The 60948-nt window shown below is 38.6% G+C and overlaps 1 protein-coding gene across 4 annotated transcripts; it reads left to right on the plus strand.

Annotated features, from left to right (window-relative positions):
• Window positions 1–5618: 5618 nt before the first annotated feature.
• Window positions 5619–57083, plus strand: NEDD4 (NEDD4 E3 ubiquitin protein ligase). Of its 4 annotated transcripts, XM_030955081.1 has the most exons (29): window positions 5619–5726; window positions 15501–15574; window positions 17076–17154; window positions 18090–18128; window positions 18581–18634; window positions 36991–37041; window positions 37851–37912; window positions 38252–38354; window positions 39019–39188; window positions 39712–39829; window positions 39969–40136; window positions 41879–41944; window positions 42525–42644; window positions 43046–43252; window positions 44355–44432; window positions 44691–44745; window positions 44835–44893; window positions 45739–45804; window positions 47057–47286; window positions 47838–47959; window positions 48058–48128; window positions 49587–49682; window positions 50681–50754; window positions 50910–50970; window positions 51540–51599; window positions 51696–51803; window positions 52401–52497; window positions 54970–55042; window positions 55120–57007. In XM_030955081.1, exons 1-29 carry the CDS (start codon window positions 5682–5684, stop codon window positions 55220–55222), a joined length of 2709 nt encoding a protein of 902 aa, XP_030810941.1. In that variant the 5' UTR covers window positions 5619–5681; the 3' UTR covers window positions 55223–57007. The 4 variants fall into 4 exon arrangements, 3 of the variants coding, with proteins under 3 accessions (XP_030810941.1, XP_030810939.1, XP_030810940.1); XM_030955079.1 differs by lacking the exons at window positions 5619–5726; window positions 15501–15574; window positions 17076–17154; window positions 18090–18128; window positions 18581–18634 and adding an exon at window positions 21682–24926 and having other exon boundaries at window positions 55120–57083; XM_030955080.1 differs by lacking the exons at window positions 5619–5726; window positions 15501–15574; window positions 17076–17154; ... (8 more) ...; window positions 54970–55042; window positions 55120–57007 and adding an exon at window positions 21682–24926 and having other exon boundaries at window positions 47908–47959; window positions 48058–48078.
• Window positions 57084–60948: the final 3865 nt, after the last annotated feature.

Below are 60948 nucleotides of genomic sequence, written 5' to 3' on the forward strand. Positions count from 1 at the left end.
ATAACTAAAATCTGCTCTGACAAGGATTAGTTGTGGACAGCAAAACTAACACAGGGGCCTAAAATGGCTGTCTCCGAAAAAGCAAAATAGCAGATCTCAGTGCTTGCTAATAAGGAATTGCTGGAGACCTGTTATTAATTGTCTAACTTTTTATCAAAAACAGTAGCTGTATAATAATAGGAGGATATTTGCATTTCCCTTTGCTTTTGGCAGAGGAAATACTCTAATCATTAATAAATATAATTTTACAGCATGTACAAAGTTCTACATTCTTGTCAGTCAGCCTGGTTTTTAGGAGAACTTTCTTGTGGGATTACTTTCTATGCCAGCCAGACCTGAAGATATGTGCACATTTCTTAGATGGTGTGCCATTAAGTGTAGTTTGGTATTATCAGTAATTAATTCCCAGTGACAAAACTTTCAAGATCATTGGAAGCCAATCAGTGGACCAAGGATAACACATTGAAAATCTGTGTACTCAAAAGTATTTGAACATTAAAAACACCTCAGAAGTAATTCAAACCAACTAATAACAGCAATTATTTACTATTCCCACTTTCCTAATGAAATAAGAGAAAAACACTATAAGAAGGAGCATCTTGTGTGAAACTGGGATGTGGGAAGATGGAAGTGCATTAGTGATGCTCAGCCACACACCATATCAGAACACAGCTTCTCCTGGTCTTAGCAGTGTTTTAGGCACTGGCAAAGAGGATACAGCACATACTACCTCATACACATATGGAGAAGGATACTCTCAAGGTATTTAAAGAAGAAAAGCCCAAATATGTAATCCCTGGAAAATTCTTACTTGTCTAACATTGCGATGGGTTGAGCTGTTAGCAAAAATATCCATAAGTAGTGTGTTAAACATGGGATCATTGGTGGATAATTAATCTGGGAGCAGTTGACTGGAGCTCATCACTTCAGGGTTTCTGTTCTGGCAGCTCTCCTCCCCCTCAAGCTGAAAATAGAGAGAAAAATATGACATCTGAGTGGTGGTGATTCAGACAAGTGTTTACCATTTCATTCAAATGCATATGCACAAAATGAGTATGACATTCCACCTCCACTATAGTTGCTCTTCCTACTATGCAGGTTTGCTCATCAAGACAGAGATATTTCCAAATGAAATTGCTTGTAAATCGTTATACAAGTCACAAAAATTAGGAAAAACATTTTTTATATCTTTCTCTTCTACCCTGTGAGAGTTGGAGAGCTCAGCATCTTTCCTGGGAGGCATGGAAGAAGGGAGCTGGCCCAGAGCAGGTGCTGGTGCCTGGGGAACACAGGCCCATGCTTGGAGAGCAGCTTTGTCTGCAGGTTGCCCTGGAAAGGAGCTACTTGGGCAGAGAATTTCTGGTTCACATCTGGTCTGTCCCTGGGTGATGGTCACTCCTCACTGTCATCCTGCAGGAGTATGTAGAGCTGCAGGGCTTGAGACTGCTGGAGTCAGTGGCTTGGCTTCAGGCAAAGCACATGTATCCAAACAAGGATATGTTGCTTTTAAAGGAAAGAAGAAAAGCTAAGGAAAACAGAACCTTTGACTTTGGAGAACTGAGAGTGAAAAGGAGTAGGAAGGGGCTGATGAAAACCTGCAAATGAGCTAAAAGCAGCACAGTTGCAATGCAATGCAGAGACAGCTGCCAGCCTGAGTGACTACCAGACAGAAGAACTTGCTTACAAAATATAAATATAAGCCTTCATGTTTGGATCAGTTTTGCATCTCGTTGTCACGGTGCTTGAAATCAGTATTAATTGCTAGGATCTGGCCTGCATTTAACAGTAAAGCCAACAAGAGTGTTAAGTCTTGGGCTCTTAACTACATCTCTGCATTAGTCTCTTTACTGAGACATTGCCTTAATAGTAAAGAAACTGAGATTATTAGAATACCAATAGATATTTACTTCTCTTAGTCATAGCAATGACTCATGACCAATATAATGTTTTTCTATTAATTCCCTGTTGTACACAGTTTTCCATTTACCTATCATTGTGACATTGTGAGTGGTTCATAACATTTTCTATTGTATGACTCAGTAGAACAAAAGACAATAGGACAAAAAGCTGTTTCTGCCATTTGCATGGCTTTGGTTTTTTTGTTTTGATTTGGTTTTTTTTGCTGTTGGGTTGGTTTTTTTTTTGGTTTTTTGGCAGTGGTTTGTTGGGTTTTTTGTTTGTTTGGGATTTTTGTTTTGTTTTGTTTAGTTGCAGTTAAAATGACTTCTATTCCTTTGGTTTAAAGGAAGACCAGCAAAGATAATGTATCCAGTTTGATTTAAAATCCTCTGTAGCAAAAGTGTATGGTACATTTAATAAGTTAAAACATACTTTGCTGTTACTTGATGTCCTAGCTTTTATCACTTAACCATCACTATAGTTAACATATATTCTTAAATCAAAGGCTATTGTGATAATCCTTTGGAATTCTGAAACAAATGTCCTTTATCCATATAATTTCCTCCTTTAAAAGCAAACACTGCTTTGTTGTTTTTTTTTTCAAAGTAATTCAGTATTATGGTGTACAGATTCTCTTTGGCCTAGGAAAAGCATTTATGATAAAGGAAGACACAAACCATATTACCATAAATGTATATAAAATTCAAACCACAAATTGGATCTATCAGGATGAATGCCTTCAGCTTAGAGATGGATTTTTTTAAAACTTTGTAAATTTTTGATCTTTCATGGGACTGAAGGTTAATTTAGGTAGCAAGAGAAGTCAAATTTGTTACCAGATAAGAATTCACTATTGGGATGGACTAATGAGGTAAAATATTAGCAGATTTTTAATGGTATGGATATACAAAGTGTTCCATTGCACTTAGATGATCCAAATTCAGGTTATTCTCTGCAACTGAAAATCAATTATTTGCTTTCAGAATAGCTCTCTTTCACTAATAGTTTGTAATAGCATACCACCATAAAATATTAAATGATGGAGATATATATCTAACATAAGAACTGAATGTTTGTTAACAAACATATCATGGTTTATGTTCCTCCATTTTAAAGTAAAAGAATAATCTGGGTGAAGTGATAGATATCCTGCTGGAATACTGGAGATAACTATTGATCCACTGAAAATGCACGTAGACCTTACCTTAATATATGGATGCCTCTGGGTATCAAACCCAGAAACACAAGTTCTGTGTTTCAGACCTGATCATAGCAGGTCATCTGCTTATGGATTTGGGCATTGACTGACTAACGCCTATTCTCAGTCAGTGGTCTTTCCACACAAAAAATGAGGCAGGGCTGTGTTACTCTGCTACTTAAAAAACGTAATATAACAAAATGAGTATGTTAATGTCCTGTTGTAAGTTTCAAAAGGGCATTATTTTAAATTTTAAAGTTATTGAAATGACACATTACTTAAAATTTAATGTTTGAGTTTTGATGTCCTATAGAAAAAGCCCAATAAGTAATGCACTAATAAAATATTCACAATAAAGCCTTTATTAAACAGGACTTTGGGATGCTTTTCTTATAGCCCTTACAGTACAGAAAAGCTGAGCCTGAGACTGCAGAAAGGCAGGCAGAGTTCTGGCTAGTGACTGTAATGTGTAGTGAGATATTTATAGGGAGAAATAAAAGAGTATCTTTTAATAGACTACAATTATGAAAAAAAAAATTAAAAAACCTCAGCTGTGAGCTTTTGGGGCTCTGATGCTTTGACTTGGTTTGTACACTCTAGCAGAGTATGAGACAGCATTGCAAAACCCAGTGTTGGTGTTTGACAGCCACAAACCCACATGCTTTTTCTAGCAAGCTGTAACAACAATTTACTAATCATCGTTATACTCAATCCCAGAAAAACCTGGACCTGGAAGTCATGCCTGTTGTAACTTAGGCAGATTTTCCTTCCTTGGCTGTTACTCAGAAACTTCAATTGAGACACAATTTAACTTGTGCTGGAAGACTGATGTAGGCAAAGCCAAGCTAAAGGAATCTATCTAAAGGGTCTATTCAGAAACAGAAGAGGGCTGTTTATTTTGAAATACCCAAAAACTTTTCCAGGTCTTATTTTCCAAACTGTCTTGGTTGGTCTTACAACGACATTGTTTCCCTGAGTAAATCTACCAACTCATGAAGCCACTTGCCCAGATGCCACTTTGTCTGTTTGTAAAACAGACCTGAATTTTCATAGCTAACACCCTACACTGATTTTGGGACATGCACAAACTGATGTTGATATTGAGGCTGTGTTTCCTTGGAGCATCTGGTCAGCCTCTGGAAGGAGAACGAGTGTGTGTGTGTGCTAATGGGCATGGGTTTGCCTGAGTCTTTCTGAGGAGGTGTTACCTGTGTGTTCTGTGGTCTGCTTGGGGCACAGTCCAAAGAGCTGAGCCTGGGTCTGTGTTTGTTTTGGAAAGGAAAGAGTTTCTCATCAGATGATGATGGCAGAAATAGGTCACTCAGGGCATGAGGGGCCAGGTTGGATCAGTTGAAAGGTGGTGAAAGACCCTGGTTCTGTGCCAGTACAGGTGCTGCCAAATTTATTTGTTGTTAGCGACCAGTGATTTTCAGCATGTTCATCCTAAGAGGGAGGTATGTTCTCTGCACTCCCAGATTGTGCAGTGCCTGGAGGAGTTTGGCCTAAGCTTGTAGTAAGGCTTATGGTTACAAAGCTCAGACTAAAACATTCTATTTACTGCTTTTTCAGCACAGCTCTTGCTGTTGTCCTCTGCCTGCTGGAAAGATGGATGGACAGGGACAGATTCCTGAGGGATTGAGTCACAGGCTTGCATGGGGGGCAAGCAGATTTTTTTTCTCGAGAAAAGTCTTGACAACCTCGTTGTTTTGATTTCAGACATAGCTTTTACAGTTTATTTTTTTCTGTCCTCTGGCATTCTCCTCACTTGGATGTTATGTCAGGTCATCTCCTCACACAGCTGGGACTTCCTTCCTCCTCAGAGCACCCTGGAAGGCAGCAGTGCTTCATCCTGGTGGGGAAAGTCCTTTTTTCCTCTCAGTTTTCCCTACATTTTTGCTATTTCAGGTTCCCCGAATATGAGGGGTTAGGCAAGAGCTCCATTACTTGCGCCTGGCCCTCAGAGGTGCAAAAATAATCTCAAGCTGCAGCAGGAGAGGTTTAAGTGAGACATTCAGAAGAATTTATGTTAGACATTGGGAAGAATCATAAAAATGGTGATTAGATACTGCCCAGGGAGGTTGGTAGAGTCACCATCCCTGGAAGTGTTTAAGGAAAGACTGGTCACTTGGTGTCATGGTCGAGTTGGCGCGATGGTGTTCGGTCGTACCCGATGATCTTAGGGGTCTTACTCAACATAATCGATTCTGTGATTCTGTAAAGAAAGACCTCGACAGCGTAAACCACCAGGAAAATATTTAGAAAGGCGGCGTTATCCCACCGCGGCCCTGGGTAGGGCTGCCGAGGCGGGCAGGGCGGAGCACGGCGCGGCTCCTGAGGGGCGCTGGGGCTGAGGGCGGCGGCCGCGCGCCCCCTCAGGCTGCCCGCGCGGCGCGTGTCTCCAGGCGGGGCGCGGAGCGGAAGCCAATCGGAAGGCGTCGTCGGCACCCGGGTGGGCGGGGCCGAGGCTCCTCGCGCCAATCAGACGATGGGGAGAGGCGCGGGGCGGAGCCCGGGGTGGGCGCGGGGCGGGGCCCTGGGCGGGGCGTAGGTAAACACGGCGGCGGGGGGCGCGCGCCGTGCGGTCATGGCGGCGTCTCCTGCGGAGGTGCTTGGGTTGCCGGGCGAGGAGGTGAGCGAGGCCCCGGGCCGCCCCCCGCTGCCCTCTCCGCGGAGCCGGGCGGCGGCTTCTCCGCGGGGCTGAACACCCTGCGGGGCGGCTATTCCCTGCGGACCTGCCGCGGTGTGGCGCGGGGCGGGGGAGAAGAGTGAGGTGATGAGGGGGGTTCCGGCGGGATCGGCGCCCCGATACCGGCTGCCCTGAGCCCCGGCCTGCCGTAAGGTGGCGGCTGCCGCGCGGTCTAGCACCGGCATTCCTGTCTTCTCCCATTGGAAGCTTTGGAGCCTCCTCTATGGACGGAGGGGTCCGCGTGCGCTCGCAACTTCCTCGTGACGGAGTGAAGCGGGATTTCTTCTCCCCCCGCTCTCTTCCCGGTACCGGAGAATCGCGCCTTTGTTCCGGGCTTTGTCACAGGCGGTGTGACAGGAGCCGTGCGTGGATTAGAGCGATGCCTGAGCCATGGGGCTCATCCCAGCATTGCCATTAGCGGGAGTGTGAAAACCTGTCTGCGTGTCGGTGTTTTTTGCAATAAACCCGTGGGTGACTGAAAGTGACTCCTGCAGTGGCCTCTGTCCTCAGGTCGTAGTTCCTGAGCACGTGGATCTTTGGAAGGTGGCTGGGGCTGTACCTGTTACTGGCTGTAAGTGGCAGACAGGTGGGGGTGGCTGTTGCATTGTAAGCGAGGCTTGTGCGTGGGCCGGAATATTATGGAACTTTATCAAGAAGAAGGAAAATCAGGTTTTTTTTTTTCAATTGCAGATGCAGGAAGACTAAAAGCAGTACCTCTGAAAGCTGTTTGGTGACCTGTGTGAAATGTCAGTGGTGTTGTCTTTGAGCCAACAGGATATTTTACCAAGATTGTCTTTGATCAGTTCTTTTTTTGTGTTCAGGCAGTGATGAACTCTTTGTCGATGCGTACTTGTTGCATCCATAATAGGAATTCGGTTTGTTAAAGCTCTAAAATACTTCTCCTTTTCTTGTTAGCATAGCTCTCTTTCTCAAGTTTTGCTTTTTTTCTGGAGAAGTAACTTAAAAAGCTCTTGAATGACTTTTTTTTTCTTTATATTTGAATTACCTAGGATTTTTAATACAAAATTAGCACTCCATACTGCAAGGGTTGCATAACACTTCCTATTGCAAGATCCTGTTTTCATTTGCTAGTAACTTTCTGAGGCTATGTAGCTGTACTAAAAGATTCCATGCCTTAGGCTCTCTACTTTTACATTGCTAAGCTTTGTTCAGTTTAGCTGCTTTGTAACCTCTATAGCTATGGTGAACATGTTTTGAAATCTGCTTAAAATTTAACAATTCTGATCTTCCCTCAATCTTTTTGAGCATAAATATGTTCCTTTGGAACTGGGGGAAGGGGGGAAAAAGCATGTACAAAATCCATTAGATCTAACTTCTTCTGTAATTCAAAACTTAGCCAAACTTTTTCAAGTGACATATGTGAAGAGTGCTGTTTGTTTATGCTCAGAGACTTTAATATTCAGTGAGTACATACTGATTTGTGTGTAAAGAGCTTGCTCAGTTATCTCCATAGTTTATGAGATTCTGCATACACAAATGACAAAACGAATGATCTTAGGGTCACAAGAAAACTGCTCTGCTAGCTGCCCTTGCCTAGGATACAAGAATGGAAAATTCTTTTGTCTTCACAGAGAGTCTGGAAGATTGTGTACATAAAAGCACAAGAAAAACACGGTCAGAAACCCAAGTCATATTGAAAGTATCATCAAGGACTTTTCTGTTGTCCCCCCACATTGTTTTGCAGTCTTGTCATAGTTTGTCTGCACACTGCTGCTTTCCCAGGGCTGCTCTGGGGCCTGTTCTGCAAGATGGATTTGCTTTGGGTGTAAATCAGAATTGTCTAAGAAAAGAAAGCAATGTTAACTGCAAAACCTCTTGTTACAGCTTTTGGAGATGATCCTATGGTAAATATAATGATTATAAATAAATAGCCATTCAGGAAGGCAGGTGAGGAGAAGCTGGTGTAATTGCTGAGGCTGTTGAATGCAGTATTAGTGTGGATTCCATCACAACTCAGGTTAGGCATTTATGACAGGTATCTTTGTTAATGGCATATTAATCGCTTGGGCTCAATAAAGGACTGCTAATATGATGTTGCTGGCGCAGAAAGAAGCTGGGATAAAAAAGAAGGTGAAATTGAGGTTATTGTGTATACAGTGGGTTTGTGTATATGCTGTATGTAGGTATCTGAGTTGCAGTGCCTGAATCTAGCAGGTACAGTTTTCCTTAGTTTCTCTGGTTCCGTTTTTCTTCTGTAAAAGTATCCTGTCACCCACAGGACTTATGGCTTAGTTGAGTATTGAAATAATGAGCACCAGTAAGGTCAATGTGGAAAAAGCAATAGTTCTGTATTCAGAGCAAGGTCTTAGCAGTAGAAAAGTAGATCTCAAATGGGATAGAAATAAGAACAACATGTTGCTTTTTATCACCCTAGTAACTTTTTTTAAAGGGGAAAGGAATGCGATAAAATGTACTTCCTCCTTCCCAGCAGGTCCAATCCTCTCGCAGCGCTCTGTGCCGCAGGCTCCTTGGAGCCCTGGAGGAGCATTCCCTGCTGCAGCCTGAGGCGTGCCCGTGCTGGGCGAGCCCTGCCTGCCCTGCCCTGCCCTGCTCGGGGTACATCTTCCTCTGAGTGCAGGGCAGGTGATGTTCACACCCCCAGGTGCAGGCTGACACAGCTGCTGCTGCTGTTCTTTGTCACAGCAGGGTTTTGGAAGGGGGGCTTTCTCATACAAAACTTTCAAGTCGTTAAGACTTGGATTTCTGTAGGTTAATCACTTTGATCAAGCATTTTCTAACAAGATATTAACTTCCATAGAATATATTTTTGTGACAATTGACTGCAGTACTAAGTACAGTATTTTCTAACAGTCATTGTGGAATGCTCTTTCAAAGGTGGAAGGAAGAGTTGTTGCTATCTTAGCTAATGCGCTGTTATTTCTTTGGTTACAGAAGGAATTAAATTTTTTCCAGTGGTTTGCTGTGTTAAAAATGTAGTTTTTAGAGAATTGTCTGGTATCTATTTCTGTTTTCTATTATAATACCTGCTTGCACTGTAGGGCTTTGGAATGGCATTCAATAAAACAACGCTGATTGTCTATATACATGACTTTGATAGTTTATTGTACAGATGTCTGTATGTCAGAGTTCCTACACTTCCAGCCTGAATCAAAGACTTCTGATTTTGTTTGGCTCTTTTTATGTTGCTCAGATGACATTCTAAGTTAGATAGGTTTTTAGATCTGTAGTATCTATTATGTGGGGTTGCTTTCAGGGATGAAACTAGAAATGGGAACTTCTCACGGGCAAAAATGCACTTCCTACTTGCATGCATTTGCCATTTCAGCTTGCTCAATCACTTGAGACCTGTCCTGTGTAGAACAAGCATTCTTGTTTACTGCAGGTTGCCCAAGATTTCTCACAGGCATATGGTATTTCATTCTGGAAAGCTTTAGATATATTATTTTGTTCCTTTAGGACCTACTGCTGGAGTAGGTTGTTTATGGTTATTTAGCTTGTAGTTGGTGAGCTGAATGTCCAGGATACATGGTTTGTCTTCTTAGCTTCTGCACACCTTACCCCACAACTCTTCCCGTATTGCTGTCTTTTGAAGGTGATGCTGATGACTAGAAACATTTCAGACATGACTTCAGAGACTGGCACGGACTAATCTTCTTTTGGATTGCCTCTGACAAAGCTAATAATGTTGTTTGGCTCCTTTGTGCCTGAGCTGGAGCTGCCCAGTGCTTCTGTTCCTGTTCAAAGCCTGTGGTCTCCCCAGTGCCTCTGTACAAGGTGTATGCAATATCTGACTGTTCTTATACAGGCACTCAGACAGAAAAAAAACAGACATTCATGTCCCTGGGCTTTAGAAAGGCTCTCAATCTTTTCTAGGCTGTGAAGGACTTTACCGTGGCAAGGCATGGCCTAGAATCCCACATATCTGGGTTAGTTGAGACTTGTAGAAATAGTGAAGCTTGCTGGCCTGTAGTCTTGAGAATTTCCTGATTTTGTTTGGAGTTGGCTTGCATTTTTTTGAACAGCAGTGTAATTTGTGTAGATCGGGTGGTTTCCAGAAGCTATTTTATGTCCCTCTGTTTGTTTTGTGTTGTTTTTTTAAAGCCTTTCCTTTTACACGGAACTAATAAACACTGAGTGGGATTGTTATGGATACTGGGTTGCACATAGTGAAAAATTGTTTGGTGGTTGATTGGGGGGGGGTTGGATTTTTTTAAAATTCTGTTGACAAATTGGGAACTCCATTAGTGGACTTCTGTTGTCTTGAATATCTTCTTTAATTTGTAGTCAAATGCAGCTGTTAAATACAATCTGTAGTAACAGCCAGCATTTCTTAATGGATGAGACTTTTGTATTTATGAGCACAAAATGCTCACATGGTACAGTTAAATTCTTCTAGTGAATTACTAAGACTGATCTGTAACTGGCAAGAGGAAGTTAATGACTTTCATTATGTTTAAAAGACCAATTAATGTAGTTTTGTAATAGGAATCTTTGTGAATCTAAAACTTTGTTTTGAAATAATTTCTTTTTAAAAAATGGTTCAGCTCTGTTGATCACTGTAGAGGGGACAGTGTTCTCTGGCTTGAGAAGGCAATGGTCAGATGGGAAAGTCTCCTTCCCATTTTCCATCTCCTGGTGAAATGAAGTGACGACGCTAAGAAGGACTTGCTATCATTTGGATGTCACCTAACACGTGTGGCTGCCTCACTTGAGCAGTCTGATTATTGCAGGAAGTTCTTTTCTCCACCTAAGGCTCCCCATTCTGTGGGAAATACTTTCTTTCAAATGGGTACTATATGCAGACATGACACGAATCTTAAGAAAGCTTTAATACATAGTTCCTGATATTGCCAGAATCCTTCAAGCTGATGCTGCTGTACTGTTTTATTGTTGTAATCAGCTTTGGTCCTCTTATCTTGGCTTCAGTGGTAGTTGATTCTTGAGCTATCTAACAGGAACAAAAGAATAACAGGATGTTATTGCCTAGAGGAATTGTTTACTACCAAGTGTTCCCTGTTAGACCACTCAGTCATTTTTATATTGGCTTCCTCAAAAAAAGCTATCTAGTAGTCCAGCAGATACTACCATTTTGTGTTTTACATTAAATGAACCATCCTGGCTTTGGCTGTAGTCATCAACATGTCACCATTTCTTCATCTGCATCTTTTTTCTCACTCTTTCTTCCTGCTTATATTTTTCTTCTGTTTTCTGCTCTCTTGGACTTCTATCACTAAGGCAGGACTCATTCTCTCAGTTGTCTTTGGTGTTATTCTCCTACCATGTGAATTTGGAAAGGATGGAGGTGAGGATGAACAGTTTGTTAATAGCTGTCCTTTGTAATCATTGACTGGAAATGACTGTAAGCCAGGCAAGACCATTCCAGTCTGAAGGTTGTGAACAAGTTTTGAACTCCTTATAAGGTTGAAATTTCTTTCCAAGTGCTGTTTTCATGTCCAAAATGAACAGTTGAAGAATGCCTCATCTTTATGTATATTCATTGAACATAGGTAGTTTCATAGTGACTTTTGTGGAATGAAACTGTCTTCTTCTGCAAATGCCACATTATTAGTTTGACACTTGCTTTGCTACTCTGAGAACACATTGTACAACTATTTTAAGGCATACATAAAAAAGATTTCTGTTTTATTATCTGTTCAAAGAATCACAAGCTGGAAAGCATTGCCTTTAAAGCTTTAAGTTACTGATTGTCAACATACTGGCTCAGAAACCTATTTCATCCCTTGTTACACAGTATCTGTTCGTAAATAGATTCATTATTAGAGATGGTGAAAATGGTGTGGTTTAGTAGTCCCAGCTATTTTGTCTAGCATCTTGAACATGTACTTTAGAATATGCTAATATGATTAACAATAAAGTAATGATAAAACCTGGAAGTTGATAATAAGATAACTATCTTGCTGACTCAGCTCGGAAAAGGATGTTTTGTCTTACTTAATCAGACCAAGACGTTTTGAATAGTTTAGTTTCTGTAGTATGTCTTAATCTTATTCCCTACCCCAAAGCTTTAAAATACTATATAACCCCTAAAAACAATTTAAGCCTGAATTTGTTGGGAGCAGCCTAACTGATACAGACTGTGTACAGCTACTCCCTGGCAGATTCAGTAGTTTTAACAATATTTCTTCTATTTCCATTTGCTGTTTTTACCCGATTCATATTGGATTACTTACATTCTCAGAGGGAACAGCTTAACAGTTCAGTTTTGACATTATTGTATTCTTTTTTTTGTTTGTTTTTCTGCCTCCAGCCTCTGGCATGGCTGGCAGTCAGAAGTTGTCAAAAGAAGCTGAAGGTCCTTGTTCCATCTGTACAAACAATCCCTGTGCAAGGCTGTGCCAGAGCTGCTGCCTTTGAGGGCTGTTGTGTGCATGTCTGTGTTACAGAGCAGCTGGGTACAAGGGCACTAAACCTGGACAACTCCCTGTGTGTGCAAAGCAGCTGAGACTGCTCAGTTTCTTTAGCTGTACAGACAGAACAAATTCAGATTCACCCGTTCAGGTTAATGTTAGAAGCTTGGGTAGGCATTTATATCCAGGAAGAGACTCTTGAGGAGATAAATTGGGCTGAGGGAGCAGTCTCTTAGATAAACTGCAGTGCTGCAAGGCATTGCTGGTGTGCTGCTGTTTACTGGTTAGGAGCCTGTCCCCTCCTGTGCCACCAGAACCACTGGAAGCATGGCAGTGGTGTGAAAGAGTAGCAAGGCAAGCTTGAGTGTGTCTGTAGTCATATGGAAGAGTAAAGGTACAGGCTGCAGCCTGTGTATTTTTTGGACTACAAAACCGCTCATGTTGCAGCTGCCTGTGAATCTACAGGAGTTACTGATCCACAGTTTCTTGTATATAGCTATGAAGGAGCAAATAAGCATCTCCAGAGCGAAGGTGAATGAAGAGGATGAGGTTCAAAAATTGCCTTTCAAACCATGAAATTTTGATTTTGAATCTGTTCCCAGTGGGTGCCAGAATCAAGTATCCAACGCTTTGTCTCCGTGCAGAGCTTGCGTGGCCTAATTTTTATCTGCATGAAATGAGCTTCAAAAGGTCCTGGACCTCTTTGGCCGTTCACTGCTTTGTGGGATCAGTGTGTTTGTGGCAGCCTTTTTGAGCTATAGCGGCAGTTGCTCAGTAATTCTGCCATCACTGAGTGAGGAGGAGAGGTTGTAGGGTCACAGCGCTGTATCCTGTCAGCAGGCTTTGCCTCTTCAGGATGTGTGGGGTCACAGCATAATGGCTCCTTCCACTGTCAGGCCCTTCTGCCTGTGTTTGCATCAAGCTGGCTGAATTTCATGCTGGCCTGACCAGAAAATGGGGAAGCTCCTACGTTGCGATTGTGTATTGCCCTTGCATGTTGGAAAGGAAGAAGTGGACCTTTCAGTGTCACCTATCAGTTTAAAAAAACCAAAAAGGGGTGTGGTGGCTTTTGACAGTGAGAGTGGTTAGTTGAAAAAGTGCAAGTGAAAATGGAGATCTGTTGGGAAGAATGTTATGAACAATTCAGGAATTTTTAAAACTGTTTCCGTTAATCTAGAAAGGTATTTCTATGGGACATACCTTTTCATACCTTCATGGCGGTTTGGTTAGTTGTTCTGCTCAGCTAACTAAAATGCTGTAGCTGTCCTAGTTTGGCACTCACCCCAAATAAATAATAACCTTTCTTTCAGCAAGGCATGTTTCAATAAACCTTCAGCATGTCAGCATTGGGTTTGTGGCTTCTGGTTTCCTGAGGCTATGTGCAAAGCAATTTGTCTTTTTGTAAAATAGCTTTCATATCTCTATTATGATACAAGTAAACAAACCATGTGATTAAGGCAACTTTAAAATCTCAGGAGCGTGGATCCTATTTTGGGATCACCCCTGTGTGGACTATACAGATGCACTATTAAGGCTGACTCTGGGATGCCTGTGCCCAAAAGCATCTAATTGTCTTTGCTTTTCTCATGCTTGAATAATGGAGCAAATCTCATGGTCTAAGCAACTGAATTGAATTGCAGAGACAAGAAAACCTATTTGTCTTTTAGGGCTGTGTGTCCCACATCAGCATTGGCTCTCGGTCTTTTTCTGAGAAGGAAAAGGTGGGGTTGTTTGCCAAACTGATTTCTGTCATTTGGGTCCCATGGGCTGTGACTGAGGACCATCCTCCTGTTGGAAAGGGGGTCAGGGTGCTCTGGTGCAGTGCAGAGGTGCTCAGGGAGAGGGGAAATGCACACATGGGACTCCTGAATATCACAGAAACTCACTGATGTTGAATGCCACTTGAAGCCAAGTAATTGGTAGAAGACAAATTGGACATTGTTTTAGAATGTAAGATGGGTGGATATGTTAGGATATTTGTTATATATAAAAATGACAAATAGCTCTTCTTAATTTGATGCCAACATAGTTTTTTTACTTACGTTTTCTTAAATCTGGTCAGTTCTGTTGTTGTCATAAAACACATGATAATGTTATGTACCTTAAAAGCCTGGTCATGACTAAGGATTTTGGAAGCTTAGGCCACTTTCAAGTGGTCAGTGCTGGGAGGGGTTGTCTGTTGGTCTTCCTTTTCTTAGAGTTTCTAGTAGGAGACAATGCCCTTTGAGGTGAAGGCTGAAGATAGACTTGTGACTTGGCTGGAATTGACTTGGGCAGTTGATTGCTTTGTCAGTGGACGTTGTAGATGTTCATCTCAATTCCCAGGAAATCACCTTTAACTGTAGAGAGTGGGAGAAACTTGCTTACTTTTTTATAATTTTGTTTTTATTTAGTGCTCTGTTCTCAGTTTTACATTCTTAGCCAGTAGTTCCTGCCTCAGTATTAGGGTGCAGTTCTCTCCATTGGCTTTAGGAACCATTCCAGCTGGGGTTGGGAGACCAATGATAAAGCATTCTTAGTGCTTGCTAGGAGTCTCCTTTAGAAAGCACTTTCAATAGTGTGTGGAATTCAGGAAGGCCCCAGGGAGAACATCTCCTGCTTCACCCATTGCTCTTGTATCTGTTTAACTCCTTAACCTAGATTGGATCAGCTTTCCTCACAAGTGTCTCTGGCCCACCATCTCCTACAAATAGCCCTTCATCTGGAAAGCTTTTTGCTTTCCAGAGAAACAACAATCATTTGTATTCCTCCTCTGATACTGTCACAGCTGTTGGGAATTTTTTTTCCCCTCTTGAATTCAGTTCCTTATCAGATGAGCCATGTAGGACTGTGCAGCTGTATTAATTAACAGGAGAAGTGCAATTACTTATGTCACTCCTGTGAAGCTAATTTGTATAATGTGTAATTAAAGTATTTTTTTGTTTCTTATAAAACTCATACCCTGCTGGCAGGTCATATCAGTAATCCTGATATTTTAAGTATGACCTTCCTGTGCTGTTTACTGAAAATAGATGCAAGAATTTTTTCCCTACATTTCTTTCTAGAGTTTATTACTGCTTTATTAATCTATTTTGATAAATTTGATACCCTTTTTGTTCTTCCCAGGAAATAAGTATTGTCAGAGTCTATTTCCCTCCCTCTGATGCATGCCAAGATAACATTAGGTGAAAACTCTGTGGTCCATGCAGATTTGTCTGAGTGTAACTGATAGAGCTGTTTCTGTCAGACAAAGTAACTGCATCATTTAGTCTGTAGTTTTCTGTGTGAATTCAAAATTATGCCCATAATTTCTTTTAGCTTTATTAATTGAAAATAGACCTGAAAAAGAAATGTGAATGCATCTTGAATATGTTCCTTTGTTTTTAAGGAGAACACACGAATTGTCCGAGTGAAGGTCATAGCTGGAATTGGCCTGGCCAAGAAGGATATCTTAGGAGCCAGGTAAGAATATGTTGTTAATGTATTAAGGGACAGCTGCTTCTTTATTGTCCTTCTACAGCTCTTTAGTTCTCAGTAAATTCTTCTGTGCCTCTTGAAAAAAAGAATCTGAACTCCTTCAACTGGCAACTTTATAAAACTATTAGAGACTATATAAACATGAAGATATCTGCTTTCATAGCCAACAGTGACTTGGACAAATCTTAAGTGCTGGCAAAACAAAGTAGAGGAATGTTTTATTCTCTGCATGATAAAATAGCTCTGCCATGGAGGATAGATCCATGTCTGTGTTTCACTTCAGGTAGGCTGCAGCTAAAATAACTACAGTTAAAATAACTAGAATTTAATTGTGGTTAGAGTTCTCATCTGTGCTTGAAAGACTTGGAATGAGCACAGTACTAAACACTGGTGGGTATGAGACTGTTTCAGCTCAAATTATGTGCAGTAGCTTAAAATTTAGCAAAGGAAAATGATCAGACTTGTGAGTTGGTAATTGAAATGCTTTTAGGATCTTGTAGAGTTGGCAAGTGGCAGAATGCATTTTGTGCTACAGCCACTTTTGCTTCTGGCCTTTGTACAAAGGGTCTAGAAAAGTATTGATGGGTTTAGTACAAGTTCTGCTGTCAGCTGCCTTGGCATATGTGCAAGAATGTTGTTATTTTAGCACAAAATTGCTATGTGACATCAGTTTAGCAATAGAAAAAATCCTCTTGTGAAATTTGTATTTTCCCTAAAGCTAGACGGTCTCCCTTAAATTTTTGTTCATGTACAATTTTATTTTTTTTTACTTCAAGCAATAATAGATCAGCTTTTCTCATCATAACTTAAATATGTGAAAACCATATGCTCTTTAACTGTATGGCAGACAGTCTTGGTCACCTTTTGTTACTACTCTGAGCAATTGAGTGCTTTGATTGTTCATGAAAAGAAGATATTCATATAATATGTTGGGTTCTAGTACCACGGGAAAGGAAAAGGCAGTAGGACATTTTAAGCAGAAATATTGGGACATCTTCATTAACAGAAAAATTCAGGTTAAACTCAAACTTGGTCAATATGACAGAACATTTACTAAAATTGTTACATGTTTGAGGAAGTACCTCATGTTCCAGGTGTTCTAAAGTGTTAAAGATACTTAATACTTCAAGATTTTTCAGTCACAACTGATTTTTTTCATGCTTGTCTTGTTGAAATGTGAGAGGATTTATTGAATCTGTTCTCCTGAAATAACTGTGAAAGAGGACAGAGAGTCATATTGTACTGATACACAGAATGGCATAGCTAATATGATCATTATCACTACTAGTGTTTATATTAGTTTTATCTCTAAAACTGTGCAGGAAATGATTGTAATTACAAATCTCTGTGGTATTTGTAAAGTAATTGTAACCCCTTGATTACATAACTGCTATTAATTTAAACCTTTCAAAACCTGACTGCTGATAATGGTGACCAAAAAGGGCATAGAGCAGCATACTACTTGTTTGGTTTTTTTCCCTACCAGTGACCCATATGTGAAAGTGACACTGTATGATCCAGTGAATGGAGCCCTTACCAGTATTCAGACAAAAACTATTAGAAAGGTTAGTCATCTTATCTGTGTGGGTGTGGTGGGGTTTGGTTGGGGTTTCTGGTATTGTGTTGAGGTTTTTTTAAAACAGACTCCAGAGGAAAAGTTAAAGCTATAGGAAATGTGAGAATTCATGTATTTGAGTGAATGGATGTGTGGAAAGGAGTGTTCCATGGTCTGCTCAGTTTCTCTGTTTGTGGCATTATTGTGGTATTTTCTCTTCAGAAATTTTATTGAAAGGTAGAGGAAAAACTGAGGAATATAAGGTGAGTACTGATTGAGAACTACATCATTAGTGGAAGTGCTGGATTGTTCTGGTTTTCCTGTACTGCTAACTCAGTTTAGCTAAAATGAAGAACTGTATATATGAGAGGGAAAGTACCCTTCCAAATTGTTGTTCTCGGACAGTGACTCTGATTTATGAGATCACTCATACATTTTTCCTTCCATTTTGATAATTGTTACATTAAACTCTCTGTAGTATTTTTTAAAATAATCCCAGTTCAAAGATGAGCTGAGCTGAGTGAGTTATGCTGTGTGTGGCCCATCTGTGCCTGGTCTGTGTAGTTGATGTTGCTTAGAGATTTGGCATTCGCTAAGAGCTTGCATGTAAGTAATGTGGGTGTTGAACTGAGAGGAAGGCAGTGATTATTACTGAAGGGACATACTCTACATTAACTATTTTCAAGTGTCTCATGCACTTTCTCTGCATCCATGGCTTAGACAATAGCTCACAATACCTGCATAAATTGTCTCCATTCTGCACTGCATTAAACAGTACAAGATTCCTTTGATTTTTACCAGCAATATCAAGCTTAAAGGTACTTTTTTCTTAAGTGGATTGTTACGTGGAATAAAATGTGTAGTACATCAAAAATTATGTACAGAATTATCAGTATAACTAATGCTCTCTTCTTCTTTTTTTTTTTTTTGTTCCTCTGCACATAGTCCTTAAACCCAAAATGGAATGAAGAACTCTTATTTAGAGTAAGTGATTTTGTTTATAGCCTTATTACATGTTGGATATATTACACATTGGGAAAAACTACTCACTACTCTCCCCCCTTCAGAACTCTTCCTTAATTCAGAAATAACTCCACAATTAATGTTCTAAAAGGCTCACAAACTGCTTTCCTTAGAAATACTTTTGTTAACTCTGGGACAAATGTCAGATTTTCAGTCTTGGCATTGCCTTCTTTATTTGGTGAATGTTTGAAAGCATGTGCATGGATTTAGAAACAGTTTGGGATAGTACCAGTTATGGCTTATTGGTTCTAGTAGAAATGCATTGCTTAGTAGAATGGCAGCAGGGTATAAATTTGCTGTTTAATAAAGACCTCTGGTATTTCTTTCCTCCTGCATAAACACAGAGATTTTGATGAAGACTAGTGCTGGAATTCAGTACATATGTTAATTATCACTGTACTTCTTTTTCATAGGTTAATCCTCAGAAACACAGACTCCTTTTTGAAGTATTTGATGAAAACCGTTTGGTAGGTCTTTTTGTGTTAACTTTGCAGTGTATTAAAGACTTGAATGAAAGCAAGTCCATCAGGATTCAATGTGGATAAAAACTCACTCCAAACAACCTTAATTTCTATAATGAAACCTAAAGCTAAAGGCAGACCTGATTATTTATTATAACATTACCACACTCCTGAAGCTCTGAAGCAGTTACATCATTACTGTAATCTTCTAATGTGTTTTAACTCATGAAAGCATCATTCTTTCATAGTGCTGTTCACATGACAGGACCAAATTCTTTGGTGATATTGAAAGCTCTGCATTGGATGTTTAGTTTTCCCTACAAACAAAGCAGTATTGAGATGTAGTGTGAGAAGCTTCTTCAGTGTGTGAGGAGTAGCATCAAAGAAAGCATATATGGATTTTCTTTGGAAAGCTCAAGAAGTGAACAATGGACTGTGATCTTGTAGATAGGTGTCACTCTGAATGGCAGGTCACTGGTGAGATAGGGCTAGCTTGTGCTTTTATCTCAGTGAAATCAAAATTCCTCCTCTGACCCAAGCTCTCATTTTGTGTCCAGATGTCTGATTACCTGTGTTTGTTTGTGTGTTTCATTGTGAGTAAGCTTGTAGCAGTACAGTCATGACACTTGCATCTGTTTCACTGATGTTCCTTGTCGCTAAGATAGATACCTTTCCCTTCTGCAGGAGTTTAGAACTAATGGGAGGAATTGAGTGCTCTTGCAGGCCAAACACAGTTTCATTCCAAAGAAAGGATCTCTTTGTGCTTTGTGCTTGAGTAGTGTGTTGGCCATGAAAAACATTCTTTCTTAAAACGCATGTGTTAAGTAAACCATTGTATCTTCTGTGAAGGTGCTGCTCTTCTGAGGTTGGGAAGAGTGAAAATGTGTGTAAATATAAGTACAAACTGCCTAGAATAATGAGATTTAAGAAGGAGGAGGCTTGTTTCTTGGTTATAGGCATTGCTCAGTCCCCAGGCCACTTACTACTTAACTGGTGATATTACCTGTCCCAAGTATTCAAAATATGATGTCTCGGATTTATTTAAAAGCAGTGTTAAAGGGAATCACAAACACTTGTCCCTGCATGGGAGGTTAAATGTGGTTTTTCAGGATGCTCAGATTTTCATCTGGACGTAGTATTATGGGCTAGAGCATATCCCTCACCACGGCCAAGTACTCTGTCCATTGCATGTCTTGTTAGAGCATTGCTGCCACCACCTGGAAGCCACGAAGCATGATCAGAAAGCAGGACTCTTGATTTTTTGGGGGGAGAAGGCCAGTGTTTTCTTTCTGTTTTCCAATAGAACTCCTTCACATTCTTTCTCTAATCTAAATATACAAGTTGTTTGATCTGTTTGCTTATGGAGAGGAACCAGTTAAACATTTTGTTGGTATCAACTGGGAAATGGTGCTTTGTTTCTCGTGCATGATTATATTTAGAGATCAAAGTGTCATGACCTCATCAGTCACTCTATAGTTCTAGTTTATTAGTAATAAAATCCCTGTATTTTTCATTGTTTTCATCTCACTTGGTGACTGGAACAGCCCATCTCCCAGTTTCTCTTTAGCTTGCTCTCAGAAATTGTTTTTATCCCAAATCTCTTGGGTTGTTTTAAGTAAGACAAATTGTTGCCTCAGTTATGATTGTTATTTAGTGTTGACAAGCTCCCCCACTTCTATTAATTCATCCTCACATGTCAAAAATCATAGGTGCCTTGCTAAGTAGCTATGATCACAAGGTGTTTCATCTTCTGCTATTTTAGTATTTTATTCTGTTATTTTCAGTGTGCTTTCATCTGCCTGTTGGATGACTGTTTAAAGTCTAAATGTGAGCAATCTGATAAAACTGAAATATTCTCATATTTGTGTCCTCCCAATGGTTAATTTCCTCTTTACAAAATTTTCTCTCAAGTGCTTTTATTCCCTTTAACTTTTAGGGGTAAATGGAAGTTAGAAATACCTGCTTGTTTTTAAGAAATGTTGTGTTCTTGAATACCAACCTCAAAACCTTTCTTCAGAGTTTAGGTTAAATTTCAGGTCTTGCTGCATTGGTTATATCACCAGTAGTCAGAGTTTTGAAATCTTCTTGTAATAGCTTTAAAATTTTCAAAAATCACTTGTCTTGGATTTACTAAAGGAGTGCTAAATCTAGTTTGTTCTTCTGCCTTGCAAATTCGTGGTAGAATAAAGGGCTTGAGTGGTTTGCAGAGTCTTTAATTAAGGTTGTCTTTAAAAACACACTAGAAAAATGTCAAGAAGAGCATTGAGATCACTTAGGAGATGAATCAGTGAAGAGACCACACCTCTTGCTATCTGTCTTACAGTACCTTGCCACAGTTTAAGTATATTGCAAACTAAGTGCCTAAATCTGTTATTGATACTGAAGAAATCAATGATATTAAGCTTTGAATGGAACTATTGGTATATTTAAAAATACTAACTTTTAGTTTATTTTTATGCCAACTCTAATTCAGCAACATTGAATTTAACACTTTAAAAGCCATTTTAGATTGCCTGAGAAAGTTGTAGTTGGCTGGCAATACCTAAACAGGTATAGCTAAGGAAGAGAGACATGTTGAGAAATTTTGCTGGAATCTTAAGCCTTGAGTTACCAAATTATGTGAGTTTATTTTTTTTTTAGGATTTCTTTAGTAAAATTGAACAAAACATTTCAGATCATCCACTGGGGGAGAAGGTAATGCTTTTATTAGAAGAAACCAGCACCTCCAGTAGTTGCACTTCACATCGCACCAACATGTTACAAACTGTGCCACTAATATATTTTTTCTTGGGGAGAGAAGAAGCCTTAAGAAATGCATTTTTTACTTTTTGCTCACATATCTTAGAGTCACTTGCTGATGTTTTTGGGTTGTGTTTGGTTTGTTTGGTTTTATGGGTATTTTTTACTGTATTGCTTGAAGTACAAATGTAACTTTTTGAAACTGACCAAAAGAACCTTTCATGGTATTTTCCTTTCCTCTTCTCTCCCCATCCCAGTCCCCGTCCCCACCAACATATAACTTTAGAAGAAGTCCTGTTGGTTATAATGAAATAAATGAAGTGTTGTATTTGTTGGCTTTTTATGAATAAGCTAGTATTCATTTATTGCTGCGTTCTAATAATGGAATTCAGGTAATGGAGGTTAAGTAAGCCCTGGAGTATAATTAGAAAACAAATTTGTTTCTTGCAAACAAGGTGCTGTGAATTTGATTCTTGGCTCTTTTTTGGGAAGGAGGTATAAATGTTAATTTTACTGCCTTCTAGCTTAAAATACAGTAAAGGTTAAATAAATATGAAGCAGAAAAAACTCCTAGTAGTATGACCTATAAAAGTACAAATGGCCTAGTGTTCTCTTCTGTTTGTACTCTTTCAGCAGCACTAAGTAATTTCATGTTAGAGCAGTAGCATTCAGTACTGCATCATATATGGCTTATGTATTCAAAAGTACATTCATGGCCAAATGTTGGTGTTTTTCAAAACAAAACCCACAACAAAAATCCCACTTAACAGCAGGATTCAAGATTGTCTTTTATCAAAAGTCCCACTAGGTGCCAGCAAAGGACCTCTACAGATTATATGAGCCAGTGAAACATTTTGTAGGAATTCTCAATCGCTTTACTCTTGGAAGAATTGACAATATTTTAATTTCTTGACATGCTGATCATTTTCTTTAAAAAATGAAAAGAAAAATAGTTACGAATCCATGAGGCAGTTTGTGTGTACTTGTACAGAATAGCTTTCTTCTCTAATTCTGTTTGGTAATGCTTTTTATCTCTGTGTATACTTAGTTCAGTGTTCTAAAGTTTGTGTAGCTGGTCACATATCTGCAAATCACATTGAGCTGTAATGAATGTGTCCTTACTCTGGGCTTCCAGCAAATAAGATGAGGTAGTTAGATTTGTAAGAGTAATTTTGTTTCTTTCTACCTTTAACAGCTGTAGTTAGAAAAGGTCAAACTAGAAATAAAAACAAATGCCAAATTATTAACCAGCAAAACTTTTTTTGGCTCCTTTTCAGTTGCACCTCATTTAAAATTATGAATTTATAAGCACAGAGGGTTCTACTATGTGCAGATCTTTAGAAAATGTGATTGCTTAGCAGCATGTGGATTGCACGATAATGCCAGATTGCTTTCAAGTTTTATTTAAATAGTGCAGAAAAACATTTTCTTAAGGGAGAGGAGGCTTATTTCACTAGTTTGTGCATAATTCAGACCTCAGCAGTTTGCTAGCATGGTTACTATTTGGAAATTCAATCCTGGACTTGATACTCAATTATATGGGACTTCATTCCTACCAACTTCCTGTAATTCTAAACCTATGGGTAAAAATATTAGTAGTCATACGCTGCTGAGGAAAGTGCGGACACATTGACTCAGCTCGTGCAGCCGCAGCAGGCGTTGCTGTTTGCGGCTTGCAAGTTCTGGAAGCCTATTATAGCATTCATTTATGCAAATTCCAGGAGGTGTAATTGAAACAAGGTCAGTAGTGTTTGTCAGTGTGTCGCAGCTGAGATCCTTGGAACATAAGTGCTTTTTAAATGAAGGCGTTCTGACTGCAAGCAACCAACGACGGCCCAGAAACTACAGCTCAAGGAATGGCTGGCTTATTTCAAGAGGTACTTTCTTTTAAAATGCTAGTATCTTGTAGGAATTAGGACAAAGACTGCAACTTCTATGGGCTTTTACTGTTGCAATGTACCAGCTCTGGGTTCTGTGCAGCTGCCTGTAGCCTTTCTGCTGAAGGATCTTTGTGGTTTTCATTTGCTAACATGCGTGGAAATGAGAACAAATGGCACGACGGTTAAGATTGCATTTTGCTACCCAAAGAAGCAACACAGACCCGTTATCAGAAACCTCTGAAGATTTTTTGGATAGGAATAATTGTATGTACTTCAAAAAATCGCAGAGTTCTGCACCTAGCTTTACACAAGTGAAACTAATTCCTAGACAAGCTGCTTATGCACCTGTAGGGCAACAAGTAATTAATCCAGAGAAAAGCACAACTATTTCTTCACTGCAGATAAAAAAGAGCAGTTCACTGCACATTTCCTTGCAGTCTAGGAAGCAGAGTGGATGTTCTAGGTTTGGTGATGCCGTGGCTGCTGGTGAAGACACTTCATTCATTGGTATTGGTAGCGAAGGGAGCTGTGGTGCTGGAGCCGTGTCTGACCATCGATCTAATGACAGCTTTCTGAGCAGTGCTGCTCTGGGCAGAGGCAGCCTCAGCAGCATTGCAGCAAGTGACAGTGGCTCGTTCAGCAGTGCTGGCAGTGACTACGGATCATGTGCAAGTACCACAAGTGATGGAGGTTCATATACTAACAGTGTCATCAGTGACAGTGGCAGTGGCACTCTTTGGACAAGTGACAGTACTTTCTGTAGTAGTGTTGCACAAGGTGACTCTTCATATAGAAGCACTGGAAACAAATGTAATCCCTCCAGGAGCAACTCATCTCAGGAAACACTGTACAGAAGTAATACTACTTTTGACCAAGATGCTTTGTCAGTGAGGAAGAAAACGAAAATTCCATTGCGACGTTGTTCATCACTGGTTATTTTTCCTAGGAGTCCTTCCAGTACTCCTCCAGCTTCTCCAGTAAGCTCAGGTCAGCTACCACACAGAGGCACCTATCAAACATCTCATAAATTAATTATTTCTCCTAGTGAGCTGGCACAGAATGAAGATCCGACCATTTCCAAGGGATTCCTTTCAACAGCAGTCAATGGGCTTAGACTGTCTAAAACAGTTTGCCCTTCTGGTGAGGTCAGAGACATCCGTCCGCTTTATTTGAACGCATCATTACAGGACAAAAGTCAAATTTTGAGTGGTTCTCAGCAGGCAACTTGTGAAGTACCTGATGGCTTCCCATGTGTTTCAGTTCATCTTACACAAAGAGCATTTGCATCAAGCAGTGAAATGGTTAATGGCTCTTGCAGTCCAGAGTTAAATCTGAACTCTGGTACAAAATACCCTCATTTAAAACTGGAACGTAGCACATCTGCATGTCTACCCTCAAAAACAGATTCAGAATATCAGATTAATATAAATGAACTAGGAAGACCAAATGCACAGATGAGCAAAACTCCCCATATTTTTCAAAGAAGTGTTTCCTTGGAAGGATCACGTCAAAAAGTTTCTTGCTGCTTATCCAGCCTTAAATACAAGTGTCATAGTGCAAGGACGTCTCAGTTGCACATACAGTTCAAAGCTGGGAATGAAGGAAAAACAACTGGTGTTAGGAAAAGATGTGGAACCTCTAAAAGGGAAATGTCTAGCACTTTGTGGAGGCCCCAGAAGGTGAGTGTTGTGGTTTATAGAAAAATGTGATGCTATCTTAGAGTTGAAATTTAGCTGGAAAGTAGTAAAAGTTTGCAACCAAGACTTAAGCGCAGTGATTTCAGTGTTTCCTAATGCTGTCAAATTATCACCATTAGGAAGTTGATTTTTTAATTATCTGTAACATTTGGGTTTTAGATTAGTTTCTTAGAATATGGGGCATAGGTAAATAGGTGTTGCTGTGAAATAAACGTATTTAATAGATTTTTAAACAATAGTTTGCTGTTTACATGAGCTCAGGGGGATTTTCTTGTCTAGTTATGGAGACATGGGACTCATTTAAACTTCAGGTTAAATTTTGTAGTTATAAATACCTAACTTTTCAGTAAATTAATAGCAGTTACTGAAGTTTGCATATAAAATGGGTAAAAATGAGTGATCTTTTAGTTTTGTTTCAGATAAGCTTTATTTTACAGAACAGTTTGTTGTATGTAGAATTAAAGATAAGTTGTATTTGAGCAGAGAAGCTGTAAATACCATTTGTTTCTGTATACACCCTGAACCACAGGAATTTTCAGTTTCCTCTCACTTTTTTTTTCCTCCTTCCAGCTACTATTTCAGCCTGAGCAGTACTGAGTAACTTAATACCTCTTCCAACAACATTGCTGTTCAAATTACAGTATTTGGGTCTAGAAGGCTTATATTAAATATTTTTTTTTGTAATGAAATTCATGTCCAGCTAAACTGCTGGTAGAGGTGTCTAATTAACTCTTGAGGTAGTTAGTAAAGCATAGGCCACGTGGAAGGTAGATTTTTAAGTCTTGTTTAAGTAACATTGTGAGAACTTAAATTATCTGAATATTTTCAGTTATGAATGCTGATAAAAATGCAACAATTGATGGTCACTAAAATTGTTTTAAGAACTCATTCTCATTGATTTGACACTACTACCATGTAAGTAATATGTTTGTTTAAGCAAAGGGCTTTTTGCCAAAGACTTTAAATTATGACAATCCCTTTCTAAACTAGTAAGACACCTTGGAAGTGTTAGCCTGGAATTTTCACTCTTTTGTTACCCTTAGAGCAGTGCTTGATGATTCTACACATTGACTTCCTCAGTGTGTTTTGTTTAGAGCTTAAAAAAATTGCTCTTTCCTTCTTGGGAAACTGTGATTTATGCTTAAGATTCTTTATAAAACTCACAGTGGAATACAGATAATCATTATATATATTTGTATATATTATTTGGTGATTTTTCTTCCCCAAATCTCACTGTAAAGTGAGGGGTAAAATCCACAATAAGCACAAACAGATTAGATTCAGACTAATTAAAATGTGTCAGTTATTTTGAAAGTATATTGTGTAAAAAAAAATGAGTCATGCACTTCAATTACATTTCTCATCAACTTGCACTGCTGGTCTCTGTGCTGAATGGCAACTGATGTGAAAGATCTTGTATTTTAATCCAAGTTCAGGACTGGACTGTTAGCTAATGTTTCCAGCAAACCTCCTAGGACACTGGACTGGCAGTAGTTTGTTTCAGTTCCCAGGAGCAGTGTTTACAATGGATTGACATAAACATCAGGTACAGAAAATTTTCAGTCCTCAAATGGTTATTTTCAGTTTTTATGTGAAACCAGTAAATAGGTAAATATTCTATAAAACATGTTATCAAATAATGTTAAAGCTTCCTCCACCAAACCAAGCAAAAACCATAGTTGACTTCACAGCAGTTCAGTAATTCAATGGAATAAAATAGATAAATACCATTGTATTTGTTATTAGTCTTTGTGACCAATACAAGAGATTCTATGGCAATCATTTAATTACATAGTCCAGTTAATTATCATGGTGTATTGTGACTCATTTAAAAATAAACAACTCCCAAAATATTTCTCTCGACTCCAGTTAGTCTGGCCTAGTATATTGATATGCTGAGTCTGGGTTCAAATTTAACAAGTTGATACTGGAGTAGCATTTAGTAATGTCAGCTATCTGTACAGGGCAGCCATGAAATCAAATCAGTGCTGTGGTCAGAGACTCCAGAGGCTGAAGTAGCAAAAGGTCTATGCATTCTTTTCTTCCATGCCTTGCTACCAGCCTTCAGCCACCTCGGATCACATTTCCTGCTTTCCATAATCAACAGCTTGTTAAAGGCTGGCTTAAAAAAAATCAACACCATTTCTATGACAACTGGCTTTGGATTCTTTTTAATTAAGTTACAAAATGGAGAATGGTTGTGGCCAGTGTGTGACTGCTGGTCTTTACTGGAAACTTATTGAAGAGGTTCTCTAATAGATATTGGAATTTCATTTATGCGAAGCAGGAGAAAGAAAGAAGTCCATGGTTACAGCATTGAAGGTTGTCCTTGACTATGTATTTCTACTTTAATGTTTTGGGATTCTTCATTATTGTTTTGGGGATTTTTTTTTAGTGCATCTGTCTCTGCTTGGGATAGAAATAAATCTGCAACTAAAGCATTTTGACATCAGAGGTGTGGATTGGCAGGGTAGGAGTGAGTAAGGGAACAGGTTACTTGTCATCATACATACATAAAGTCCAAGAGGTACAGAGCAGGGCAGAAACAGTGAATACAGTTCCAGTTCTTGTAGCACATACACTTCGAAAAAATTAAAAGTTCTGTTAATCTCTTCTACTAGTGTAATATCATGTTGACATCCCTGTTGACATTAGCTGTTCCTCCCCATCAGTATCACTCTGTGTTGGATAATGTGAATATTGTAAATGTACGTGCAAGTCTATTTCAGCAGCTGTATACCTTTAAAATGATTTATTACACAATTGAGGGAATAAATTGTGTTATAGGCCTTACAAGTGATTTTGCTTGAGTTTTGTCTCTAGTTATTGAAATGACATATTTTGAAGCAAAAAACCCCTCAAACTTCAGAGATGGTGTAAAATAACCAAATTGGTTTTCTACTGTCAGATTCACGTAAGGGAAACCTTTTAGTTGGAACTCTTGAGCTTTTTTTCACTGAACTCTGGAACTTTGCCTTCATAAAAGATGCTATTTGAATCTTGCTTACTGAATTTAAATTTAGTAAAACAGTAATTTGAGGGGGCTGTGTGTGAGGATTTCTCTCTTGAGTAACTTCCCAGCCAATGTGAAGATGCTGAGGGGACCAGAACCTGTGTCTGGAAGATTGTGATTCCCTTGATAAATGCTGCACCACAAGTTAGTGCTGGGTAGCCTGAGGTTGTTTTGTCTCTTGCATTCTCATTAGGTGTAGAGCTTCTGTCATGGCATAACTCCCTCCCAGAAAACATTTATCCAGCCAGGGAGAAGTGCCAGGAGAAGGGAAGGACAGCTGTGGCTCAGCTCCAGTTTTGCACATGGAGCAAAGGGCTGCATGTGTATCAGTGTCCCAAATCTGTGCAAGGAGGTGAGGTGGAAAAGGAGCAGCAAAAGCAGAAGATTATGGAGCCAATGCAAGGCAAAGCACCAATTGGCATCACTTTATGCTACTGTGCTATGGTAACCTCATAATCTTAACAACTTTCATATTGTTCAGTATTGCATATCTGGGAGGATCACATTACAGGACCATGTGGTGCATTGCTCTGTCATGGTTGGTCAGTTCAGTCGGGGAGAGTTGGGCTTGAAGGGAAGGTTGTGTCTTTGTGAGGAATTGTGGGGGTGACTACATTAGACTTCAGTCACATAGGAGTGTATGTGTTGTCTCTTGGACAAATTTTGGAAGCTGAAGTATACATTAATACATTGAAGGGAAGACAGTGGAAACTGTGTTAATCACAATAGTGAACAATTTATAATTAGTTGTAGGTAATTTCCTGCTTCTATGCTTTAATGACCTGTGGTGCTTTAATAGCTGGTACTAATTTCTTCTGGATTTCATCTTGCTTAAATGGAGAGTTTAGTTACAACTTCTTCTCTACCTTTCTTCATGCTTTAGCTTTTGATTAGCAGTCTTTCTTCAGGGGAACAAAAAGATGGCACACAAAGGATGGGATAGATCTTACAGCCTGCTACGTGGATGCATTAGGAAAGTGATGCAAAGGAAGTGATCAAATAACATTATTTGGTAATAACTCAATCCCTGAAGTTTTTCAGGTTTCACAGGTTGTATTTGGCAACTATGAGCCATATGTAACTTTCAGAATATCATCATACTCTAAGGAAGCAGATACTTGAATATACCAGTATATTAAAGCTCTAGCACTTTGCAGTCCTCAGCAAACATTACATATACATATTAAGGAGAAGTTTTATTTGATTGTGCTCTGTGGGGATTATGATTAGCCTAATTGTGTTTATAGTCTGCAGCTGAACTGAATTTGGGCAGGTTTCTCTTGCCAGAAAAAAAATGGGGAAACTAAAACTGCAAAACCATACAGAGCAGGCCTCCTGAAACAGCTTATGTAAATATGTAATTATCCAGCCTTGAGGGTGATTCATGTCCTTTTAATCTTCCATGAGAGAGTGGGTAGCGTTGGTGCTGTGGCTTCTTTAATGTTGCCACAAGCTATAGTTACTCTGTTTTTTAGAATGTGGTATCCCTACAAGAATGTGTTAAAGTGAAACTTGTTCACAGGGCAAGCTAGAGACATTTTTCCTTTACTCCTCATTACCTGAAGAACTTGCAGGCTTTTAGATATGAGACAGGATCATTGCTTTAATTTTTTTTCCCAAATAGGCAATTTGGAAATTAGTGTTGAAAAATGCCAAGTGTTGCACACATGAAAAGCAGCTAATGATGTACCCTTTGGTGATGGCCTCCAATACTGGTCAGGAAATGGTTTGTGTCATGGGGAAAGACTTGCTGAAAATGCCAGCTCACATCTTATTGACAGGCAAATAAAAGCTTAGGATTTATTAGGGAAGAAATAAACTAACAAAATTAAAACCACCATTATGGAATTGTACAAATCCACATAGGTGCATGGCATGTATATTTCTGGTGGTTCTTTTTCAGGAAGCATGGATAACAGAACTAAAAAAAGAAGGGTTGCAAGATTGGGGTGAGTTTTATGTGAAAAGAAACACTAAACAGGCCAGGGGTTTCAGCTTTGGAAAAAAAATGGTGGTATAGAGGGAATTTATAAAACTATACTTTAGGGGAGGTGAATTTTTCCATTCCACTTTTTTAGAAACATGTTCTTCTATGTGTTGCTGAGCAAATTGTTTCAAGAACTGCATATCAAAAGTAGAAATGGATTTTAAGAAGTTAGGTAAGTTGAAGAAAGGTCTATCAAAGGGTATTTTCAATATGTATTTTAATATCAGGATCAAGAGGTCCATGACCACTTACTCATTGGAAACTGAGGGTTGTATCAAAGGAAGTACTGTTCTTAATTGCCACTATTATTATTATTCCTTAAGCATCTGCTCTTGGCCATTACATGGAAAGGATACAAGGGTAGGCAGAGTGTTAATCTGACCCCCAGGCTCTGTGGTGCCTGCTCAGCCCTTGCAGCCACAGAGGATCAAGTGGTAGAAATGCTCTCCCCTTGCCCTTGGCAGAGTGCTCTTCTGTGTTCCAACACGTGTTTTCTCATCTTCCAGAAGTTGGATGAATTTCACAGATTAAGCAAGTAAGCAAAACTGAGTGGCCTTTTCAGTCATTTGCTTATGACTGACTTTCACCCTTGTCTGAAGGGGACTGCCCTGCATTTCTGTGAAGTCTCTGTTTCAAGTGTACTTTTTTCCTTGTTCACTGTGACAAACAGAACATGCTGATTTGGGAATGCAGCCAGCAAAATGTTTGTAGCTCATTGCAGTGTTAGTTCATGGATCTATAATCATCTCTGTTTCAAGAGAGTGCATCATTCTTTTTTTCTGTCATGATAGTTTACAATAAACTGAAAACTCTACAGATAGCTGCAATTATTGTTGGAGACCCTGGGCTGCTTTCAGCTGTATCAACTGTAACATAAGCAAACAGAATTTAAGAAGGACATCAGCAAGTTCCTGGCTGAAATTACATACAAACTTAAATTGGAGTCATTGAAGTTAGGGCATATTAAAATGCAAATGAGATGCTCCAGCTACTCAGTAAGAGGAATGTGGTAAGAAACACAGAACTGGATTCTTTCAGACCTGGATGATTTCTCTGGCAATCAGGGATTTTCTTAGCATAAGGGAGATGACCTCTTCGGTAATGTCAAAGTACAAGGGCTTTTTAAGGAAAAGGAATTCCAGAATTTATCATGACCATTATTTTTCAATAGAGTTTTTACATTAGCCAGTTATTCTACTAATTGTTGTTTCCACTAAGTTTGTTTTGGGACAAATATTTAGCTTATTAATGAGAAATCTGAAGTGGTTAACATCTGGCAAATTGCAGGCTAATAAAACTGTGTCTGAGGTGGGAAGTGTAATATAACTTAGGTAATGTCATTGAGCTTGTCTGAAATAAACTGTGATACTGTTTTGTTGGAAAAGTGATTGTGGTTGGATTATTTGTGTTGTGGTCACCCTTTGTCATTAAAGGTTGAGGTATCCAAGGTCAGTTCATGCACACTGGTTTTGGACAGGTGGGATTTATAGCTTGAGCACAGCAGACCTTAAAACAAACCCATCCCCTGAGTTCTGCTCTGGCCAGGTCCTGTGTCTGCCTTTACACCTGGCAGCAAAAGGCAAGGGCAGGCCTCAGCTGGTGTTGATGCTGCATTTGCATCGACAGTAGACTTAGGAATGCTTTTAAAAACTGCTGGACTGACTTTGGAGCAGGGTGAGGCCATGCAGCCTGCATCCAGCCCTGCTCTAGGCTTGTTCTCTAAGAAGTGGCCAGGTACCTGTAGAGCCCTGGCCAACTGATTGAATTTAGGGCTGAAAAGCAGCTTCCAGGTTCAACCTGACTTTGTCTCTATGTGATCCTGAACTGGATCAAAAGAACTTCACAGAAGTGAGACCATGATGCAGACATGCTCCAATTGTCTCCCTTTTGGAGAAAAGTAGTTTATCTTATTTTAAATTCTATTTCTTCCCTCTTGCTCTGAAAAGCAAAAAGTTGATTGACTGTATGAAGTCCTTCAGCTGAATGTGTTAATTAGCCACTGCAGTAAACATCTCCAATATCTGGTTTATCTGTTGTTACTTCTGGGAGCAAATTACACATGCAGTTTTAACATTTGATAGAGTTTGACATTTCTGTGTTTTAAGCTTTATAGTGTTAAATGAAGAAGGTGAGAGTGCACCTGGAATTGTTACTACAAGACTTTGTTTTTCAAACTTTCTTTGAAGTCTTACGATATGGCAAAAAAGCTTTCACAAACAGATACAAGAGTTTTATGTTTTTATACTATTATGAAGATAACTGACTTGATGTCAGGAATGACATGTTGAAATACTACCTAATTAAATATTTGGTACTGTTTTCTAAAGTTTTTGTGGTGAATGTTGGCATGTTTAATACAGGAGGACAAGTCTGGATTGGCTTTTGACTTTTCATAAAATGTAATATACCTGGTTTTTATATGGTAGCTTGTTTGGCTTATGTATGCATCAAACCAAAGGAACTCAAAGTTCTGATGAGTAAAATCAATGCATTAATAACTTCTGACATGTTCTCTGTTTGTGTTGTTCTGAAGTATGCTTTGGTTATATTAGACAACTTGCCTTCCTGTGAACTGTATGGAAAAAAAAACTATCTTAAATTTCATTGTTAATAAACTTTTAAGGACAAGTTCTCAAAGCAGCACCAAATTGAGTGGACTAATATATGAATGTTGTTCTAAAAGTACTGTAAACTGAATATGACATTTAAAGAAGCGGTAAGATTTTGGTGCCATATAAAATGTGTAAGCTTTAAATGAAGAAACAGATGATGCTTTTATTCTGGTCTTTAGATAAGCAGTTGTCTGAAAATATCTTTGGAAGTGAGAGAGAGAATTAGTGAAAATAACCTCAGTGTCATTTCTAAATGCTGTCTGTTAAGCAGATGGTAAAACTGCTGAGGCATGTTGTGCTGACACCTTGCTGTTGAAACAGCCAGCCAGGGCTGAGGGTCCTGCAGAAACACATGTTGTGTAATAACCCTTGACCTAACAGTATGTATTCTCCCTATTTTGAAAATGCTGATAGGGTCTTATATCTCTCTGTCGTGGATGCCAACTCTAAAGAAATGCCTATGTATCATTAAAAAAAAATCTCACAATCCACCGGTCTCCCTTAAAAATACAGGAGACTGAGACTGTAATGAATTCCATGCAACCAAGTATTTATTGCATTGCAAGATAGAGAAAACATTACTTGTGGAATCTGTGAATTTGGTACAATCTTCATGTCATAATTGAATCTTGTTTTTTTGAAACTGTAACTTTTTCATGATGAATAGCATATGCTGGCAGTATTTTATGGAAGAAAAAAATGCTCACTTTTTTCAATTTAGGGTTTAAGAGAACCAAATAATACACTCAGTGCAGCATGAAAAGAAAAATACTTGAATTTGCTGGTGTAGCTCACGAAAGTTTTTTTCATTCTCATCAAGCTTGTAACTGATGTTGATGTTTGGGTGTTTAAGCAAGAAGAATGTTGGTTTTATAAGGCATCTATTGAGCTCATGTTTTCTTAAGCAGCGATAGTCCAGATCACTGTTTGTTTTTTCAATTTGAATTGATACTTATGTTCCCTCCAATAAAAGCTGTATGCTTTCTTGTTTTGCCATACAGCTGTGGATTTCTGTGCAAAGACCAACCTGTGCACAACCAGCTGCCTGTTTATTCAGAAAGAGACTGGGAATATGCTTGGATTCTAATTAATGCACTAATACCACCAAACATTTGTCACAAAATTGGTAGAGAAAATACTTGTTATTTCAACACCCTGGTCTTATACAAGAGCTGTTTCAAAAGGCTGTGTGGTGAATCCAGCAATTAAGAAAGGCATTAAATGCAGTGACCCATTTTCAAACCTGCTAAATTTTGGGATATGTTCTCAGTACTGCTATTGAATGTGTGACTCAGATAAGCATGTCTGTTTAAAATCTACTTCAATTTCTGATGGGAGTTGCAGAAAAAAGGTCCAAAATCTAAAAGTTAATAAGCATATATTAATAAAATAGATGAAAATTAGTTTTGAACAGAATTACTGTCTTTTGGTGCTTTTCTTTGAATGCTTTGGCATTGCACTGGAGTTCTTCAAATGAATTGTATACAGCAGCTGTCTGTCCTCACCTGTTTTTAATAACTTTCTATAGACTAAACCAGTGAATCAGTAAAATACAAGGCCTCTCTGTTAGTGCAGTATATCATTAATTGAGGTTTATGCCAAGCAGAAAGTTTGAGTTCTCTGGCTGTTAAGAAATTAGAAGTTGACAAGAACAACTGACCCACTTGTGTGTGTTGCCTGCTCTGATGAAACAGAGATCCAAACAGTTTCAGCTCGGCTGGCATTTAGTTGTTCCTGTGTGCAATGTCTGTTGCTGCTCTGGCACCTCTTGGCAGGCAGTTAGTCAGCTTGTCATGGGGGGACACATTGCTGGAGATCATTCCTGCTATCTGATTTATGTGTTAGTTGTTTGGAGGTCAACAAAAATCTCCACTCAGGGTTTTGCTTTCTGGCTGGAGGAGAAAGTACTGTTAAAGAGTTGGTTATCAAGGCTAACTCTGCTAAAAATAGGAGGAGAGACAGCAGAATAATAAAGTGAATAACAGGAGCCCATACTCAAATTATGCTGGTAACAAACACAATGTTCTGAGGGTTTCTAAAATAGAGCAAACTTTTGTCCCACATTCCAATAATTTATTTGTAAGGCATGTTCCACTTGAGGATTGCCAAGAACTTTACAAATACTAAGCCTTTTAACATGTCTAAGGTATGTGCTGTGCCATTTAAAAAAAAAACCTCATAGGCAAAAATGATAACTATTTTTTTCCAGAGTCTTGTGGTCTATAATAGCAGAGAAAGTGTTCCTTCAGTAGTTCAGGGAAGCCTCCACAGGTATGAAAACTGTTGTAGCTTTCTGTCTCAAATAAGTTTGTGGACTAAAATGGTGGATGTTTTGTGTATATTTTAATTTTTGTCCCCTTCAGATCTGAACATGGCATCCACACCGCAAACTGAGTTTGAAGTGGTGTATCTCCAAATTCCTACGTTTTATCACCTATGACAATCTAGTTGTGCTTTTTGCAGTTGTAAAAATTAGAGGCCCATGTGAGACACTGATTCTCCAAATACATGTATGAATTAAAGGTTAAATGGATGAACTTAGGACAACAGAGCTAAGGAAAAAAGGTACCAGAATTTCTAAGGCAAAAATAACTGCCTCAAGAAATACCTGTACTTTAATGTCAGAGGGACCAAAACCAGATAGGATTGGGCTGGAGTTTTAAGGCTGTAAAACATTTGAATTGAAAATTAAAATAAGTTTTCCAGAAGAAAATTGGAACACGTGGTTTTGCCCTGAGGTGAAGGAAATAGATGTCAGCAAGCTGCAGAGCCTTGTGGTGAAAAGTTTTATGGACAAACATTAAAATTCTGGGGTGATTGGTTTGAATAAATACAACAACAGATTTAGGAAAGAATGGGTACCGATTTTTTTTGTTAGCTAGAAAAATCAGGAAGCCTAGAATTTCAGAGGTTGCACGAGCCACAGAGTTGAAGACTTTTACAGCTCCTTACTCAGTCTGTACAAAAAAGCGTAGTCCTGTTGTAGTGTAGAGGTTTTTTATTAAAGCCATAAGCTTATACATACCTTCAAAAAATTCCATGCTGACCTGAGTTTATTCCACAGGCATTGATATGTCTTCATGTTAAATGACCCTTATATTTTTCCTGCTTTTGTGGAGGTTCACAAAGATTTTCAAATCACGAATTAATTTGAAGCAACTTAGCACATGCTCCAGTAATCCAGCAAGAAGTCAAGTAAAGTACTGCTGGTGGTGATTATTGGTGAATACTGAAATTACCTGTGTAGATTACTGAAATTGTAATTTCTTTGGCAAGCAAAAATCCATGATGAAAAGTCAAGTGTGAAGTGATCTCGTGTATTGTCAGTCCCTTCCTTGGCCTGACAGCTGCTGTGTTCATAGTCTGGTCCCAGCTGGACAGTTCAGACATCCAGGTCAGGTAAAATCTTGTGGATGGTCATTGTTAAAACTAAACTCTGCAAAGTGTGTAGACAGAAGGCATTTTTTCATAGTTCTAACAGATTTTCATGCCAAGCTTGGGACCACTGGAATTGCTGGAACTTCCAAAGCACTTACCACAGATTACACTTACTTTTGCTTCTTGTTAGCTTTGACAGTAGCTGTATGATTTGGAAAGGAAAAAAAAATGTTTATACATGCCTGTTTGAAACAGCTGCCTAGATTTATGGAAATTGTTGGGCCCTCCTAGCAGGGAGGGTCCTGTAGGACAATGCTTCTACTGGAGATACTGACAGTCTCAGTCCTGGTGCTGAAAACTCTCCTGTTTTGGTAACATTAGCCTGTATAATTCAGTAAGCAGTCTAAATCTCCACTTCCAGCTCCCTCCAATTTTGTTTTGAGGAAGGTAGAACTGTCCAAGGCTCAGAGTGGTGGGTCAATCAGAACTTGCTTGTAGTAAACAAGGTGACCCTTGAGCAGGGAATGATTGGTATCTGACTCCATTGATTCAGAAAGCTGAACAATTGCTTTATTAAACTATATTTTATATTACATTATGCTATACTATATTAAAGATGTACTATATGACAAAGAATACTAAAGAAAAACTCATTACTGTCTCCAGACAGTCAGGACACAGCTTTGAGTGATTGGCGAAGGGAGCAAAACAATTTTCAGCAGAATCTAATTGACAAATCACTTCAGGTAAACAATCTTCCTAACACATTCCACATGTGCAAAAACAACAGGGAGCAAGTAGTGATAAGAATTGTTTTCTCTTCTTCTCTCTGTGCTTCTCCAGGAAAAAACCTGTGACAGAGAATTCTCTCTCTCTCTCTGTTCAGAGAATGTGAATGCCACGCTTGCTCTGTACAGAACAAGTTATTGCCTATAATTCAAAATTACCTTCAGGTTCTAAGAAAGCATTGGTGTGCTATCAGGGTGTGGGGGACAATGGTTTTAAAACACTTTGCAGCTTTCAACTTTCTGTGGTGTTTGTTTTTGTTTTCTGTAGACTCGAGATGATTTTCTTGGACAAGTGGATATTCCTCTTTATCAGTTACCGGTTTGTATTTTTTGTTTGTTTTTAAGACTACAAAAGGGAAAAAATATTTCTATATGCACTCTATTAGTCATCTAAGGAAGTTAGCAATACTGGTAATAAAGTAAATAAATTCTCCTGCTCTGTGGGTTCCTTGTTTTATTTTGTAGATCTGTTTGGGGTTTTTCAGTGCTGATATTTATAAAACAATGTATGTTACCTTGTTTTTCAATACTGCAGTGCTTTTAGCTTTTCCATAGTTCTACAGTCTTAAATATAAGAAGAGATTGTAATTATTGTCACGTCTTAAAATATTTCTTTAAAGTCTGTAAATTTATTTTTACTGTTCCTTATTCACATAAACAGATACAAAAAAGAAGATAAGTGGGAAATAGAACTACTGTTGCTTTGGCCCATTTTTTTCTGTTTCTTGTAATCCTTTTGCAAGGCAGATAATGAGTTTTTAAGAAATATCACTAAGAACATTGAAAGAAATAAGCTTTTCCATTTTCTTCTGAAGTCTCAAAACATTAGCAGATACTAACAGATTTATCAGAAACTGTCTTAAAAACAGGGTAGCAACCATGGCAAACGCTTTCCAAGAGCAGGTGTTTCATTCTGTAATGTGCATAGACACTGAAAGGTAATTGTTTGCTAACCAGAGTCTTACTGCTAAGATTAAAGCTGGTATTGCTGTTATTGTACCTGAACCTGTAATTTAAGTTTTAAAATGTTATAAGGCCTTTAAAGAAATCAGCTGGAAATTTCTGATAGTTTTCTTTGATTTCAAGTGCTTGATAAAGACTTCTCTTGAAAAAAAATTCTTATTCCAGACAGAAAATCCAAGTATGGAGAGACCATATACATTTAAGGATTTTGTTCTTCATCCAAGAAGGTTGGTAAATACCGCATGGAAATTCTAATTTTTATACCTAAATAATGCTCTTAGATAATTAGTTGTAACTACATATGCATTTTCTAAGTTTTTGTGTTTCCATCAAAGAAATTTGAGTAGCCATTTCTAAGATATTGATGTTCTACTAAAAAGTCAGCATTATTTTAAATACTTACTGTATTCAGAAGTCTGAAGCCTCAATGCCATTGTAGAACTTAATGTAGATTATAGGAAGTCAAGCTTGTGTTGGAGCAGTTAAGGATAATCTTCTGGCTGTGCTTTTTCAGCTATTTTGTTCTACAAGTGCACAGTAAGATAATTTTATTTTCTCTTCTGCAGCCATAAATCAAGAGTTAAAGGCCACCTTAGATTAAAAATGACTTACTTACCTAAAAACAATGGGTCTGAAGAAGAAACCACAGAACAGGCTGAAGAATTAGAGGTGGGAAAAAATGTGTTTATTGCTGAAAAATGAATGTTAGGAATCACTAAGCTATAGTTTGTTTTAGAAACAAACCAGTTAAATGTGATTGCTTGTATTGTGCATACAATTTAAAGTGTTGAAGTTTCTGTTGTAGGTACTGTTTAATGTTTTTTGACCCCAGACATCTAACATCTCTGATTTTAGAATTTCAACTCTCTCCAATCCATAGGGAGATTTTGATCTTACCTACCATGTGTATGTGATCTTTTTAAGCACATCCAGTGTAGATTAATGGATTTATTTTCCAAACTTAACTCTATTCGGCATTACCAGCTTTGCTGTAATTAAACTTTGTTACAGAAGGGTGTGTTCACCTGCCTCATACATTTGCAGCATATTATGAAATGACAATATTTAAGCTTTTAATGTATTCTGTGATTGATGTTTATTTTCATGGAATTAACAACTTCTGGTACTAATATATTTAAGCATCTTGAGTTAAAAATAAGATTTCTGCATGCATAATATGCCCTGTCATTTTTTATAAATAAACACACTAAAACAAGAGTAAAATGTACTGACTTAAGACGAACTACACCTTAAAAGGGGGAGTGGCTTGAAAAAATTAAGGTATGTTTTTCAACTTCTGTAATATTAAAGGTAGTTATATTGTGCCTTTCAGCCTGGGTGGATTATATTGGACCAACCAGAGGCTGCTAGCCAGCCACAACAGCAGCAGCAGGAATCTCCTCCACTGCCTTCAGGCTGGGAAGAAAGACAAGACATCCTCGGCAGGACCTACTATGTCAATCATGAATTCAGAAGAACACAGTGGAAAAGACCAACTGCACAGTAAGTCTCTGAGTCTGCAAATTCTAGTCTTATATTCACCCTAGTTACATTGAAAGCAAGGAGAAATAAAATATGAACAGCTTGAAAATTAGTAGAGAGCTTTACCTCACTTCACTTGGAAGCCCTCATGCAGTGGTCACTGGCTAGTGAGCATTTTGACTGTACTGTGCTCTGGAAGTATGTGTTCAAATAGAAACTGGTTGTAGCTGGAGAAATAACAACTATAGGAATGGAAGATAAATGATTTTTCAGTTTTCAACCTGTTTTCTTCCTTCCATCAGGGCCTTTTTTTTTTTTGGTTTTCCCCCCACCCCGGAATGCTGCCTGTTTCTTTAGCTTGCAGTTCACATTGACATAAATGCTTATTCATCTTAAACAGTTTACATTAATTTATATAGTCCAGACTGTTTCTTTTTCTTCTGCCAGAATGACTGTGATGTATATTTTTGCTGTTAGCCTGGCTTACTGTTGAAAGATAAACTCAGGCTGCTGTGAGCTGACTTGTCCCACCCTGCCCCTGCAGGGACAGCGTGGCTGTTGCAGACCTCGGCAGTGTGCAGCTGGAGGCGCAGCACGTGTTCACTCACCGGCGACAGATATCCGAGGATACGGAGAGCGCCGACAACAGAGATTCCCCTGAGGTAAAACAATACAGCTCAACTGATGTCTTTCTGAAATGCAACTGGTGGTTTTAATCTAGCCTACTCAGAAAGCTTGTCTTAAATAATTGTAACTTGCAACTACTTTTAAAAATGTTTTCCCTTTGTTTTCCTTTTAAAGAGCTGGGAAATTATAACTGAAGATGAGGCAACAATGTACAGCAATCAGAATGTTCAAATACCTCTCTCGCAGAGCAGCTGTGATATACAGAGTCATCTTGCAGAAGAATTGAGTAACAGACTTACTACCTCTGGAAGTCCAGCTACTGGCCAGTCAACAGCCTGCACTGTAAATTATTTTTCTACTTGTTTTGATAGAATTAGATCCATAAATCCTTTATTTAGGAATTATATTTTTAATTTCATCTCAAATGCACACACTTTAAGAATAGTCTTCTTGCTGTAGAATCCCATCTAAGCAAGCATTTTCTTCCTCTCTGCTTTGCTTATATGGAATTCTGCCTGAGGTTAAAACAGATTTGTGTGAACTATTTTTCAGTCTGTAAATCTACCTCTTAGCCTAGTGTTATAGAGCGCTGAAAACTACGAATGAAAAAATCTGTTTCTTAAAAGCTTATTTCTAAGGGAGTTGTGCTATGTGAGTTACTTTTCCAATTAGAAAAAGTTCTAAGATTGACCATTTTTCATTCTGAATATTGGGATAAGGTTTTATGATTGGGTTGTGTAAACCTGCTGCTTCCTTAGCAGCAAAACAGGGAGCTTGGAGTTCCACAGCCCTTGTGCCAGCTGTGGAACTTGCCAGACCTCTGCATGAGGCTGTTCAGCTTGCTAGCCCAGCAGAAAACTACTCTCTCTTCCCCAGTGCTGCTCTTTTGCAGTTTGAACAACTGAAACAGCATGCTAGGGTGTCTGACAAATGCTACAGTAGCAGAGGGAAAACAGCAGGAGCATGTAGCCAGGGTGAAACTCGACTTTTTGGTGGTGTGGTAGCAAGCAATTAAATAAGCTCAGCTGTCCTGTGAAACCCGAGCTCCACAAACAGCCTTGTAACCTGATATGTGACGTGAGAAATCCACTGTCCATTGAGGAAAGCCTTTAGAGGTGACCCAGGCCATCTAGTCTGTTAGATTTTGGTATTAAAATAATCATTAGTTTGTGTGATGTTAAGAATGCCCTTCCAAATGCAAATTTGGAATTGACAATGTTTATCTGAGTTTGTACAAATGTATGGCTAGTGTTGCTGGAAACAGTCAAGTGAGAGTAACGAGACTTCACTTGAGCTCTGCTGTTCAGCATTCAGTGGGTAGCAAAGAAACTGTTATTTCAGCTTGCTTGGGTGGCCTGAGCAAAGAAAGAAGCAGATGTTCAAATTATTTGCAAGAGTCAGCTAGAATGGCAGTGTTGCCTTTTTTCACCTGCATTACACCCCACTCCCCCACCAAAAAAACTTTAAAAGTTAGTAATGTCTTTTCTTTGAAGTACTTCAGTAGTATGTGGGTAGGGAAAAATCCTTCAAATAGCTGTGGAAATTCTGGAGCAAAATGAAATACAGGTATCTAATGAAGTAGAAGTGAGATCTAAATGTGGCTGTGGGCAGGAGGGTGGACACTTAGGCAAAGTCTAGGGACTTAATTGCTCTTCTCAAACTGATTATATCAGACTCTCATACCTTTTCATTATTGACCTAATTTACTCTCTGGAAAGTTGTGTTAGCTCTGCTCTATCACAGACTTTACTAACACAAAAACTTCTATACTGTAAACTCAATTGTACTGTAACTATTTGTAGTTAATGTGTTACATGCCAGAACATCTATTGGTGGAGTACTCTGAACTTTCACAAGCCTCTATCATTCTAAGATTATAATAGACTCTGTGAACTTGATGTTTCTAGCTGTTAAAACAAGAGGTTGAAAAATACGATATTAAATAATGTTTCAAAACAAATACCACACTTTGCTCAGGATGGAAACTGTAATAGCTTGAAGTGTGATAACCATTGCTGACTGTTTGCTGCCATCCTTAAAGCTGCAGTAATAGCTAATGTGTCATTCCTCTCCACTCCTTCAAGAACCATTCCAGCAGAAGAGGTAGTCTGCAGACATACAGACTTGAAGAGCAGCCCGCACATCCAGTGGTAAGTCATTTTTCAAAAAACACAGGCTTTTAGCTGTGTTAGCTGCTGACATTTCAAATGAGATTTGGCCTTCTTTGCCCAGCAGCTGTCCTAACAAAATGGCAGTTATGGGTCTAGTTCAGCTGTAAAGCTTCCATGTTTCAGCTTTGTTTAGCATTATCTTGATGCATAGCCTGCAGAAGGAAGTAGTCTTGCCCTGATGATGTGAGTTTCATTTTTCAAATGGTTTGCCTTCTAATTGTTTACTTCTAATTAAAAGCAATATCACATCCCATTATGCTTTTATGGTGACACTGCAAACTGTGATCTCATAGCCAGAAGTACTAGGCTGGATCAGCATAAACCAGGTGTATAAATGAATCCTTTAACATGAGGAGTTTGAATTTTGTGTAAACAAAAAAATAAAAATCTGTTATTTCATACTATTCAGAAAGGACTTAAATACTTCTTATCTATTATATCCAGCTCATAAAAGTAATAGAATATAGTTTTGTTGTTTTAAATTGACAGAGGAAAACCTTTTCACAGTAAGTTTCATTGTTTCCTTAATTGTTTTTTGTCTGTTATCACTAACATTTAGTTACTGCCTACTTCATCTGGGTTACCCCCAGGCTGGGAAGAACGACAAGATGAAAAAGGAAGGTCGTATTATATAGATCACAATTCTAGAACCACTACCTGGATAAAACCAGTTGTACAGGTACTGCCTGTCTTCAATTTACTGATGTTTGTATTCATTGAACCTTTTAAACATCTCATGTAATAGAAGTGGGGATGGCTTTGAAATAGAACATGTGAAAGGCATAAAGTGTGAACTACCACATAAAATAGCTGAGAGACTGCATGGAGAGTTAGCAGCAGTAATGTTCATGGCAGTCACTCTCCCTTCTGGAGAGTGGTAGCTTACTGAGGAGGCTGGAAAGCTTCTGTAAGCCTTCACCACAATCAGTGATTGTTAGTCAGTGTGGTTGATATCATGGAATCTGTCAGGGACTTGCTTTATGAAACTGCTTTCATGAGTCAAAATATGGGTTAATAGAAAAAAAGATACTGCTTTCCAGGGCTTTGATTTGATAGGATGTTTTTGATCATTTACCATAGATTGCTGCGGAAACAAGTCAGGCATCAGCTGCACAAAGTATTTCTGTAGCAAGACAGCCACAAGCAACATCAAGTGATTCATCACAACAGTCTTCTCAGCAGCAGCCTGAAATGGAGCAAGGATTTCTCCCTAAAGGCTGGGAAGTCCGACATGCACCCAATGGGAGACCATTCTTTATTGACCACAATACCAAAACTACAACATGGGTAATGCAAAACTGTTCTCATGAACTGAAATTCTAGTTCCTCTTGAATCAAAACTTGGCTGCTTTCAGCAAGCTTCCGTATGTTTCTTTAGTGCCAAGATAGCTGGGTCTGTCTGTTCAGGAGCAGTCAGATCATGGTGCTAATAAACAGTCCTGTACAGGCCATGGAGATGGACTCCATGATCTTTGTGGGTCCCTTCCAACCCAGAATATTCTGTGTGAGTCTGAGTGATCTGTAATAAAAATGCCAAGTTATAATACTTGTCATGAGTAGAAGATTATCAATTTTACTAATTTATTGGTACTTGAAAATTGAGCTTGGAAGGAGGAAAACCAGAATCTGCTTCACAGATATAAGCCCCTCCCAAATTACATTGCAGAACTGTGGTAGCTTATAGGAGCTGTTCACAGAAATGAGTTCTGTAAATATACCTTCAACAGGAAATCCATTACCTTGAATTTATCACGGGACACAAGACAAATTTCTGTGAATGCTTAGGAGAGCAGAGCAGGTGCAAGTGCTATATGGATGAGGGAACTGTAGAGCTGCAGTTCCACAGAGGGGCACTGCACGCCACTTGGCGGTGCTGCTAGATGGGCTTAAGCATCTCCAGAGTAAGTCAGTGTTACTGTCAGGTAGAAGGGAAAGAGAGATGCATGAAATTGATTTAAATTGGGTATTCTTTTCTCCAGGTAGATGAAAAGAACTCATATAACACAACCACCTTCACCCTAGCTCCCACAAAAAACCTCAACCTGTCAACCAGACAACAAAAAACCCCACCAAACCCAAAAAGTATAAAGTTTGTCAGAAATCATGTGGAAAGAGTAATTCAACTCAATTACACAAAAACTGAATTGAATGAGGGATTTATGTTTCTATATATGTAAATAAAATGAAGCGAGAGGTTACTAGAAGATGATTGTAAATTACTGGAGGACTGAGAATTCACAAGGATTCCTCTGGCTGCAGAATATGCAGCCATTACCTAATTAGTACTAGGCATATTCTTGACAAAATCATTAATAAAAACAAAACAAAAATTAAAAGCAAAACAAAACAGCAAAAGGATTTTAACATGCTGCTTGTTTTCTTTTCAAAGGAAGATCCAAGACTGAAAATTTCTGCTCATCCAAGGAGAAAGACTTCCCTAGATCCAGTTGACCTGGGCCCATTACCAGTAAGTAAACCATTTTATACTTGTTTTGCAGATGAAACAATTTAACTATTTAAGTTAGCATTATTGAAATTTGCACATGAGAAAATGCTGCCTGCTTTCTTCCTTCAAAAATACTGGTTTGAATTTCAGTGCTGGCAGTAGATGGGAGAGGAATGCCCACAACTACAGATCATGTTGAGTTCTATGCACACTATATGATCAGAAATTCATAATAAAAATGTAATTAAAAAGTGTAATAAAAGTGTTGTCTTTTTACAGCCAGGGTGGGAAGAGAGAACTCACACAGATGGAAGAATATTCTTCATAAACCACAGTATGTACAATGTAGTATTCTTCCCTACTCATCATTTTATTTGTGACCATTATTTGAATTAATGGAACTAATTAAAAATTTTCTTGCAGATACAAAAAGAACACAATGGGAGGATCCTCGACTGCAGAATGTGGCAATAACTGGACCAGTAAGCTTTCCTAATGTAGATTTTCATTTTCTTCAGAAATACTGTTAATAGAATCGAAATAAACTCTTGTTATTTATCAGTTAGTCTAGAAAGTGAAACTTCCAGGGTGTCTGAACAAAGCATTTTTATTTTATTTCTTTTTAAAAACTGTTCAGAGAGCTTTCTAGGGAAATGGTCTTTAAATGCCAGAAAGGAAAAGCAGTTCCCATGGTAGTAAGAAAGTTTCCTTATAGACTGGAGTGAGGACTTTGAAATGTGTAAGGAAATCTTATTTCTTGTCCACACTAGCTCAATTCATGAAGTAAATTTGAGAAAAAAAGAAGAAAAAATTTAAAAAAAGGGCTTCAAGAGGAATTAAATTGATTTTCAACTGGAAAATAATTATCCAGCCTCAATACTTAATCTGAAGTGTGAAATTACCAGAACTAATTGCAAAGATGGTTTGCATTATAATTATAGATGGGTTTTAGTGTTCAGCTGATATCTGTGTTTATTAATAGCCTGCATATGTAAACAACCTTCCCTGTCCATGGAAAATAGAGGTGTTTGTAGCCAGGTCTCTCATGATCCAGCAGGGAAATGGACGTCACCAAAGGCATTTTGGTCACTTTGATCTGGGCCACTCAGGGATCTCAGGCAGTTCCATCAGCTAATGGGGAAGTACAGCATGAATTCTGTGGATCTGATCTGAGCAGAGAAGTGCTTTTCATTCCTGGTGTTTATAAATTTGGAAGTTTCCCCTGGCACTCAGTAAAACATGTATTCCTGTTATCTCAGAATTTAAATGGCTTGTCTGTGTTTCACAAGACACACAAGACTTTTTTCCTTTTTTTTTTTCCCCAAAGGCTGTGCCTTACTCCAGGGACTATAAGCGGAAGTATGAATTCTTCAGAAAGAAATTGAAGAAACAGGTCAGTAATCAGTAGGAATCCAGCAGAAGGTTATGAAACTTAGGCCCCTAAACAAGGGAAAGCAAGTTTACAGGGAAGGTAAATTTACTGTCTGATCACAAATACATTTGTGAAGCACTAACTTCATAACAATTAGCATTTGCTCTAGCAGCAGGGTTTGTGATTTTATGCGCTGATGAAGACTGTAAGCAATCTAATTTAAAAAGTAGAAATTCTCAAAGGTTACAATGTCATGACCCTGAAAGTAAGACTGACAACAGAAAAGTTTGGAAATCACTGATCAAACATGGAATAGTTTTTGAAAGTCAGAATATGGAAAGTTCTCAGAATAGATTTTAGTCTGTCTATGTAGAAATCTCTGCTGTTGTCACGATCAGGTTGGATGACTGCAATAAATTGTTACAGCCTTAAAATCTGAAGTTTATGGATCTTGTTTCCAAACTCTAGTTTGAAGTGGCAGTGCCAGGTATATTTATAACATGTAGCATAAAAGACTGTAAATAGCATCTGGACAGCTAGATAACAATGAGTCTGCACAAGTTCAATCAAATTTTACATCCTTGGGAGGTATTTTATATATAGAATAACCTTTGGGTTTAGATCCATGCTTCACCTACCTGCCAAGTCTGCCTGTGCACTTTGAGCTGCATGTAAGTCGCACACAATTATAAATGCACCTTGTTTTTTGTGTCCTAGTAAAACAAGATTGACATTCCTTCAAGTGTCAGTATCTTAGTCTGAGATAGAGAGCTCAGCCACACAATACAATTGTGGTAGTTTAAGAATTAAATACAACTGTAGATTTTGTCTCAAGTAAGAGAACAGGATGCCTAGGCTCATAGAATATTGAACTAGAAGGTGAAATAAGTCAGGTAAAATGGTTCCAGATAATTTTATGTGTCAACTGTGAGCTGTTTTTAATCAAGTGTGTAATATGATAGATGTCCAGTGTCAGAAGACACTTGCTGCATGCAGAGCAACTGCCCATATGCTGTTACTAGTGAGAACTTTAACTGTATTTTCTTAGCATGAAATAGAAGTTAGCATCTGAAATTTTCTTTGCTAGTTGAATTGTAGATAAATGGAGCCTCTTTTCAATCATACTCTGTTATATTTCCAAGCTATGTAAGGAAACAATTTCTGTGTTCTCTTGGTCTATTTTCAGAATTTGCATATTCTGCAAAACTCTTAAGATGTTGGGTTTTGTTTCTTTATTTTCCTTATTCTTTATTTTCATGTTTCTCTTTTTTAGAGTGATATTCCAAATAGGTTTGAAATGAAAATTCATCGCACAACAATCCTTGAAGATTCTTACAGAAGAATCATAGCTGTAAAGAGAGCAGATTTCCTTAAAGCAAGACTTTGGATTGAATTTGATGGTGAAAAAGGTTTAGACTATGGAGGAGTTGCCAGGGAATGGTTCTTCCTTCTCTCTAAAGAAATGTTTAATCCTTATTATGGATTGTTTGAATATTCAGCTACGTAAGTAATACCACTCTGGAAGATGTGAAAACTTAGGAAAAGAAATTGTATTTCTTGTACCTTCTTTAAAAATGGGGTTCCTGCTGCCCTTGCAAATGTACCAGAGGGTTTAATTGATAATAACTGCAACAATCTGCACCCGGTTGCTTGCCAGAAGAGTAACGTGGAAACAATATTGTGAGGTTTTTGTACAGCAGTCTAACATAAGCCACGGCATTTTTGCATGGACAAGCACGTGCTTGCAACCATCTCCTGCATACAGAAGAGGCACTGTGTAACCATAATGCAGAGAATGTTACCTTGCTTTAAAATGAATGGGAGTTAATCCCTTCTCTTTGGTTTATCTCCAACTTACTGAGGTAGTTCCTGGTGGTTGTTTCTGATATGCTAATAGTCTTCTATTATGTATTGTTTAATATTAGATATCATCATGAAAAGCAGTAGCTGATTTAATAAGTGATGTCTTTCAGATCTTCACATGTGAGACTGGTCCAATAGTACAACATTTTTGTTTTTCTTTCTCTTCCCTGTTCCTTCCTTCAACTCTTCAGAGATAACTATACTCTGCAGATCAATCCGAACTCTGGGCTTTGCAATGAAGATCATCTCTCTTATTTCAAGTTTATAGGTCGTGTGGCTGGAATGGCTGTTTACCACGGTAAACTTTTGGATGGTTAGTATTTATCTTATGTAATGTGATATTCAGATTAATATTGCATGTGTTTTGAGTCTTAAGTTATATCTGTTAAATTTATTTCTTCTTCTTTAAAGCCTTTTTTATTCGTCCTTTTTACAAGATGATGCTCCAAAAACCAATAACACTACATGATATGGAGTCTGTGGTATGTAATTTGCTTTATCATGTTGACAAATTTAATGTTAATGTATAATTTTTATGTATATATCTATATATAATACCTATATATCTATAATCTACATTTTGAAGGTTGAAAATTCACAATTCAAAGATATCTTAGCCTACATCTTTTATAAGTCCATAAGTTGTATAGGAATTAAAACTTCCAATGAAAATCAAAGACCTAGGCTCAGGTTCAAGTCAGTTAAGCTGTGTTGGAAACTAGAACCTAAACTTTCTGTGATGTTTTCTTAAAATGTTTTAGACACTGAGATTGTTAAAATAGAATATAAATATTTTCAGGATTTATCTTAACCTGTTTTTTAAATTAGTTTCTTTCTTTCATTATAAAAATTAATAATTTCAGGGACTGAAAATAGTTGAGTAATGTTACATATTTTTAGAGGAAAACACATCCCTTAGACTTTTCTTGTTTGGTTGGTTCCCTGATAATGGCTCTTATCTAGAATGCTCATGGACAAAGTGATTTTTATTCTATCTTTTGAATCTGTTACTGGTTTTGCTGCCCTTTAAGATTACAGCAGGCAGTTACTATCTGTTTCTGAGTAATAGATTTATAGATGTGTCCTGATTTTTTTTGTTTTGATTTTGTTTTGTTTGGTGCTCTAGAATGATGGAATGGTTTGGGTTGCAAGGCAGGGACACCTTCCACTAGAAGGGTGTGGCACCAAGCCCTGTCCAGCCTGGCCTTGGACACTTCCAGGGATGGGGCAGCCTGTGGAAGTGACTCACCATACTCACAGGGAAGAATTTCTTAATATCCAAGCAAAATCTGCCCTCCTCATCCTGTCACTACACTCCCTCATAGAAGGTCCCTCACCATCTGTTCTATGGCTCCTGTATTGGTGCTGGAAGGTCTCCTGGAGCCTTCCTTCTCCAGGCTGAGCACACCCAGCTCTCCCAGCCTGTCTCCAGAGCAGAGGTGCTCCAGCCCTCACAGCATCTTGGTGGCCTCCTCTGGACTTGCTGCAGCAGCTCCATATCCTTATGCTGGGGGCCCAGAGCTGGGCACAGCTGAGTAGAGGGACAGAATCACCTCCCTCGACCTCCTGATCACACTGCTTTGGATGGAGCCAATGTGTGGTTGGCTTTATCTTAAGTTTCATTTCCTAAGGTTCTTTGTAGTAATGCCTGACAATAAAAAGAAGATAAATAGAGGGTGAGAGACAAGAGAAGAGTTCAAATTATAGCACTTCAGATAGTGCTATACCATCTTACCACCATTTTGCTATTGGAGACATTTACATAGATTGCTGAGCAATCAGGTTTTAAAGGTCTTCAGAGCTTTGTACAACTGCAGTGTCTCTGTATCCAGTATAGGATTACCCTAGGCAGAAGTGTTCACTGGGCTGTCATGGAACCTCTTGCAGTTTATAGGGTGGCTACTTTATTTAGCATTTACTCTTTTGTAATTTTCTCTTAGGATAGTGAATATTACAATTCTCTGAGATGGATTCTTGAAAATGATCCAACAGAACTGGACCTCAGATTCATAGTTGATGAAGAGCTTTTTGGTCAGGTTAGTATGTTCATGTAATGTGGAGTAGAAAAAACATGGAAGAAAATACTTGACCTGTGGAATTAGGGGATTTTATGTGTATGGTGTTAAGAAAACCCCTTCACTCCCTCAACTCTTTCCACTCACGTGGTGAGTGCATTTCAGCCTGGTGTGATAAAGGACTTGGAAATGAGCAGAACTTAAAAAAATTGCTTGTGCTTTTTTGTTGAATACTACTTGCATTGAAATGTAGCTATTGCTGTGATGGCAACCAAGACTAAGATATCCATAGTCCATGATTTGATCTGGAGTAGAGGTTGGGTTTATGTGATTGGCTGGAAAGGATGAGTTCCTTTGGAAAATGCTGGAATTGCTGGGAGATAACAACATGTTTCCTTTCTCTTAAGATGTACTAGAAACCTATAGAATAAACAAGTTTGTTATTGCATACAAAGCTGTTTAAGATAAGTCATATAGAAATACCACAGGTCTTGAGTAAAACTTCCAAATTGCAGTTGCCAGCTAGATCTAAGGATAATAACCTTCATGGTCTTATGTAACAGCAGTGATCCTGAGAAGAAACAATGAAAATGTACATCAGCGATAACTGAAAAGAGATATTTGTCTTCTGAGGTTCTAGTATTATAAGTCACTTTGTAACAGAGATGTATATTGATTCACTTGCTGGGATGATTGCTGAAGTGGTTTCTGTAATTGTTTTTCCTTGAGATTTGGAATGAGGGCTGGGTCATGGAATATGCATTTAGAGAAGTGTGCCTTTCTGTGAATCTGTATGCAGTCTTGGGTGGTGTGCTGTAGCAGGTCAGAAAAGGAGGTTTCCCATTGCACCCCTTAATAATACATCTTTTTTTTTAAAAAATGTACCACATTCTGTTTATTAGGTGACCTGTGTGACTGGATCTGCAGTCTTCAAGAGTTGCATGAATTATTTAATATTAACATAGGAATTCTGTTATATATTCACCTTGTTTAAGACCTGTTCTGTGCATTGCATTTAGACCCATCAACATGAACTGAAAACTGGTGGATCAGAAATAGTTGTCACCAACAAGAACAAGAGAGACTACATTCAGTGAGTAGTGGCTGCTGTGTGCAATGTACCTCACTGGATTGCCCTCTAGCACAGGGGCTCTGTGTTAGCTTTATTTATAAAAGGAAGTTGTTGCTTTGTATATAAATCACTTTTATTTTAAATGTGGTTTTGTTTGGGTTTTTATTTTTTTGCAGTCTTGTAATTCAGTGGAGATTTGTGAGCCGAGTACAGAAACAAATGACAGCCTTTAAAGAGGTACAGTTCTAATTACAAAATGAATTCTTCTAAGAGTTTGTTGTATCTGATATTTTTGGACACCCTGAAGACTCACTAATAATTTTGTTTAAAGTATTAGAAAAGACAGCGATACTGTTTGTAGTGTCAGCTTTGAATTATTTCAGAGTTAAAAATATTTTGCTATGTTTTAACTGAGGTGTTTAATTCATCTTGAAAAATTTGCTTATTTCTCAGTCCTGACTGACAGCTTTAGCTGCAGAGCAAGCTATTTAAAGACCTCTGCAGAAATTAAACTTAATTTAATTATATGAGTTTGATTTAAACTAGGCAATTTACCCTTTTTTGTACCAATTGTATTACATAGATGATATTCAGACTTCCATACTTATCACTCAGTATTGCACAGTAAAGATGTGAGAAATTAATTAAAAGTACTGTAATGAAACTGAGGACTACTGGTGTCCAAACATCTGTCTTTGATATATTGCTTTGGCTGTGTTTACCAAAGCCTCTCAATATCCTTCTTCGTGACTAAAAACTAAAATAATGTTGCCTTGATTTTTACAAATTTCCCTCATCTTTTTTAGGGCTTTTTTGAACTAATACCACAGGATCTGATTAAAATTTTTGATGAAAATGAGCTAGAGGTAGGTGTATCATGGAAAAGAGAACAAATTATGTTGAAACTTTAGTTTACTGACTTAAACTTTGGTGTTGTTTGTTTGGTTTTTTTATCTGTGTAGTTATTAATGTGTGGATTGGGAGATGTGGACGTGGCTGATTGGAAACTACACACAAAATACAAAAATGGCTACAACATAAACCATCAAGTAATACAGTGGTTCTGGAAGGTATCGTGAAGTTCTAATATTTTCTTCTTGAAAATGTGTTCAAAAGCTGCTGCCTTTCTGCTAGTTTATAGTTCGATTCATTAAAAGGTTAGGTAAATATTATCTGACCATTAAAATTCCTGAGAAAATAAGAAAACTAAAGGTGAGATGCATGGTAAGAATGTAAATGCAATACTGATGATTGCTTTTTCAAAAATATCCCTGTCTGACTGGGGTTAAAAATATTTGTGTAGGTTTTCCTGGCATGGTTACACTAAAGAGGTGTTAAACTCTTCTGTTTAATAAATTACAGGAATTTGGCTTCTAGTTCATAACATAAGAAACTTCAAAGAAAGTAGGGGGCCCAAATCTTCAAGGGAAGCATTTTAACAGCCTGCTAAGCCAGTAACCATGCTCTTGTTACAGTGCCATTAAAAAATTGTTGACTTCATAGCTTTAAGCAATAGGCAATGAATTAGACTGTGTGTGTCACTAAAAAAAAAACCATATATATTTCATAGATAATGATTTAGAGGTAGAGAATATTTTGCATAAGTCTATTAGCTTAAAACCTTAATTTAAAATTAAATCTTTAATTGTAATCATTATCATACATAGGCAGTCTTAATGATGGACTCTGAAAAGAGAATAAGATTACTTCAGTTTGTTACTGGCACATCACGTGTTCCCATGAATGGGTTTGCTGAGCTGTATGGTGAGTACTTAAGATTATCTTCACAATTAAGTAACAAAGAACCCGATACCAGCGTTGTCCTGATGTTTGACTTCAGGCATTGTCAAATTTTTTTTTAAATTTTGTTTTAAAATTTAGTATGTACTGGCAGTTATAAGAAACAAAGTTAGAGAAGAGTACTTATCACCTTTCCCATGTTCTATATAGGAACATATTGGTTTAATTCTGGTTTTGAAGTTTCTAAATGTATAGGAGTTCTCAAATGAATGTGGATTTTTAAAGTTCTCAAGAGCTGCAAAAATCCCTGTTTAACACATGATTGAGCTTGAAGAAAATTCTCAGTTATCCAAGATCTGATTACAAAGACATGCTGGCATCAGCAGTTAACTTCAGTTCCACAACTGCTTTTATCTGCTCACAAGCCATGGTTGTACAGATGCAGTTGTTTGTAAGGATATACTCCAAAGGGGACCACTGAAATGTCACGAGTTAAACATAAAGTCAGAAGAAAAGTACTGAACCTGCAATGCTGAGACTGAGACAAGCAGAGGACAGCAGGGAGCAAATTTCAATAGCAAAGCCAGAAAAGCCACTGTGGGCAGGCAGACTGCAGGCAGGCAGATAGAGCAGCCCACAAAGGGTGGGGATGCTTGGCTTAGGGGAGGTCTGTTCTCAGCTGCCATCAGCTATTATGTTTTCTGATAGACTACTTTATTAAGGCTAAAAGTGCTTGAGATGCTGTGCAAGTGACTGAATTTGATTAAACATTTCTTTATTTTTTAAACAGGACATTAATTTGTTTATAAAACAAAAGGATTGTGAACAAAACCACCCATCTTGTGTTCCCATTTCTCCATCTCTTCATTTTCATCATAAATCACAGAATAATGAGGTTGGAAGAGACCTCTACAATCACTGAGTCTGAACTATGTCCTAACACCTCAACTAGACTATAGCACCAAGTGCCATGTCCAGTCTTTTTTTAAACACATCCAGAGGTGGTGATTCTACCACCTCCCTGGGAAGAGCGTTCCAGTACTTTATTATTCTTTTGGTGAAAATTTTTTTCCTAATATCCAACCTATACCTTCCCTAACGTAGCTTGAGATACTTGGTTTATTTTTTCTGTTCCATCAGTAAATGAGTTGTGAGTTGCAGTGGGAAGAGCAGTGTGCTCAGCAGGCTTAGCCATGTGTCTGCTGCTGCACCTGAGCCTTGGCATTGCTGGTGTTACAGCACCTGCTCATCACAGGGGAACCCAGTCAGAATTCTGCTACCCCAGGAGCTCTGCTTATTTGTCTAAGAACACTACTAGAGACAGAACTAAGAATTGATACAGGGAAAGAAACTGCTGAAGTTCTTGGCTTCTTTCTGCCCAGGGATTAGAATATGCTTGAGCAGTTTTCTGTAATTGTATTCACTCACTCATTAATGAAAAATTCAACCAGCAGTTGTCTTGCACAGTGCTTTGTTTGTTTCTCCTACAGTTATTTCTGCTTTAATGTGGTCAGCATGCTGTCCTTACTAAACGCCGGTAACAATGACATTTCCTGTACCTTGTGTTGAAAGAGCTGTACGTGGTTTTTCAGTGTTTTGCCGCTGCCGGGCCGTTCCCTTCCCCGCCCGCCGGCAGCGCTGGAGCCGCTGCCTGGCCGAGATCTCCCTCTCGTGGCACCGCCGGGCGCTCCTCTCCTCAAACTCCAGGGCTCCCAGCTCGGCAGCAAACCCAGCCGTGCTGGAGCTCCAGGGCCCGGAACAGACATGATCTGACATAGTGCAGCTTTTGTCTTTCTCGTTTTTTAACTGCAGACTTCTCCCAGCTTAAGGAAACAGTTGTAAAATACTCCTTGCATCTGCTTGGTGAGAATTGAGGATGCTGTAAGACAGTTCTTGAAGGACAGAGGGAGCTGGGGCTGTTTTTGCTAGCCAAAAAATGTTCTGTCAGATGCATAAGAACATCGTGGGAGTACACATATGATTGCTATATTTCCAAAAGTTCTCAGTTACTTTATTTTTGTTGCTGCATCAGAGCATTGGCTACTTTCTACCAGCTTATAAAACTTGGCACATGGTGATAAACATGTCTAAGTTTTTACATGCAAAATTTATAAAAGTATAAAAAAGTATAGAAACTTATAACAATAAAACTTATTTTATAATTTAATATAAAACTTTATAATTGTTATAAAAGTATAAAGTATAAAAGGTATAAAAACTTCAATGTCAGCTACTATGCAAATACATTTAGGTCTTAGGCTTCTGCACTTAAGATGTAAAAGTTTCTTGAAACTGAGGTATAGCAAGAAATAATTAAACTACAAGAAAATTGGGATTATTGACTATTAATTTCTATAGTCTGTATTTTATTCATATAGATAGCTCCTTCAGATGTCAGACCTGGATTACAAAACCCCCAAAATATGTCATCATTTGTATCTCTGATTATAGAAGGATTTCATAATAGGGTGAAAATTGATGGGTTCTTTTCTTCAGGTTCAAATGGACCACAATTGTTCACAGTTGAACAGTGGGGTACCCCTGAAAAACTGCCAAGAGCTCATACCTGGTGAGTATTTAATTCAGATAAATTATGACCTCTAGTATAAGTGATAAAATACTTAAGAGTTTTCATCTGTTTTTCAGCTTTAATCGCTTGGATTTGCCTCCGTATGACTCGTTTGAAGATTTATGGGATAAACTTCTTCTAGCGATTGAAAACACTCAGGGTTTTGATGGGGTTGATTAAGATACAGACATAAATTATGTTGGTCCAGTGCTGCAATTTCATTTTAACGGTTTACAAAGAAATCTGAATTTTCCAGGGACTACCATTGTATTTAGTCACATGGCTATTGAATCTTCATAGTGTGTAAAATAACTAAGTATTAAAAATCACTAACTTTTGAAAATGTATTTTGCATTTCCATAGTTTTGTGTATTTGCTGATACATGCAATATACACATTGGATCAGCCAGTGCCAAGTAAGTAAAAAACTAAAATGTTTTTAGCAGTTGCCTCATGTACAATATTTGAGACTGTCCTGCAGTAAACTGCTGAAGTAAAGCTGTGAAGAAATCTTTGCAGAGGATTTAAATTTGATTTGCTGCTTCAAGAGGAGCAACTGAAATTGTTAAACTGTTTTAAAAAAAACCCAGCCAAACAAAAAAAGCCAACAAACTTTGTGTATTACAATATCATCATTTGTGCTGCTTCAGGCTCTTTGCAACAGATCTGCCCAAAGCACCTTATAATTCAGCATATTAGATAAACATTGGAAAACATTTGTTTGCAGAACACCAACTTGCTACATTTGTTAGACTTCTGTTTCTAACTTGCTTTTGCTAAAACAGTGTAACAAACCCAAGATTTTTATACAAAACAGATAAGCAGCATAATTCTGACTTTTAATGAGAAATTATATCCATTTTTTGTTTGAATTTGTATACTGATGTTGGTTTATTGAGTGTTCATCACGTTTTTGGATAAATTTGTAGTTGAATGATAATATTTTCAATTCAGCCTTTTGCAACAAATCAATCTTAAAATGAAATTTGTATGGATATCACTCAGTATTTCGTTACTGATAGTTAGAGGCCTTTATTATCCATTCTTGCAGTATTGCACTACATAACAATAAAGAACATGTTTACAGGGTTTTCTGGGCCAAATTCAGCAGTCTGTTATGTGCAAACTCCTGAACTGCATGGAGGTTATGCACATTGATCAGGTGCAGAATTTGGTTCTGTGATATGTTTACAGGTTGCTAGTTTCTACAGCTGCATTTTTATATTTTTTTCTCCAGTGTTAGTCTAGAAACCAAATTTGTTAACACAGTATAACCAAAGTCATAACCAACAATGTGCAATTTATTGTAGATCAACTTGTCATATATAAATATTAGTTTGATTTTTTTTGTAAATGTGGGTCTTTTTTGTATTAATATTAACTTTTTTTTTTGGGCAAGTGCTGGTTAAAATGATTAGCAAAGTTGGTTCTGAAAGAAAAAAAAATTGGTTTGTATACCTGACTTGCTCAAATTTTAACATTTTATTACCAATATGATCTGAGGAAATGACAGTACCTAGCTTTGGCCACCAAATTTCTGTTTAGTCACAGTCTATAAATATGCAAGAAGGACGTGTAGCACATCTCTCTCTGAAGATATGTAAATTATGTAACAAATGTTAATGGGTCTTAAGGGATATTTAAAATCCCACTTTGTTTTATCCTTTGACTAGGTCATTAGGACTGAGAGTATTACATGTAAATAAAGGTAACTTATACAAATTTCCCAAATCTATATGCAGTTTTGTAAAACGTGAATGATATATCAGTAAATCTGTATAGATTTGAATGTAGCAGGTTTTGTTGCATACTTTAAAGTATAAAATAAGGATCCTGAGAGCAGTAAATAAAAGTTTATTCTAATAAGTTGTGATTGAGTTCTTTGAAGTGCAAATCGGTAATCTTGAAATAGCAAGAACTGAGTAATTTTTGTACTCCTAGGTAGGCCACGGCAGTAGTTCCACCACAACATGCTGCTGCTTTTGCAGAGCAGTGAAGATGCAGCAGTGCTGTTTCCTGGTGTTCTGCTCCTGAGATGTGCAGCCTTGCAAAAGCACACATTGTGTTTTTCTAGAAGCTCTGGGTCACTGTCAGCCTTCAGTGCATGGCCAGCCTAGAGATGCTGAGGCCACTGAGCAGGTGAGGCAGGGCCAGGCTCCTCCCTGCTCTGGGAACCTTCCTGGTAGGTGCACAGCTGGGTGGGTAGTGGGAGAGGGGCCCTGAAACCCTGCCTCAGCAGCAGGGAGTGCCCAGCAGCAGGTCCTTTCTGTGGGCTTTAAACTAAATTTGTGGGGGAGTGGTGATGGCGGCTTGTGCTTAATGGTGGTGGTGAGTATCATAGAATGGCCTAGGTGGGGAGGGGACCTTGAAGATCATCCAGTTCCAGCCCCCTGCCATTGGCAGGGACACCTTCCACCAGGCCAGGCTGCTTAAAGCCCCATCTAACCTGGCCCTGAACACCTCCAGGGATGGGGCAGCCACAGCTTCACTGGGCAACCTGTGCCAGTGCTTCATCATCCTCACAGTAAAGAAGTTTTTCCTAATATCTAATCAAAACCTACTCTCTTTCAATTTGAACTCTGTCACTACATGTCTTGCCTCATCTATCCTGTAAGTTCCCTTTTGGTATTGGAAGGTCACAGCTAGGTCACCTTGAAACGTTCTCTCTTCCAGAACAATCTCAATTCTCTCAGCCTTTCTTTAGAGGAGAGGTGCTCCAACCCTCTGGGACAGGGTGATGGGAGTGGGGCAGCCTTTGTGGAGGATGGCACAGGCTGAAGGGGGCCTGCCTTGTGTGCCTGAACACAGAGCAGCCAAGGAAAAGCCAGGGAGAGGAGTAAAAGACATGGCTCGTTGCTGGATGGAGTGAGGGCTGCAGAAGGGACAACAGGCTGGTGCAGACCCTTGTGGGAACATCCTGGTCAGGACTTGCCCTAGGCTGCTGTTTGTCATGAGGAAGGAGCAGGGTGGGTTTGGTAGCTTGTCAAGGAATTCTGGAATTGTAAACCCTGGCTCTTAGGGGAGACTAAATTCCCTCACAACTGTGGGCAGGGCAGTGCAAAGGGAAGCAACCTGGGAAGCTTCTGTAGGGGGTCATGGACAGCCAAACAAGGGTGCAGTCTTGGGCAACCAGGGAGATGCTCTTGGGATCTGCTACCTGTCCCTTTGCACTTGCATTTTCTGCCCATCAACCTCTGTATTCCCTGAAGCACATACACAGAGGGGGGGGGGGAAACTCCAGAGATGCTCCTGTGAACACCCATTTTTTTCACCAGAAGCACAGTTCTGCATGCCAGCTGTAGATTCCTTATGTGCCATTGCAGAGGAGAGGTTAACAGCTGCTTCCTTGTGAGCCAGCAAACCAGGTCCGTCCCACTGATTTCATTGCTCTTAACACCCAGCTGAGGTGCCAGGTGAGGGGTGAGGAAGAAGAGTTTCTCAGGCAGGTGAGAGCTAATCTGGGGGGAAAAATGGATATAGGGTTGATGTTTGGTAAGGGACTTCGTGCAGATGTGGTTAAGAAATATTGATCTATGAAGAAACTGAGAGATGAAAAAGATCTTGAGAAAAATGTACATTCTAGGGCAGGGGATGGATCACAACAGGAGGCAGAGGGTGGCTGCAACAGGAATAGTTTTGCTTTTCTCAGCTTTAAAAACGCCACGCTGAAAATTCAGGGAAGTTTGTGGTTGCAGTTTTCTGAGCTGCTCCAATTTGGAGGGCTGTAAGCAAAACAATTCTCTCCTGTTGGTTGTGGCTTCTACAGCTCAGTGCTGATTCCAGGAATCTTTTCTAGACCTGGAGACTCCAGTGGAGGCTCTGCCTGGGATTTGGACTCTTGGCTGGGCTGGGAGTGGCCACAGGACCTCCCTGGGCACTGGAGATGGCTGGGCCAGGCCCCCTGGGCTCACTGGATGATGGGGCACAGCAGGGATGTGAGCTGCTGGCACAGTAAGGATGTGAGCTGCTGGCACAGGGTTAGATGTGTTAGGATGGTGTGAAATCTCTGGGAAACTTTTCAGGGACTGAACTTCCCTAGGAAGTTAAACTATTCCTGTTGCATGTTTAATAAGGCTGCTGGTGGTGTTTGTTTGTGTGTTAATTATTACGGTTATATAGCAAAGAGTGTTTCTGAATAAATAGTTATGATGCTTTTGAAGGGAATTTATTTAGCCTAAAAAAGGTAAGTGTATAGATCAACCTCAACAAAGTCTTGCAGTGGAAACTTGAAAATTTCTCCTTTATTCTAAAGGTAATGTCTGTGTAACTGCTCTGCAGTGTGGTGGTAGGGAAATGAGTCTTCAGGCATGAACAAGACACATTCAACACTCACTTGAATGTTTGGGGCAGTGGGTGTTGTTGGTTTTTCCCTTCAAAGTGAAAAACAATAATTTCTATAGAAAGTGCAAGAGTCTTCACTTATGCAGTTTGAAGAACACATGACTTAAATTATTTTAAATTACTATTAAAATATCACATCTGTAGCATATCAAACAAGTTGTTTGGTTTTTTGTTTTTTTTTTGTTAGAGACTAGGACCAATGCATAAAACCTGGGCAAAATACATGAGTGTAAACTGCTAATACTCCTTCTTTATCCTGTTTCTCTAACCTCACTCTTTCATACATACACTTACTTTGTAAGCTATCTAGTGCCTTGACATTTGATTTGTTCTGTAGATCCATAGCACAGTTTGGTGCTATTTCACTAATTGATGACATCTTTACAAAAATCTGCATACATGTCCTTGAAATCCATGTCTGCCTCTGGCATACTCTCAATGTGGAACGTGTCCTGGATCAGCACACGTTTCCTTTTTTTTTTTCCTTGTGTACTTTTTTCAGTGCAATTTCAGCATTACTTACCAAATGCACGATCCTCATCAATTCCCGAGGGTGGGAATTGCATTGTGGCAATGGTAACATGCTGAAACATATGAAATACTTAAAACTGAATATGTGTACTTTTAAATAGTGTCTTCATTTTACTAATTTCTTGTGGGGTCAAAAATGATGCTAGTTTTTAGGAGACAAGATTCTTCTGTGTCTTATATTTCATGCTGTCTGTTCATGTGTGGTTTCTGTTTCTCATTCTGTTTTTTGTGGTACTTGATTTCTTCACATAGGGTCTTATGATATTATTTTTCAATGAGATTTTCCTGTTTATCAGGCAGTTTGTTTATTTTAATATCTCCCCTTTTTTATGAACTATTAAAAGATTCACTCTGCAGTTCTTACAATGTGAACTGAGAGGAGCTCATTTATCTGCAGTCTGAGCACCACCAAGGAGCCCTACCTCTGGTGGCCTGGAAGCATGTTTTTGAAATGTCTATTCATTTAAAAGACAACCCACATGTACCATCTTCCATGGTTATAAATGGGAATTAAGCATTTAACAGCTGCCATTTTGCTCTGCAGCATCACAGAATCAGCAGGAGATGCAAGCACAAGCTTTGGTGCTCTTATACTAAATCATTTTTCTTTGAAGTGGAGACTTAATTGCTTTTTCTCTGTGGAACATATATCACTAGCACGCTAATCAGAATACAAACAACTCACAAAGGGGATAATGAGGGAGAACTTCCATGTAATGCTTGGTTTATTGTCCACGTGATTCTGTAGAAAAATGTTTTGTTTTGCTGAGCTGCCCTTAATTTGAGGTTTCTTGCTTAATGAGACTTCAAACAAATTTTGCATTGTAGGTTTCAGGTTCTCATCCCAGAGAGAGGCTTGGGATTTTGGGGAGGGGGAGGCCAAGTGGCTTGGAAAACCTAAACAGACATTAAGTAAGTGAGCCTGCCTCCTGAGGAAAGACAGATAAGGCAGCTTTCCCAAATGTGACAGAATGTAAAACTTCCTGTTGAAATACACCAAAGGCTAAAAACATACATTACAATTTGTTTTTCTT

The sequence above is a fragment of the Camarhynchus parvulus genome, chromosome 10, assembly GCF_901933205.1.
Source record: "Camarhynchus parvulus chromosome 10, STF_HiC, whole genome shotgun sequence".
NCBI lineage: Eukaryota > Metazoa > Chordata > Aves > Passeriformes > Thraupidae > Camarhynchus > Camarhynchus parvulus.

Bases quoted from the DNA above. Each gene is read 5' to 3' on its own strand.
- NEDD4 (XM_030955079.1), top strand. From the start codon at position 23,418: ATGGCACGACGGTTAAGATTGCATTTTGCTACCCAAAGAAGCAACACA. The intron at 40,137-41,878 runs GTAAATTATTTT...CACTCCTTCAAG, and splicing joins GCCAGTCAACAGCCTGCACT to AACCATTCCAGCAGAAGAGG. The intron at 49,683-50,680 runs GTTAGTATGTTC...CATTGCATTTAG, and splicing joins ATGAAGAGCTTTTTGGTCAG to ACCCATCAACATGAACTGAA.